The 72,089-nt window shown below is 46.1% G+C and overlaps 2 protein-coding genes across 3 annotated transcripts in view; one reads left to right on the forward strand and one right to left on the reverse strand.

Moving 5' to 3' along the window:
- Window positions 1-857: 857 nt before the first annotated feature.
- Window positions 858-27,577, reverse strand: LOC135900399 (survival motor neuron protein-like). The gene is made up of 8 exons (XM_065429890.1): window positions 27,366-27,577; window positions 27,181-27,255; window positions 26,982-27,095; window positions 26,101-26,307; window positions 23,468-23,560; window positions 16,684-16,764; window positions 8,814-8,933; window positions 858-1,092 (listed from the first exon to the last, which is right to left on the reverse strand). The coding sequence occupies exons 1-8, from the start codon at window positions 27,405-27,407 to the stop codon at window positions 1,027-1,029; spliced, it is 798 nt and encodes a 265-aa protein (XP_065285962.1). The 5' UTR covers window positions 27,408-27,577; the 3' UTR covers window positions 858-1,026.
- A 39,830-nt stretch (window positions 27,578-67,407) lies between these two features.
- IA-2 (tyrosine phosphatase IA-2) overlaps window positions 67,408-72,089 on the forward strand; it is a 663,183-nt gene continuing 658,501 nt past the window's right edge. For both annotated transcript variants that reach the window (XM_070532244.1, XM_065429889.1), the window contains exon 1: window positions 67,408-67,627. In XM_070532244.1, coding sequence (XP_070388345.1) covers window positions 67,561-67,627 — 67 coding nt within the window. In that variant the 5' untranslated portion in view covers window positions 67,408-67,560. The remainder of the gene's footprint in view (window positions 67,628-72,089) is intronic.

The following is a 72,089-nucleotide window of genomic DNA, read 5'->3' on the forward strand; positions in this document are numbered from 1 at the left end:
AGAGTCATCGAGTATTGAAGGAAGTCCATAGTGTACTTCTTTAAGGGACAAAAGAGTGTAAAAACACACGCCTCAGTATGTGTTTCTAGGTCCTTGTATGCCTGTCTGTGCCTTTCTCGCTGGAGCCCGAAGAATGTTCAAACAACTAGCCCGCTAACGTGTGCTCAGAGGCAAGACACCATTTGTATTCAAGTGGTCATAGCAGCCTGAATTTGAAACAAAGGCCTACACTGGTTGCCATTTCTTCCCTGTAAGTAATTTCTAGTTATACCAACTTGTACACCAACGACATCTTTCCAAAAGGGTTCCACCTTATATTTTCACTGTTGCACGTGCCAAGTGTGTAAACCCTTGAAAAAGTTCCAAGTAGAAGCCCTTGATTTCACCGCTGTGGTAACACGTAGAATGGTGATCCCGAAAGTGTATTGTTATGGCTTTTCCTTCCCATGGTGAGTTGTAGTGGTTTTCGGCACCTTGTAGTTTAGCTGCCTGCTTGCATTCCCTCAACTTGTTCACTCAAGAACAAGCCCGAATATTTTAACTCACTGAAAGTAGATCACAGTGACTCGCAGACGTGTTGAAATTGCAAAAGTGAACAAGAGTTGTGTGCGAGTCATCACAACAGTTGGCCGAATTAATTTTATAGGATAGTATGTAAGACCAACTGCTTTCAACATTTCAAAGGCCCCAACATGAATTGAATTGAAGATGAGGCAAATCCTGTTTTTTTCCATAGTCTTAAGCTTTACTCACCTGCTATGGATTAATGCGGTAAAGCAAAGATTACAGGAAACTTGAACCCAACACAACCAAGTGCATGAAAGAGTTCAGCCTAAGGCAAAATATGACTAGAGAAGTGGTGCAGTTCAATATAATTAAGCATGTGTTCAGACTGCTTGCAATAAAAAATGCAAAAAAGGTTCACGGAAGACTTCTCGAATGCTTGCTGCCAGGCAAATATTAAATCACAAGAACAACCAAAGGATGGCGTGCTCTGCTTTCAGCGTTTACATACAGCCTGGCTAATCACTTGTGACTATTGAATCTGCAGCAGCAACATTCCCTTTTGCTTGACTTTGCTTCTTGCAAGCCCTGAAAAGAAAAAAGAAAAGAAAAATGAATCAATTGATTATTATACGAGAATGCTAAGAACATGACATAATATACTATGTATTGGCTTGTTTCAAGCTAAAATTGCTACTCTTGATATTCACGTTTCACGTGAACTTCAGAGGCAGTGCTTAATGTATGGACACAAAAGCTGCAGTTCACACCTTTAAGATTTTAGGCCAAATATTTTGGTTTGTACCCATGAGTGACTAGCTGGGTTGGTCTAATGTACCAGAGCATTACCCTGGCCCCGACGGACACTGTACGTAAAGGCTCTACATTAACTTTAATCACCTGGTATTCTCTTTTGAAACATGTAACTAATTCAAGTAAATTAGTGTTTCCGCATTCTGTCTTCACTAGAATGCAGCTCCAGAAACAGAGTTCAACCTGCAATCTTCTGCTCATCAGCAGAATACCATCACAACTCGCTCACAGTGGAGGTTGACTTTAACAATGTATAAGTTCTATTTCTAACTTAAGGAATCTTAAGGGACAAATCATATGGTCCCTGCATGTTACCATGTCTGTGCACAACAGTCTATGCCATAATTTTAGATAAGTGAGCAGCCTGAACAATCCTATGGCTGTACCAGATTTTAGTAATACTTAATGTTGCAATTCCTGCCAAACAGTTTGTAAGCACAGCTGACTATGTTAAACTTGGTTCTCATCTGTTGGAACGTTTACGTTAACAGGTATTTCTTCCATCACTAATGTATGCAGTGAAAATGCATACACTATATCTACTACTAGAAGCTACAACTACATCTACTACTAGAAGCTCACATCACATTCACTCACCATGATGCGTCACATTATCATGCCTCCAGCGTTACCAGATACACAGTGCAAAACAATGTTAATGCTTTAAAAGCTAACTGTAATGAGCTTTCCGGCCGCATAAAAAGCCCAATTTCAGATAATTTAGACATGCAGGCCCCCGTGCGAAATCTTACGCTTGAAATACAGGTAAATGCGTTACAAAGCGCTTGCAAAAATCATAATTTTCATACTGAAACTGAAAAAAAAGAAGTGCCAGCAGTGACGTACAGTGAAGAATGGGGAGAACCAGCACCCGTGCTGTTTGCTTTCTCAAGGCCTCCTCGAGAGGAGGCTATGGCTTTCCTTAGTTGTTTCCATTCTGGTGTTTCAGTGAACTGGTCCCGCACGTCTGTTAGCCACAGAATTAGTATACTTTGTTCACTGATTTGTGCGCTGTGACAACGCTGTTATAAGCCCGCAACGTTCTTTTAATGCGAAGTATCCATTGAATCCAAACATTTTTCACTATCTTATTGTCCATGTTGTCTAAGTCTATGTCTAAGCGTGTTGCACTTGCGTCTCCGACCAACAAAGAAACGCTCGTTCGTTGTGCACTTGTCTGCTAGTGCTGCGGCAAAACTGATAACGGCGCTGCTGCAGGTCACGTTTAAAGCACAGGGTAAAATTTTAACGATCTTAGAAACTCCGGCATGGTGTATCCAACTTCACCAGCCATTGCCTGGCACGCTGGAAGCACTGGACTCGTCAACTGATCAGAAAAGTAAAGGATGATAAGTAGCCGAGGCTTGGCATGGCTGTGCTAGAGGGGCTCGGTGCTAAGTGTGCATAAACTGATGGCCAGACAGGCCAGACTGTGGCCGTGATAAAGCTTCGCATATTTCATTCTGCCAGCAGTGCATTCCTGCATGGCTTGCCACCGCATCTACACCATGGCTGCTGCGCCATCTTCTCCTTTGTGACAAATGCAGTATGCGGTTCCTGCTCGTTTCTGGAGCTGTGTCAGAAAGTATTTCGTTCGTCTACTTTGATATGTCCGATGTACAGACATACAAAATATCTTTAAGATGATGCCCTACCTGAAATGATCGCTCCATAATGTCGTCCTTGAATACAATTCTGAACGTTACCAACGTTCGGTTTTCGTGTGCCAATGCGGCATGTAGTACTTATAGCCAAGCTGAGAAAGCATTTGCCAAGCAGATCTTGATGGGTAAGTGACTGTGCTGTCGAAATGTAGCTTGTGAAGCTTTGCAAACTGCAGTTTATACATGCTTTGAGCACACTGGCTGGTCCGTGTCTCACTTGCCTGCTGCGCCGCTGTGCGTGCTTTTGCTCTGAAAGTTGGGACAGGAAAGATGTGCTCAGCATTCCTCTACTCAGCGTTGTGTACTGCACAGCCATTGCTTATGTTCGAGTATGTATTTGAGCACCTGACGGCCATGCAATGCATTGGCATTCTTGCAACAGCTGAAATCACGAGTGCAAAAGGGAGAATGCACGCTGAGGGAGACGCCTATCATCTCGCAAATGATGAGCGAGCAGCGCACCTGGCTGCCTAGACGCAACTGAGAGATCAAGAATTATGTACGGTTCTTCAATATTTGTTATACCCGCATCGCTACCACTTTGCCACCAGGTACATGTGTCGTCTGCATAGGCGCTATTTAATACTACTAATAACAAAATTAGGCAATGACCAGCCCTGCGGCTTTGCCAAGACTACTTTGGGAGTCTTTTCTCAGCATTTATAGTCAATTTAGCCTAAGTGACATCTCATTGCAGTTGGCCTTTAAGATCAACTGCTTTAAATTTACTTCAGGCTACAATGTGACTGACAAGGCTATCTCCTGTCCACACTACAGGCAACTGCAGTTGCCAGATTTGGTACTAATGCTTCACTAGACCTCCAGTAGACTTGATGCTCGTTACAACAAACCAGAATAATCCAGTGAGGAAGGCCCATTACATTCGAAGTACATTCTACTGCAATACATGCCGAATGGGGTGCACAATTGTAAACATGGAAATAAGAATACGACCTTGCAGCCTGTGGAGCTGCTACACAGCCCCGCATGCAATGGAATCTGAATAAAACATCAAAAGAATCTTCGACGTACAACACATAACTTGGCCCCTGACACTACAGTCTTTATATAGCTGCCTTCCGTTCCATTGTGGTGGTCGTTTGTGCCTGCTTTGACTTGGCTCATTGCGGTTGAGAAGAACGTGGCACACAACACAGTACTCCGCAGCGTGATCAAGGAGGTTAGCGAACTTAACCGCGCTGGCTTGGCTGGGCCGGGTTTTGGGCTCCAAAACTGCACCGATGCCAATGCAATCTCGGAGGCCACGCCCAGCAGCCAGTCTATGCGCTGAGCTGCACGAAGAGAGTGATGTGAATGCATGGCCTGGGTGTGACCTCTAATATTGCACCGGGGAGATCTCTGAGGCTAGGCCCAGCTGCAGCTGCCTATGCGGCGCGCCGTAGTGAGAGAGAAGTGAGTGCACTAATCTTTCACACCATCGCACGCAGCTATGCAGCGTCGCACAGCTCACGCAGCCAGGCATGCGCAAGAGAAAGAGAGAGAGAGAGGGAGAGAGGGGTCAGTGGAGAAGTGCGATAGTGAGCAGGTGCTCGTGCACAGGTGTGCAGCTACGCGCAGTGGTGAGAAAGACCAGTGTTGATCGACAACATATTCAAGGTGGGTACGCAGGAGTCTTGAACTGCTGCCGAGGGTGAGAGCAAAACCCCATGGAAAGGGATGTGCTCTACATGCAATGGTCGGGTATCTTTTAGTTTCAGAAACGAATCTAGTTTGTTACGTCCATTGGTGGGACAATCTGACTTCATTAAAACAAGCTCTGAAATACATGGATCTCTATGGGGATTTCCTTTACATTGCTGAAGCCATTATTTCATTATATCCCGTTTTGCTATAACGAGGTTCGAGTGCACTCAAAATTAAGTCTGCGGCATGTTGTGAAAAGATGAAGCGTAGCATGTACTGTCATCTACTGTTTGATTATTAGAAGCTGAAGACAATTGCAAAAACAATTCAACATTCCAAAGCAAAATCAATTTTAAAAAAATATTTACGCGATACTCATAAAAACAAAAAGCAGCCACTGGCCATCACTCACTGGCCATCCTTTTCTGGGTGCTACCCTTTGACAAATGGCAATCTAACAGATTTATTCACATAGCGGCAGTATTTCCCTGTCAGGGAAAAATTGGGTTTAAGTACTATCTCTGCCATCGCTGCCACTCCCCTGCATGCTAGCAGCCTGTCCAACTGCCTTACTGCCGCCAATGGCACAAACAGCGGTTACGCGTTTTTCACACAAAGCCATGGTTGATAGATTAAATGTGTCTTAGTTTATTCTTTCGTGACAGGCGACGATTACTGCCAAATGATTAGCACGAGCGAGAGCTGTGACACTCTCGGAGCTCGTGTTTGGCCGCCACACTGCATTACTTGTGAGATGGCTCGACTACTGCTCTTTGTAGCCTGCATGCCGTGAATCACTACTGTCTATCTTCCTCTATCATGCGAATTGATACAATGAGAAGGATCATGTTCTCAAGACAATGCAATTTGGAATCACTGGCAGCTATTTTTGAAGCAGTGCACACTCCCACTTTGAAGTGAAGCAGGTTAGGCTAAGCAACGCCCTTAGCACTGAGCCGGCAGTGTTGGTTGAACTACTTGTGTGGTCGTCTCAATATCTCTCTGTAACAGGCAAGGTGTCGCTTAGCGCACCACTGCGAGAAGCTTGAAATTGTTCTTTAAGCAGATTATATCTGCATAGGTCTCTGTAATAAGCGCTGAGTTTTGCAAACAAAGCTGCAGCAAGTGACAAAAACCAACTGCCGAAAAATTTTTGAGCATGTAAAAAGCACTGTTTTGATATAGTAAATAAATACAAAGCAGCTGCCATGCATAATTTTGTTTGAAATGTAAGCAAATTCATCACATCATCATCATCAGCCTATTTATGTCCACTGCAGGACGAAGGCCTCTCCCTGCGATCACCAATTACCCCTCTCCTGTGCCAACTGATTTTGACTTGCACCTGCAAGTTTGCCAATTTAATTAAGGGCAGTACACTGAGTGCTAAAGCTACGTGCCCATGGCCTGATGAGAAGGAGACAGTGGCGAACTGTTGTGCCAAAACTTCGAATTGGACAGAAACGAGGCATTACTACTGCAGCACGGCGAATGCGCACCTGTGGAGATACTGCTGCAGGATGGAGTTGGATATCTGTAGGAAAAGAGCGGTCCAGCGCGAGGTGCGAATGTCTGTTGTGATGCAGCGCACATGTTTGCAAGATAGTCAGAAGCGTACACTTGCGTGCAAGGAAAATGCGGGAAGCAATTCATCACAAGCGGCTAGAAAAAATGCTAGTGGTTTCCACATGGGATCCCATGTGGTTGTACCTATCACACGGCTGTGCATCAGTCGAGAGTTTTAGCAGAGTGTTACCATACATTGTGAGCATTACTACATACCGGCTGCTATGACTGCGGATGTGCGGAGTTTAGCAGGCTCCAGTATAAGTTTCCCAGAACACTCCCGCCATATACTGCGTTTGCATAACGACATGGCTACACCGGCTGCACACTTTGATTCTAATTCGCTGGTGATACTTGCTCTCATTTGTCACAGCAAGAAACAAGTGGCTAAATCGGCTATTTATTTCATATACCATACACCGTATAACATATACAGTAACGCTCTGCAAAAACTGTCTAGTGATGATGCAAAGTGCATGTATGCAATTTACAACCTTTGTCCGTAATGTTCCGAGACTGAGTCCATTAAAAATAATGCGTTTAACATTGAAATCATTTGTGCAGCACCCCTTTGAAATAGTCTCCCTTGCAGTCTATACATAGCTTCCAATGCTTCTTGAGGTCTTGGAAACAGTTGGAAAACGCTTCTTTTGACAGAGCTGTCAGTGCCTTTGCCGTGGCGTCCTGAATGGCCTCCACGCTCCCCATCCAGCGACCTTTTAGAGCTCTCTTCACACGAGGAAACGGGGAAAAATCGCATGGGGAGAGGTCAGGCGAGTATGGCGGATGGGGAAGTACAGTAATGCTGTGCTTGGCGAGAAATTTTGTCACGCAGAGAGCAGTGTGCGGCCTTGCGTTATCGTGGAGAACGCTCCATTGTCCAGATGCCCATAAGTCAGGGCGACGGCATCGCAGTGCATCACGCATGTATTGGAGCACGCGGACATAAAACTCCTGATTCACCGTCTGCCCCTGTGGGACGAACTCGTGGTGCATGACACCTCTGGCATCGAAAAAGACTATCAGCATCGTCCTTCTTTTGGTCTTCTGTCGCCGCACCTTTCTCAACAACGGAGAGCTTGTGGACCGTCATTCGGTGCACTGCCTCTTTGTTTGAGGATCGTATTGAAAACACTATGTTTCGTCTTCAGCAATAATGCTGTTGACGAATGCAGCATCCTTCTCTGCCTCGGAGAGCAAATCAGCGCTCACTGTTGCCCGCGTGTCCTTCTCGTCCCGTGTGAGGGAGTGATTGCGGCGCAAGCCTGGCACTCAGCTTTCGTTTCCCCAAGTTCTCACGCAAAATTTGGTGGCATGTTGTCTTACTAATGTCGAGAACATCCAATAGCATGCAGACTGTAATGGTGCGGTCTTGCTGTACGATCTCCTTGATCCGAGCCACATTGTTTGAAATTCCGTGAGGTTGCAGGGCACCCCTGCCTTGTGTCGTCTTCCACCGACGTTCTCCCCAAAATGAACCTCTTGTGCCACTCCAAAACTCGCGCCCGTGATAATGTCTCGTTGCCGTAAGCGCCACGAAGTACGTCTGTGTGGCACATACGTCTGTGTGACTGTCTTGCCAAGCTTCACACAGAATTTTAAGTTTACACGCTGTTCAAGGTGGACGTCTATCGCTCCACATTCACTCACAGCTGAATGCGCAGACGACTAGTGACAACGTATTTTTCTACATGTAGTGCCATCTAGCGGCTGCCGCAGCAATTAACATACATAGCTCAGATTAGCCCGAAAAGATGGCGCTACACATACGCACCAACATTTGTTTTGGGGAATCATTTCTAGAGAAGAAAATATATCAGTCTCGAAGCTTCACGGACAAAGGTTGTATCATTGTTTCTAAGCCACACACTGCCATGACGCGCTACCAATGGGTGGTCAAAATCTGCAGCACACACTCCACTGGCCTGTGGAAAACATAATGCTTGCATTTCTTTTACACAGACATGACCACCAAATTTTTTAAACAATATCATTGTTCAATCTTATAACGAATATGGCATATGACAAAGGTACTTCCTCGCAGGATGCTACTTCATCATAATGAGGTTCAACCATACTGACATGTGTGCTTGTTTATCTTTCTCCAGTGACCACACAAGACATGCCTGCAAGATTGGAACCCACTGGAATGTTATCTATGGTCCTATGCATTGTCTGTTGTCACCGAAGCATGTATAATCTGATCGTATACGTGACACGAATTATGTACTAGTACTAGTACTTTATGGAAGACACGCAGGCACCAGCGATTACTCTGGAAACTTCTATGACTCATGTATAAAAGCCGACCCGCTGTACTGCGAGATGAGATTTCGGTGATCGCCTACCGTGTTCGTTGCTACCACTGTGCCTTGAGTTAACTTGCTTTTGTGGGCACACTTTCGCCCAATAAAATGTTACTTTCATCATTCAGTCTTGCTGTTGTGTTATACACAGTCACCACAACATGACAATATTCAGAAACCACACAGAAAAAAAGAACACACAGTTACATGTGCGTAGATCTTGTACTGTCATTCATAACTGGTGATTTGGCAGTGCAAGAAACAAATTAATAAAGCGTTGGCATGTCGGCCTCTTAAAACTTGAAGTACTGCTTACCTGGTAGTAGCCAGTATGGTAGCCGGTCATATACCATGACATAAGCATGGAGGCCAGTGCTTCCTCGTTGTTCGGGAGGTCACCATGAGCAATGGGAGGCGGCGGTGGAATGGATTGCTTCTGAAGGTGAGTGAAAGACAAAGATAAAAATGTGTGAAGGTATGACATGACCAAGTGCTTCCCTAGATCAATATTACAAGGCAGTTCACATATCCAGAAACAAACTTCGAAGTCTTTGTAAATTACTGCTGGAGGATGAGGCCACAGGCAGATGCTCACAGTCCCGCTCCCTCCTCGTTCACTATTTTTGTCGAGCCCCCCACCCTCACTTTCTTTGGTGCTATACAGGATCGTCACCTTGATGAGGCTAGTAGCAGTCACCTTGAGTCACTCAGAATATTGTTTTGCGACTGAAATATTATACACTCTACAAAAGCGTAAGGTAAACACAACAGCCCCCAAAAAATTGTAATGTCTACAAAAGAGAGACCTTATGGAAATTATAACGAGAGTGTCACTTTGCTCAAACACAGAGATATTCGCTTTGTTCACTAGTTAGGGCTGCGAAAGGCATGCTGAAACGTGTGGCATCCCTTTTGCAATGGATGGCAAATACCCTGTAGAGAGCAGCAGTCAAGATAGCTGCACACAACATGCATCTTTCTATCATGAAGCTGTAGTAATGAACTTAACATTAGATTCTGTTGTGTATCTGGGCTCTAGCATTGCAGTGATGCTCTAGCAGCAGCACTTCAGTTTTGCCACACCAATGGCACTGCACTTCAGTGGCATAAGTAGTTCTTCACATAAGTTTACAACTTGCAACCCAGTTATTCCCAGTGCAAGTCTCGTGCGTCACATGAGCATACTTGTAGCATGGCTGTTCTTGTGTTTTTTTCAGATGAGTGCATTGCTTATATTATTAATACTGCCTTTCTGAATTTAAGTAACAAATTGTCGTAACCTGTGGTATAAAATTTTGTAAACAGGGTTGAAGTACCTCAGACAGATTGTCGTAACCGTGACCATGACGTGTGAATGGACTATTCTAGCTGCTATTATTTTGCCATAGTGGTGTAATGGCCACACGTTGCACCTGGAGTGAGTAACACTGCACAAATAATCAGTGATTTCAACTGCCCATGAGTGTCAGTGCTTTGCTTCCAGCTTCTGAGGCCTTGCTACACTAGAATGATGACAGGGTTGAAATGATTATTTCCTATGGGATTTTTCATCTACAGTCGCTGACCGTTTATTCGGACCTCATGGGGACTGCGGAAATGTCCGAATAAACAGGTTTCCGAAAAAGCAGATTAAGCAAAAAAAAAAATGAAATCCTTTATTTCCACGCACTTATTCGGGCTCGCCAGTAGGCTTAAAGAAATCGTGAATGCGCCGTTGCACGCTGTTCCGTTTACGCGCAATCGGATAAGCCTGAATCTCGGAGAGGGTCGTACGGTCTCTATAGGCGGCTGAAAGCACAGTCGCTGCTTGTACACGATCCGCATGCGACGGCAGCGTAGCACATGGTGCGGCAACTTCCGACTCGGTCATCGTCCGGCGGTGCAGCAGAAACCTGACGAATGATCTCGCCGTCGTCGAGTTCTGCGCATGTCAATACAGCAGTGTCACTACCTGTGAAACTGTCATTGAGACGGTGTCTGGAATCGCAATGCAACCACTGCGCAAGTCTCGGCAGAACATTTTCCGCATCGGTAGGGAGCACATCGAAAGGCAGCAAATCTCAGGCCTCCCGGCACCCGCTTGCCGGCATTCCGCAGCGCAGTCTGCGCGGGCACTGTCGGCGCCATTAGAGACTTGACGCGATGTTTCCGTATGCCGCGTTGGATCGCCGAAACCTCGACACAGCACACAAAGCAAACACCGCCGTGCCGACACCAGTCACACAAAAGAAAAAACGCGGCCATGGAATAAACCTGCTCGCAGCGTCGTGCGCGAAGAAACAAATCAGAGTTGGTGCACGGTGCTCTCGACCGAGTTGGCTCAAGGAGAGTCCGAAAAATCAGATGAGAGGTTGCAAGATGTCCGAACTTTCGGCAGTTGTTATACATTATGGTCTATGGGGAGAACGGCGGTGCCGCGAAGCTGACCGAATAATCGAACATGTCCGAATTTTTGGAGTCCGGAAAATCGGTCGGCGACTGTAATGAGTTCTCTCATAAGTCCTTTCAAACTGAAGGCATGGCCCTGCAAGGTAAAATGTATCAGTTTACTATTCAGTTGCATGTGGACTGCCAAGTAGGATGTATGAAGAGGTCAACCATGATGCATCATCTAAAAGAGACAATGGGACAAAGTAGGTGAGGACAATAATACTGGTGACACCTAGTAAGGTGAAACTGTGTGCCATATACTGATGACCTATGACAAAATTAATAAATGATCATGTAACATGATGGGTGAAAGAACTAACTGCACAAAGAGTGATTGCTTGGTTGCACAAGCATGCGCTGCTGTTCATTCTGTAATGCAACAATACATCAGATGCTTGAAAAATATGTTTCGATGCTGCTTTGAAGGCAAAACACTGCAGTTTCCTAATAAAGAAATGTGCATGTGTATATGCGTGAGTAGATATTCATGAGCATTTCCACGCTGAAGGCAGTCTTTAATGGTCAAATCTGTACTTTACATAAATGTGTCCTTCTTATGACAGTGCAATTCCAGTAACAGGAACTTTAGTTCCAGAACATGTGTTCTGCCACCTTAAAGGAACACTAAAGAGAAACACTTAAACCAGTTTTGACTGATAAGGTATGCACTGAAACTATGTTTCCGTTAATTTTGCAGTATTACATTGATGTTAGGAAAGAAGATATGAATTTCACGACAAAACCCCAGCTCCGCTATATCAGTGCGGTGCCACCGATATTAAAGTATTTCTTTCATATTTGGGCTGTTGTGGCTAAATAAGATTTCTTGAAACTTCGCAAGTTCCGTCTTTGACTCATTTAGAATACAGTGGAGTCTCAACAAACGAAAATTGCGCAAACGAAACTGCTGCTTAAATGGAACACCATCCTCATGGTTGGTTGGTTGTGCATTCATGCGATGCTCTCTGCAATGTATGGAACTTCTGATAAACGGAAGCAATATCCCTGGTCTTTTGAGGCCCCGTTTAAGAGTGTCCACTGTATATAATGTACTTCATCTCTACCAATAAAAAATTAACTGGGCTAGAGCCTACACAGTTAAAATTCCCGATGTCATGGCAAGATGATGTGGGACTTTAGGGCAATGCCGCCACCCATCTTTTGTATTTGCGTCTCTTCTGTCTTACCAAGCTTCCCTCACAGCAAGTGTGGCCTTCTTTTGGTACTGAAGGAGGCTAACTTACTAGCACATCTCAAATTATTTGCCTCTATAGTGTCCCTTTAAAGACTCTGTGCTGTTACTAATTCTACGTTGTGGTTCTAGAGTGCTGCTGTGACCGGTAAGCATGACGGACTTGTAAGTCCAGAGTGCATGTTTGTACAACTGTAAAAGTGGCCATAACACCATATATTACGCAGTACAGTGAGAAAGCCTTTGCATGAATTGCCAACAATGGTGACCAATGAGTGCAAACTCAAGATTATCCATTTAAAACTTAGTACTTTCCATGGAGCTTTCATTAGAACATGTTTTAGGTAGACATCCAAATCAGATTTGAGATTTCTGAAGTGGTACTTTGTATAACCAAGTGACATAGCCATGTTGCGCACCTTAACGGAACTCTGAAACACTTTTCTAATGAAAGAATAACCTCATTATTAAAGGACGTTGCCTCATTAATCTTCCGATGCAAAAATCTTTTGATCCTTCAGGTTGTTAGTGAAGTTTGACGTAGTTATCACACCAATAAGTGGCTTTCTCTCTTCTTTCCGTCTTTGCTACTACAGAGGGAAACTACAGAGGGAAGAAGCCAAGGAGGTCCTGCCCAAAAGTTGAGTTTCTTGGCAGCAAGGAGGCCTGACCACAGCACCCTGGGGCTACACTAGGCCACAGCTAACTCGGAGGCCACACGCAGCATATGCAGCTATGCACAACGCTCATGTGTAGACTGGCAATGCAAAAATGAAATTATCTTTCTGTCTTGTTGAGATTGCAGACATATACATGTTAATTTTATCTGACTCACAATTAGCAATACTAATAATATTACTGAGGATATTCTTGCAATTATGAAATCAGCCAGCAGCTACTGGCAGATCCCGCTGCTCGTGGTGACACTGCACGATGACAGCGCAGAGGCGAGCGCAAGTGGCTATTCACTGTTTCTGGCACGAGCTTGTAAATTCCTAGCTGCATGCAATGAAATAATATTTACATGTTGAGAAACATTTTACTATGTTCACAAAGTGTTTCAGGGCCTCTTTAGTAAATAGGTGCATACTTCTACAGATAGATATGTAATCTGCATTATTGTGTTGGTAGTATAATACTAATACAACAGGCAGATAGCTTTCGGTAAACTTCACTGGGCTTTGGTAATGATAGCCACATTATCTACACCTAGTACGTTTGAAGGTGGAGTTACTGTAGTGCAGCTAAGGCTAACTAAGAAATGGCTGCTATTAGGCATCTCTTTACAAGCTTGTGTGACAGTCTAATTTAAAGAGATACTGAATAGAGATTTTGCCATCAACATATTTAACCCAAACAACAGCTCAGGCACTAAAAGTGGAAAACACAGCACTGCTTTTAGAAAGAAATCAACACAAAATTACGAACTTAACAATTTTCTCATAAACAAGCGCACCTAGAAGCTGTGCCGCAATACACAGGATGTGACATTGATACTACCGGATACAGCTGATGTGGCCTCCGTGATTCTTCCTGGAGATCGAAGTGATAGCCAAGGCCACACTGCAGCACTCACTGATTCCCCATCAACCACCTGCTCATGTAATCTGCACCTCGGCTAGTGAAGAACAGTATAAATTGCAATGAACGACGTGCAGTGTGTTGTTTCTTTGTGGTGTTGCATCCAAAAATGGCAATGCGCATTCTTTGGGTGCTTCCCATGAGGCAGCGCCTTCACCAGCACCCGCTGAGATAGTGACGGGGCCCGATGCCAACTTTGACAGACAAACAAAGATGCCCCCCTTTGAGGCGACAACCGCTGCACCCTGTGGAAGTGGTAACGACTGTCATGGACAGTCTCCTGACCCTGACAAGTTGACCATCAGGGAGAGCCCCGAGCCAATGTCGATGACTTCTGTGGAAACAGTATGAAGCCCCGTGGCGTGCACTCCTCCTAGACTCTGCACCTTGTATGTACGCTCAGAAGGTTTCTAAAGCTCATCACCAGGCACGCAACAGACATCTTTGGAGGGCGCTGCTTTGTTTTACACTAACATTGTCAATAAAAGCATTCCGGCACAAGCAACAAACACTGCGCGCCATCAACTGACAATTCTGCCGGCAGCCGCTGGTAGGGCCGGTAGGCAGAGCTCGCTGGACACCGCAGCCGATGGTGCTTGCGAGCTAGCTCCACCTCATTATAGAGCACTTATTTTCACCTACACAATTAATGTTTGTACAAGTAGATGACCCGTAAACAAAAAGTTGGCTTTCTTGACAATCCTGGTAAGAACAGCAAATGTGCAAACTAAGAGATATGCCTCTCGCTGAGAAGGTTGGTGTGTGCTGCATGGCTGCGAAATGCTCTCGCACTACAGCTCCTCATTTCGTCAGTAGTTGCAGAACAGGAGCTATTTCGGCATAATCTTATTCTAATAGTTACCACTTCATATCAGAAACAAACTGCAGCCAGTTTTTGTGCTGCTACGAGTGGCAATGGATGCAAATGCCTCGGCCGGGGTGACTGGACCGATGAGGACAGGCACACTGAAGGCACCAACTATGTGTCAGGCAACATCACACATATTCTGAATTCTGCTTGGCTGTGGCCGTCTGATCGCCCCCACCGTTGTATAAGGACATCCAGGCAGTTTGTCATTCGTTCGGCATACAATTCGATGCCGCATCCCGTTGTAACTTGTTCAAAATCACTGGTGCGTGATTGCTAGTACAAGCGGACGCCAGATCGTACCTTGTGTCTTCTACAGTACGTCAGACTCACAGTCGTCACTTGTGCGTCCCTTTCCTTAGCATTTTGTATACTTATGAGCTCACAAGTGCAAGTGATTACGCTTCAGCGATACTTTGTACATTTCGTTTTTGCCTGCACTTGCACCGATAGTGTACTCTTTTCCTCTTTTAGACTCCCATTTACCCAGTGCAGGAGAGCAAACCGACTATCCTACTTAGTTAACCCCTCTCCATTTTCCGTTATTCCTCTACCTCTCTCGATACGTTCACACAGCACAAGGTGTGCAGACATCAGCTAAGCTATGCTAAGAGCTTGCTGTCTTTATCCGCATGCTGCTGCCACAGGTAGGCATGAAGTCACCGCTATCATCGCGCCACCCCACGCGGCCTTGCTTGCGGCTGGCACATTCTCATCAAACTCTGAGACTACAGCCATCTATTAAAAAATATGTGCTACAAACATTCTGTATCTTAATATTCGCGTCTTCTGAGTGAAATTCTGATGCGTTCTTCAGTTTTTCACATTTTTATTCAGTATCCCTTGAAGTGTGAAAGGCAATAAAACATAAAATATGTTGTAACACATGTGAGTAACAAAAAGCACACTGTTTGAATTACACGTAAATAGGGTTCAGTACTCCCGGCTTAAAAAATGAAATTATGGGGTTTTACGTGCCAAAACCACTTTCTGATTATGAGGCACGCCGTAGTGGGGGACTCCAGAAATTTCGACCACCTGGGGTTCTTTAACGTGCACCTAAATCTAAGCACACAGGTGTTTTTGCATTTCGCCCCCATCAAAATGCGGCCGCAGTGGCCAGGATTCGATCCCGTGTGACCTCGTGCTCAGCAGCACAACACCATAGCCACTGAGCAACCACGGCGGGTCCAGTCTAAACCAAAAAAAAAAAGAAGAAAAGAGAATAGCTTAAGCAAAGAAGAGCCTGTGTGCTCACACCTCAGTGACAATCTTGTATAAGGCGACTGCCAAATGAGTTAATAAGGAAGAGCTGCTGTTTACACTAGATGCTAAGATTCTGTTGGCAAGTTGCACCTGCCATTGACATTTAGACTGTCGAAGTTGTTTATGCTAAAGCATTTTTGCACATTGGTCTTGCAAAGAACTTGCCCTGGATGCTTAGTTATTCTCATTTTTCTGTAGCCCTATGATGAGATATGAATGGCATGAAGTCGCGTATGTCAATAAATAATTGCAATGTAGATGCAAGAATGAGTGGTAGATATTTCAAAAGGACAATAAATATAGACACTAAACTTTACCAGGAAAAGAAAGGTGCACATTAGAATTGAGAAGTATATACGATACTTCTGACACCCGTAGGGTACAACTTATTTGCCAGCACTGGGGTCAAGGTGTGAAATTCTGCAAAAGAGAGCTTGGCCTCCATTTCCTGCAGTAAGCCTTCTTTTTTTCCACGAAATGAATGACAAATGCAGTTTTTTGGGACTACTTTGCCAGCATCCACTGATTTTATGTTTATCTTCAGTGTCACTTGAAGGCACACAATAATTTATTCATGTGGAAGAAATTTTTTTTTAATCTCATGAGTAAAGCACTGTATACACAGTTGAAAAGTCATTGGGGGAAGTGAAGAGCTCATTTACTAATTGCCGTTTCAAGAACACATTTCCTTGAACACTGTTTTGTTAATCTACATCAAACCAACAAGTCCAACTGCCACTAAATGAGGAGGAAGTTATTTGGAGTACACTTTATACTAGACAAGCAGCTTACTCCAGGCATTGGCAAGGGCTTTGTGTATGATTAAGCTAGTCGTAGAACATGACTCACCATAAATGGAGGGAGCCTACCTAGGAGAGGCTCGAGTGGCGGAGCTGGTGGTAGCGAGTGTGATGAATGAAATGGCGTGTCCTGAAAAGACAGCACAGTAAATAAGCCTTGTTTAGATATTTCATTACCATGCTGTGGATGCAAATCAAGTGAATCAAGCTTTAAAAAAGAAACATAGTGGCAAACATTTGTTCAATGCTTTTCACTGAGAACTGTAATCCACTGCACAGCTCGAACACTACTCCATCTGTCCTGGCTACATTTTTCAGTACATCAAAGCCTTTCAAAAGATTACAACTTCAGTGATTTGTCCAGCTCGGAACTAATTTTCCTGCAACATCTGCAGGCTTTTGTCGTGGAAACAGCCACCTTCTCAAGAACTTCTTTCTTGTGATTGATACACTGTCATCCTTTTCAGCTACAGTATTGCTTGTTATGGCCTCCCAGTGCATGCACAGATACATATTTATGTAATTGCAGGTAATAAAAAGCAACAAGCTTTCGTCCACTCAAGGCCAGCAGGGGCTGAATATATTAGATATGCTGCATTACTTTTCTTGGGTGTTAAGTAGGGGCATGCGAATATCTGCAAATTTTTAATATTATCGAATATTATATTTTTAATATTTGAATTCAATTCAAAAACTAGGTATTCGACAATTTTCAAATATTCGATTGGATACAAATATTCGAAACAAATCGGATATATTGCTGACTGTGCGGGAGAAAACTTGGTTTTTAGCACTTATTTTGATCTAATCAAAGAAAGTGTGCACAATTTTGTGCTGAATTTTGCAAAAATTTCATGCACCTGGCGATATTTCACCCGTAAAACATGCTTAGCCCCTGGACGCAGAAGATTTGCACAAAAGCCAGCCTCTCAGTAGCAAGGGGCACCGGTTTGCCAACAGCAAGGGCGCCCAAGTTTCAGCCCCAATCCTGAGCAAGTTTCAGCCCCAATCCTGAGCTTATTGCTTGACAGCAAATGCAGTGAGTGACAGCTGGTACAGGGTCCAATGTGTCTGATATTACAGGAAATTGGTGCAGTATAATAAGGTACAGGTTTGCCCAAGAACAGACAACGGAAATGACTAAATTTTGCAAAGATAAAATGAGCCAAACACACTATCTTTTTAGTATAACGGCTCACTAGTTAAATTTTTTTACCTATGATAATGCAATGGCAATGTTCCAACATCATGTTAAAGTAAACCAACTTGCTAATAAATGCATGTGGATATCATTATTCGATATTTGATGCTAAGTATTTGTATTCGACTTGTATTTGAAAATTTTGTTATTCGCATACCCCAAGTGTTAAGTAAAAAGGAGGCATATGCATTGTTCTATATATATATATGTATATATATACAAATTATATGATCAATGCGACATATCTTGACCATTTGCTCACACTAGGTGGACAGAGTTCATTAGTTTCGTAACAACTGCATTTATTATTATCATTTGGGAAAGAAGGGGCAAATTACAAAAAGAAATTGGATATAAGTGGAATCTCGATAAACGGAAAAATTTTAATAAATGTAATTTTCATTTTCATTGAGACGAAAATTTTTGAATTTGAGTGACCCTTCACGCAATTCTATTTTGCTTTTCCCCTCAGTAGATGGAACTCCTGATAAACGGAACCAATTTCCCTGGTATCTTGAGGTTCTGGTTAAAGAGTCCACTGTAACCCGATTTTAATAAAATTTGTTCAGGGTACACAAATTGAGAATTACCGGGTTTAACCCAAAAACAAGGAACTCTAACTACAATTGAACCCAAGTATAGTATGTCGAACTCGCAATAAAATGGGAATTAGCTCCATATACATATTGTATAATTTGACACAGAACTCCTAAAGAATTTGACAATGTATAAAATGCATCTCATAAGTTATCTATGAAGTCATAAGAAGTTGTTTATAAGATGCATTTCATACATTGTGAAATTCATCTCATAAACAACTTCTTTAATTTCTAAATACTACATGTACCGCGGGCCACATTAGTACGAAAAATAGCCTCCGACCATTTTTGTTTTTAATTTTCAAAGCACTGCTCAGCATACATTATTCAACATTGTTGAGTGACTAAGAACAGCAGAGCCCACAGTCTTCCACTGACACACAGTAGCAGCAAACAACGCTCAGTCCACCAAGTGCATTGAAACATGTGGATGGGCCACAACATGTTGAGTATTCACAGTTACTGGCACCAGCGGAGATTGGCAATGATGTCTTCATCGGCGAGCTTTCTGGTAGTCTCAACAGTGCTGACAACGAAGACGAAGTCAGTTGCTGCCGTCCCATCACATCACAAACGGCACCCGGAAAGTCGGATGTCTGGATCCACAAATCAAGTTCATCAAGTGATTCATCTCACTTGTCAGATAAAATGTTTGCACCAGCCTCACCGGAAATTCTCAGACTAGAATGATGAAAGCAGTTGTGAATTGTTTCTTTTTTGAAGTCATTCTGTGATGCATTCAACATTAAAAGTGCACTCAGGGGATTGATTTTCAGCTCTCGGTCAGTGCAGAGGTATTGCAAGATCCATCGCATGAGGCACTTTCTGTAGCTTGCTTTCAGTGCAAGCATGATACCATGATCTAAAGGCTCCAGCACCAACACTGTGTGCAACGGCAGCAAACAATGTTCAATGTTTCTGATGCTGACGTTACAACAGTGACCAGAGCAGTTATCAATGAGCGAGCAGACCTTTTCCCCTTGGCTTATCAAGTCATCATTCGAAGACTTGAGGCACTTGCCAAAAAGTTCACTGGTCATACATGCTTTCCGTTAAACCTGTAGGCCACCGTAACAGAAAGTGTATCTTTAAGCATCGTGGTGATTCGCTCTTTCCAATCACAAGTAGTCGAAGCTTAGTCGATCCATCCACGTTGGTGGTGAGCAACACTAACATTCCAGCTTTGCTGACTTTCGCACAACTTGACTGAATGACTTGTCATCAGACAGCATCTGCCAGAACAAAGCAGTCTTGTCAGCATTAAATATATTATGCGGATGATACCTTGTTGTAATGACATTCTGATTTTACTCTATCTACTTGCTGACATTGTTAACATCCACTGCACAGCTTTTGTGATGCTCTTTGAAGCACTGCAACCAATTAGAGCCACCATGAAAGTCAGGTCTATTGTGATTGAAAGCGAAATCCTTCCCTTCCCTTCCTATTTGATCATGGGGCCATAAACAGATATTTCGCGACCAACCATTGAGGAACCACTTTTAAACTGCTGCCTTGACATCTTCACATGCAGCCGTGCATTCTTATCGGGCACTGAAGGCAGACAGCCTCTTCTCAGCCTTAGCCTTAATACCAGCCTTGTTTTTCAATATCGTACTCGGCATGCTTCTTGGGATGATGCAGGCTGCGACGACATTGGACTTCTTTTCTCCGCATTCGACTCTGATGATTATCTCCAGCTTTGCGGAGAAGGGCTGGTGCTGCCGTTTCATGGCAGCCATCATATTAGAACAGTGGACAAGCACAGCAAAGCAATATGGTGGAACAACACACAATCAAACAAGTCCGTCCATGTCTAATGCAATCAGGAGGGAGCACCATGCGACAACCTTGTCACAAAATAAATAAATGGTCTCCAATGCACACTGTGAAGGTGTTTGGCCAGCGAAGCTGTAGTATCGCCTGATCCGATGGACCGATGTGACGTAGCCTTGAACTGGGTCCAGCCGAGCTTGAACATGACGCCGTTGTGCATTATTAATGTTGCTGTTTCTTTGGTCGCTCATCCTATTCATGCTGCTCTTCAGGCGTCCTAACTGTGCGTGGCTTGGTTTGGGCAGGAGCCGCTGCATCCTATCTAGCCTGAGCATGATGCCGTAGTGCATATTGATGTTGTTGCGCCCGTCCCCACTTATTGCATTCACACTGCTCTTTCAGAGTCCTGACTATGCGTGGTCTTTCCATAGTGCCATCAGAACACAAATTAGAGGAGTTGCTAGGTGGCTTCTTCTTTTACGTAAGTAAGTGAAGTTCCATCATGCCCTGCTTCGTATGCTACAGTTGCCACTTCCCAGCAACTGCAGCTTATGCAACTGTAACCTTTACCGGGAAATGCTTGCAGCAAACGCTATGCGCAATGGCAAGCATTCTGGCTCTTGTTTTTTTCTTTTCCTCACATTGCCTGCATTGGCGCCGGTGCTGTGGAGGCAAGCACCATCCGGTGGTGCTGCAAGGAAGCCAGCAGTGCACACGGCATGCACCTCCTGCTGTGATTGGTCGAGTTTTTGACCACGGACACGAGAAGTGCATAGGGGGGTGGAGGTACACAGCTTCGCTGTAAATGGAGGAATCGGAACTGTACCATAAAGTTTTTCAAACCCTTGCAGTCGATAGCATTCCGTTCAAGTTTACTGTGGAAGCACTAACAGCGAATACAGCTAGTGCTCACAGCTAAGCAGGTTTGTCAGAAAATCACTGCGCATTCTAGGTCATGAGATACGCACTTCTGACACGACCTAAGGAAATGCTCATGCCAGAAATGGCAGAGTTTAGGGCACAGGTGCTTACTGACTTTTATTGCAGAATTCGTTGTTTACTACATCCAGCTATATTCTTATGTCAAGGTTTCCATTTACAGTGAAATCGTAATAATTCAATATTTCTTAATTACAATTAACAGATAATCTGAACTTGTATGATTGGTCCAGGCAGAGTCACATGAATAAGGAAATACTTTAACAAATATGAACTCTAAGAACCAGGCAACAATTATTTCGAACTAAATTTCTCGCTCTCGCGGACTGCCTTTCGGAAAAAAGGTAAAAGCCTGATGCGTCACTAGCCGCCATAATGACGTGTACTACGAGCCTTTTAGCTTGTGTGATATGCTAGACGAACAATGCTTGCTCCACCTCTACATGAAACTAGGGTAATGCGCTGCACTTCAGCAGATAAGCAAATAATTGACGAAGTAAAGATTTACGCTTTTAAGGGGTTCTGCTTCGCCAAAAAATGACTAGCGCTAAATGATGAGGCGTTTTCCGATAGGGATGCAGCCCACGGAGCACACCAGTGTGATTTAACCTTCTTTTATCCTTTGCAGCTGAAGTTAATGTCTCATTTTCGAGAGGGCACTTCGAAATACACATGGTAAGGTATCAGGCTTCAGTCATACGGTAGTTACCAATTGATAATTTATGTAGCTTTGAGGAAACTTCAGGCACCTTACAGTGTGCCACTCGAGAATTCGAACTCCTTGTTACCGCGCCTGCATGACGCTGTCTCGATTCGGCCCCTGAGTTGAATATAAAAGCGACATACATTAGTGGCCTGGACTAGAAACAAGTGCTACAGCCTCAAGATACTGCATCCCCCTTCAACGCTTTCCATCATCGACGTTAAATTGCTTGTCCCTTGAAGGGTAGACCTCGAACTATGGTTTATCCAGGCAGAGTCACAATTTGCTGCATAGCCCATCTCTGCAATGTCTCCTTGAAAGTGAATAACACAGTCTGCCTGGACACTTAGTTGATGCAGCTGTGGCCAACTCCGCCAAAGCAACGGCACAAGCCAGTTCCGAGTATCCAGGTTTGTTGCTTTATGTGTTAACTGCAACATGGCCTTCAGCAACTCCTCTGACTGCCATTAAGAATTTTTAATGTTTGCAGTCATCAAGCAGCTTCGAACAGCCCAAACTCCACCCTTCATGTCTCCATTTAAGAGGGAAACAATTTTTTTTAATGATGGTATATTTATATACGTGGAAAAAAAGAAAGCTCATTTTCTATCTAAATGGGCAAAACACATCGAGAATAAACATAATCAATGAAAAGATATTAAAGGAACGAAACATATTGTAGAAACTTTTTCAGTGATAGGAGGAAAGCACCAGGCAAGAAACAGGAAGTGAGCTTCCCTCCAAGCCACTCGTGGCTTTGTTTGCAGTTTGTACAGATGACTCTCACCATATGCGAACCATAGGTGTACATTACATTTGCTTTACATATGAGTGTGACAGCAGTGCAGCCGGAAATCTTGTATTGATCTGTCTCATCTGCCCACGCTTTCAAAAGAAAGCAGGTCACATGCCAAACTTCCTCCTTTTTGTTCTGTGTTCTTGCTCTAAATCAACAAATAACAGGCAGCAGGCACTAACTTGCTGCCTGTCATTCTATGTTGGCCAAAGGCATTTAGCCAGAAAGTTCTTACTCAATACTGAAACTCGGCAAGAAAAGATTTTTTTTCCTGGTATGTTGCCTGCAGGCAACGCTCATCCATAAGCAGTTCAGTGCGGGAGCTGCCGGACAGTGACTGCTGCAAAGAAATCTGCGAACATACAGCTATCGCAGCATGGTCGGCCTCTGTTCAAGTTGCAGGGAACGGTGATTTGATACATTTGGGGAACTAGCTTTCGACAGCCATGACAATGGTCAAAAGATAGACTGACCAGTTTGGATGTACGCACATGTGCACCGACACACTGTCCAGCTTTCCTGGCCATTTGTGAAATAAAGACTTATTTTTTGACAAATTAAATATTTCGGACTGTGTTTATTCAACTTTTAAGCAGCCCCTGCTGATGTACCGCGCACATTATTGAGTGCAATACTTTTCAAAGGTGCTCTCTTTTATGCGAAGTCCATTTTATTTGAGTAATTTTCTGGCCTCCTTGGAGTTCAAAGGAACAAGGTTCCACTATACCATAGGCCGAGATCTACTCTACTCAAAGGTTGCCTCAAGTTTGTCCCTCAGAAACAAAAAAGAAATTAAATTTTCAGGAAAATATTACTCACATGGTACTGGGAATAACTATCACTCATTCGAGGACCGTGAGCTGTAGGTGCGCTGTGGTCGTCTTCACTGGGTGGTGTCGGAGACCCATGGGCCTGTGTTGCAATAGTTCAAAGATGTTAGCAAAGAATTGTCAGAAATTTTCATAGCAATACAAGAATGCAGACTGCACTGAATATTCATATTATGCGAGACGTGTCCAACATGTGACAAATTCTTAGCGTTACAAGGAGGCCAAATGAAGCCACAATGCATCACGAGGGCAAAAAACACCAGCTGCCACGCAGGCTGATTATTGCATTTGAATTGCCGAACACTGTCAATATGGCATTGTTATCCGAGTCAGAGCAAGAATATATAATGGATGCAGTAAAAAAAAAGCCACAGTGCTTCATTAACAAGGTTTCCACCTACAAAATTAATTATAAACTGCTTAGTGAGTGCAGCAACATGCACCCCAAACTGTTGGCATAACCAAATTCTGTAAAGAACAAAAAGCCAAATTTTCAGTAACAATGGAACAGATCAAGTACAACAGTGAAATGCTTGACATACCCGAAAAAGGAATGGTGAGACTTCATAGGCTTACAAATGTCAAGATGAGGGCTGATGGATGGAAATAAACTATTGATAAAAGTTGCATGAACCAAGGAAAATGCCACAGAAAGGCTGGCTGCAATTTTCAATAGCTGGACCTATATTTTCGTCCCATCTGACCTAGAGAGATGCTAAAGGCAAACCTGAACTCTAACTAAAGTGACAAACTATGGTCTTTGAAATGTTGTAGAATTTGTTATGCATCAGGAAATGACTCAGCTGCTGAGAAAATTACAAGCGAAAACAGCAAAATACTACCAAAGGAAACAGGTATGGATGCACCAGCACCATATCAGTGCAGGGCAGCTGAAAGAAAATTAACTGGTTCTCTGATAAGGAATGGGGGAGAGACAGACAAGTTACAGCCACCAATAGAAACACTGCTGCGATCTGTGCAGCCAGGCACAACTTCAGTCATGCATACAACTGGCAATGTTTTAGCCATATAAATTTGTTGACTGGAACATAACACAAAGGTTGCCAGTCCGTCCTGTTAGGTATGGCTATGATTATTTCTCTCATGTCCCTATACCTTGAATATAGCAACATTGTGACTTCAGGCTGCGCTGGAGAAGACACATGCAGCCAGGAGGCCATTTCCAGTCTTTCAGTACTGCTGAAGTGTGATCACGCAGTGTGTGGGAGAGGGAATAGTATGAGTGCCCTATTGAGCTGCAGAGGTTTGAAGGATGCACGAATTGCTCGGGCCTGGCTTCTTCAACCATGCTTGTGTCCCTCCCACATTGGTGGACCGGACCAGAAGCTATGGCCTCAATATGCTGTACCCTCCCCCTTAAACACTTTCCATCACTGACGTTAAATTGCCTGCCTCTTGGAGGGAGGAGACCAAACTATGGTTTATCCAGTCAGACTCACAATTTGCTGCACCGCACATCCCTGCAGATCTCACAAAGTACAACATTGTGGTGAGCAGCATGCCACATTATTTGCTAGTGAAGTCTGAGACTTGCTGCTTTCTACACTAACAGACAATGCACATGGCCCATTGAAGGCAACACTAATTTGCACGGCTATGCCCTCTAAGCGCCAGTGTCTGCAGCACCTTTTTCATGAAGCTGACTTTAGTGACTGCACTCCAAACTATCTGCATCATCATATGCAGCAATTATTTGGCATGGCAGCTGACAGACTTGCCAGTGTCTTGATTTGAGACATTTTTCTTAAAAAAATTCCCTCAAACATTCGAATGGTCCTGCTTTCTCAGGAGAGAAAGAATTGTGCGAGCTAGCTGAGCTGCCCGACGAACTCAAGGGGATCCCTTGGCTACTAACTGCAGGCATCCCAAACAAACCACCTCAATCCGATTAGCTGCAGAAGATGATTACGAAACTTTTTGGCTCGTGGATACTGTGGCTGCCCTTCAGACTGCCTTATGCTCAACGGGCCAGTGTGCTATGCAGCCGCCTCCCCAGCACCGAAAGCTATGCTTGTACCATCACAAGTTCAATAGAAATGTACGCACAAGTCTATACCGTCCTGCAAGCTCTCAGGGAACGCCCCGGGAAAGCACTGAAAGCAACCAGAAACTCTGCTGCCTGTAACATCACTCCTCCGTCTTCTTCCTAACACTCACACAATGGCTTGCACTTCCTCGTCGGAACACTTTCTTGTTCGGCAGACCGCAAGTGTCTAACTGCACCGCCTCAGAAAGCGGTGAACAGCCTGACCATAAATAGCCATTTCTGATTTTCAATTGTCTTAATCAAAGAATAAGTACAAAAACTAAGGACACTAAACTGGCCTGAGTTAATACTCCGACTGAACAAATCTTTTTACAAATGTAAGCACTGAAACAACAGAATGGCAGCTTAAAATTCACGGACTACAGGATATTGCTCCATTCGGCATGGCCAAAAAATGGAAAGAACTAGCTTCCAGAGATGATTTCAGAGCATTTTCTTATGTCGCTGATCAATGCAAAATAGATAACGAAAGTGGGAGGTAAGTATATTACTCTGCTTGCAACAGATGCGCCGTCCTGGCACACTGTCCTGACATTAACATATTTGGCACTTACATTTTCTCGTTTGGCTTGTTCGGTCTGCCGCTGGCGTGCAAATTTCCCTTCTGATGGGAGCAATTCCGAGAGGTAGACCTCCTCTTCATTGCCGTACCCAACATAACGAACAACGCACGTGTCATGGTCCACGGACTTCACTTTGGCCTCATAGCACTGCCCGTCAACTGAGTAGACGCACCGGCAGAAATCTCCAACTTTCCATTCCTAGAATGTAAGTGACCATACCAGCTGCTGTCAAGGCACTGAGAAAAACAACCGAAACAGTGCTCAACACACCCCAGATTTGCTGAATTTCAAGTACTCAAGATGTAGACACATATGCCTTAGTCAAGTAATACTGGCCTCACCTGCTACGTGCCTGGCCGATAAACAGGACACCTAAACAACACCAAGAATAGCAGCAAGGACACACAGTGCAGAAAAAATGTGCGTTTGTGAGGGTGCATATTTGATTAGGATCCAGCAATGAATGTTCAATTAACCACTTAGTGGCACAGTACTTTACAACAATTTCTGACTAATGTCAAAGTCAACACAATCATATTGGATAAGAACAAGCATTATTGCATACCAATTGCATGCCTACTGTTATTCGTGTTAAGTGGATAATACAGACACTCAAGAAATAAATCTTAAAAGTTGTTTTTGACTGTTAGCGGTGGTATGTCAAACCAACTCGAAACCTTATAAGGCAATGTTAAAGTAGAAACACTTGGCCAGTCTTTCAAAACAAAATTTGTAAGATGACGACTTTGCTTAATGATTGAGTAAGCGCACAGAAACGTTCTTGAGCAAAGTTACGGCTACCTGAAATGTAATTAATACAATCATATCACCAACTATTTATGCTGTGAAACGTCGGTAATAAGGTGCCGTACTCGTGCTTTCTGCTGGGTATGGTGAGCATCGTTTTTCTTGTTTCCTTTCTTCTTTTGTTGTTTATGGGGTCCCGCTCCAGATGACGTCACCTGTTTGCCAGATCCTATATCACTCTGAAACGAAATTAATTGATTGAGAAGCAAGCTTGCAGACACATTACGCACTTATGTCGACAATGCATGTATTCGAAAGACATACCTCATTCGTAGAGACTGCACGGTTGTATGCCTTTATCAACGCTTCGTCGTCAAGCAGATCATCGCTTTTATCATCCTAAAATGAAAAACCGGATGAATGCTAGCGTACGCAACGCACGCGCTGAAGCGAATTTCACGCCGCAAACTTTGTCATGAGTGCACAAAACTGCCTTCGCGGACACTTACCTCGGACACCTTGTACACTACATCACTGTCTCCGCCAGCCATTACTCGTGCAACAGTCACAATTTGGAAATGGAAGTCAGAAAGATAAAAAAACTGGCCGCGAATAAGCAGGTGACAATATAACCACCAGTCCGGCGCGATCACAGCTACGAATACCAAACAATATGCATACGACAGAGAAAGTGCACAACGCGTGATGCGCTTGTCGATAGCGATGACTGGATGCAACACAGCTTCGTGTTGTCTCACTCATAGAGTTCCCTACAATATTGTTTGAAACTTTACGGTCTCACTCGTGTGGTATCACCATAGTAACTCTATGAGTAGTGCCAAGGAAGTTAAAAAAGAAATTTTAACGCATGCAAATAGTGAAGAAACGAAGGTTCAATAATCATTTGCCACTCTCATATAGAAGTCAGCAACGTTAATATTTGGGCACTCGACGCAATTAAGATGACCCACAATTCTGTTAAATGTACAGATTCTGTAACGCAAAGTTATTTCGGAACATCGGGAAACGTAGCTGGTAACGGCAGCCTGACACTTGCAAACCCTAGTTTCAGAGTTTTCGCAAAAACTGTATTTGATGCACGTGCATATAAAGGGACACTAAAGCGAAACAATAAATCAGTTTAGACTAATGAAGCACTGTTTGAGAACCCTGCAGGCAGTCATTTAAAAAAAAATAGTTTGATGTATCCGTATTTGAATTTCGCGCCGAAACCCCAGCACTGGTACGTCGGCGTGACGTCAGGGATTCCAAAGTATGTTTTCGCATTTGGGCCGCGTTGGCTGAATAAAGGTTTCCGAAACTTGCCATGTTTAATATTTGGTTCCTTTAGAACACTTTGCAGTCAATCTGTACCGCTATATATAATTAGCAGGCCCTAGAAGATGCCATCAAAATCCAAGACGTCACAGCCCCCGTGGTGCGGGAACTTGGCGTCTCCATCCGTATTTCGTTCTTGCGCTTTTTCTGGCTTACCAAACATCTTATCGTTCCAAGAGTGGTGTTTTTGGTGTTGTAGAACGGTAATTTGCTGATGCAGAAGAAATCATTTTCACTTTAGTGTCCCTTTAACTTCGCAAGCAGATTTGCCGTAGCTGTCCACTCATTAATGTGTGCGATTAGTTATGTCATGGCAAAAAGTTTAATTGTGCGCCGCTCATAATGTCAGTCATATGTGCGATGGAGCCGTTGATTGCACAGTTCATTGCAAAGGACATAACTAATCGTAACACTTTCAATTTCGCACACACATGATCCGTAACGCGTCCCTTATTTTTCGAAAATAGGTTTGTGTAATTAAAGTCCGCAGCTTACTCAATTTGGAGGCTTTGAAACCGCGGAAAGCGTTCACATAATACTTTCGAGCCCATGTTTAAGAAATTTTCTGCCGTAGGTTCAATTTATTCCACAGTCATTTTACTTCACGCACAATAATTTGCCATTGTTTTCCTCACACCTTGGTGACATGTTTAGTTATGTCAGGATTGCGGGCCAAATTTTGCGCCTCCTGTAAAACACACTGATAACGCTCCGGAGCGTTTGCGTAAGTAATTTATTACAAAAGCCGCAATAAACCCATCCACATTGAACTTTTTTCTACACACCACCCATCACCTGGTTCTTACTCTCACAAGACGCAAACAAAGTGCCTCGCTTAGTTCAGTGAGGACACCGGACGAACATTGTCTAACGCATAGACATGGGAGTGTCCAATAATTATATGTAACGCTCGTAATTAGGCCAGTAACGCTAAAATTTTGCAACCCGTTGCACTAAAGATGCCCTCCATCATACTCAAGATAAAGCTTATGTAACTCAAGAGTTCTCTCGAGACATTGGGAAACGTAGCTGACAACGGCAGCTTGACGCTTGTGAACATTTGCCTAAAAATTGTTTTGCCAAAGTCGCATTTGATCCACACGCATTTAACTTCGCACACAGATTTGGCATAAAGGTCCGTCCATTTTTGCTAAGGTTGATCTTAGAGGCACATGTAGTACTACATAAGCCACTAATATTAACCTGCTGTCATGACATAGCTAGCTATGTCATAGCAGCGGGCTAAATTGCGCGCCGCTCGTAAAAACACACTTATACCTCTCCGCAGCACTCGCATGCATGCGAGATTCCTTTCAAATGTTGCAATTAAGTCACATATTTTGGAACTTAGCGTGCAAACTAGTCATAACATGCCCCTTATTACTAGGATCGAAACATAAACAAGGCACCATGTCTAGTTAACCGAGAAGTCCGGAGAAACGAATTACTAACCTCGCATGACACGCGAAAATAAGCAAAGAAAAACAAAAGAACAAGAGTTCAGTAATTCTTTGTAAGGCTAAGGCTGGGCTAGTGTTGAAGTGAGGGAAACTCTCAGTAAAATTGATTGTGAAGAACGACTGAGGAATATGGAAGAAAGTAAATGGGCTGGGATAATGTGTAGATATCTGTATAGGAAAAACATTGATTCACAGTGGAGGAAAAGAACTAGGAAGCTTACCAGCAAGTATGCGGCCTGTAGGGTGGGCAACACAGCACAAAGAAGGTCAAGAGGAAAGTCAGAGAGGCTGAAATAATCTCATCGGTGGCGGCAATGGAAAAGAAACCTGCCATGAGTAACTACTTAAGAGGAAAAAACGAAATCAGGAAGGAAACAATTTATGATAACTCAAAGAGAAGCACATTACTTTTCGAAGCGAGATCAGGATGCCTTAGAACACGCACCTATAAAGCGAGATATAAGAAGGAAGAAGAAGCATGTGCTTGCTGCGGTAAAGCTTGCTGCGGTAAAGGGAAACTATGGAGCATGCTTTATTAGAATGTGAAGACGTCTACCCAGCAATCTATTTAGGCACTACTGGCCTCCTTGAAGCCCTTGGGTTCAGCGAGAGTAGCAGAAAAAGTAAACATGTCTGCAATAGGGATCAGTAAAAGGTGATAGGAGGATTGGTGGAAGAAAAGTAAGGAAACGAAAAAAAAAAGAGACGTGCAAAAGCACAGTTCGCAATAGGGGATCAGAAAATTTGGTTGTGGGAGTTCATAGTGTTTTTTTTTTATTGTTTAACCTAGGTAGGACATTAAGCAGTATAATAGCAAGAGCTTGGTGGCGCAACCCACCACCCCGTTTCAAAGGGGACGCTTATAACATCAATCCATCCATCCGCACGTTGCCTCAGCGACAGCGCACGAATAAGAAGCCACTACCGCTTTCACCTTGCTTATTTGCGATCAGCTGTTGGAAATGCAAGTGAATTTTCGCTAACGGACTGTGCTCCAGACATGCTGGATTGAATCATGTGGACTCAAGACATGTGCAGTAGTTGGCTGCAAAAATAGTGGCATATTAAGGAGTGGGATGAATCTGTATCGCCAAGTTCGTGGACCGCTACTGCAGCTGTCCGTGCGTGTTACTGGCACATCGAGATGTACGGCTTTCCTCAAGGATACAGAAACTTGTTTATCCACCAGCGTCGTATCGCTAACCTTCAAAAAAAAAAAAAGGTGCTTCAGACCCGGAACGTCGGCAAGGGTAAGTACCGCTCGTTAAACAATGACAAAGGAAGTGGCGCCGCTTCCTGTCATAGGAAGTTTCGCGCGCAGTATCAACACACATCTACCCCAACTGGCACGAAAACTTAGGCCTACTCTATCGCCAACGTGTCAGTGAGTGAATTGGCGCACACTTGGGGACGCCGAGGTGGAGCCGAGCGGAGTGGTTGGCTCTGCATGGAGCTCCGTGATTTTCTATCTTTTGACCAGTTTTTCCTACGATGTGCTGAATTTCGTGTGCAATACGTGATTCGGGAACATCTAAGGACTCTGTACACACCAGCGTTAGCGGTGAGCCCTTCGTATTTTCGTAAACAAGGGCCAAGACGTGCCCGCCACACGTGTGCAGATTGCTAACACTAACGCCGACTACGGCGCGGGAGACGCCGCGCGCGCTGCCGCAACAGATGGAGACGCCGGCTGCGTCCGCAGCTGCGACGCCCACGGGCGCGACGAACGCTACGACGAGCACGCCTAAACCAAACTACATTGAAGCTTCAAGCTCGCACGAACCACTAAAAGTACGAGCGACGCTCTCGGACCAGGACCGGGAACAAATGGAGTACCAAGACACCGACGAAGGGGATAGTATCATCCTACAAGACACCGATATGCCCGTCACACGCGTCGGGCAGGAGGAGGACAAAGGAGACTGGAAAACGGTGTTAACTGTTCGCCAGAAGAAGGCTCTCGCTAGAGTTGGAAGAAAAACCATGGGAGCAGGGGCTGCCCACGACTCGTCGAGCCAGCACCTCGGACCAGCCAAGAAGCCGCCGATGAAGAAAAAGCCACGAGTCAACAGACTACCTCCGTTACCAAAGGAAGACTTCAAAATAATAGTCCGACCACATCAAGGGCTACCAATTAAAGACTTGACGGCTCCGCAGATTTCCGAAGCGGTCATCATGGCCACACAAAGGAAGGTGAGAGGGGAACACTTCCTTTTACGGCTAAAGCCAGGATCAAACATCTTTATCATATCTACCCCCAAACAAGAGGTAGCAGATATAGTCAGGAAGATAACGACGCTCGTTATCAACGGCAAACAACACGCAGTGAACGCTTACGTGACGGCCGGAGAAGACACAAAGAAAGGTGTAGTGCACGGATTTGCACCGCACACGAGTCCGGAAACACTCCAAGCCAACCTGCGCATCAGAACCCAAGGAGTGGAGATACTACGAGCGCGCATGCTTGGGGAAACAAAGACAGCGGTCATTACTTTCTATGGCCCCATGATACCACGCTTTGTCTACTACATGGGAGGAGAAATACCCTGTTACCCATTCAAGAACACCGTACAATTCTGCAACGCCTGCATGCAAACAGGCCACAGAACGGACGTGTGCCCTCAGCCCCATACCTCAGTATGCAGCAAATGTGGCACTAAGGAGCCACAGCCAGAGCACGAATGTAAACCCACCTGCTCCACCTGTGGAGAGGAGCATCTTGCCGGTTCGAAGGACTGCAAGAAACGGTACAAACAGCCACGGCAGAACAACAAAACGCATAGGAAGTCTTCCTCCAGACTACTCAAAACTCCGATCAAGGAGTCTGTACCAAGGCCACGGTGGTACGACACAGATGAAACGGACGACGATGGATGGCCACCATTAAAGCGACAAGAAGACCTACCAGCGGCGTCGCCACGACGACAGCGATCCCGATCAAGAGAGCGACGAAGGCGACATAAGGACTCTGACTCTTCAGACCACCCCACTTCCCACCGCCAGCCCATTCTTACAGGGTCCAGGCAAAGATCTCCCACTCCAACAAGGAAGAAGGAACCCACCGACAACAAGGTGAGCTGGGCGGGGATGGTTCGTACCACGGCTCCCATAACATCAAACCCAGAATACCAAAAAATTGTATTAGAAAATAGGCAACTCAAGCGAAGCTTAGAAGAACTGAGGCTGGAGATCGCCGCACTTAAAAGCCAGCTCACAGCTAAGGCGGAACAAGCAAAACCCACACATGTGGCACAACAAGAACACACGAAAGTGACACCCACTAAGGACAAAACACTACAACTCCTAGTGCAACAGATGCAAAGCATCCAAAACTTCCAAGAACAACTATACGCTGATTTACAGGGACTTAAAGGATACGTGGAAGAAACGCTAGCCCGACAAAGACCACTGCGTAAAAGAGCGAATAGCAACCCCAGCGCACCGTCGGCTAGAAAAGCCAAGAATGGCATAATCTCGGACTCGACGGACGTCGAAAGCGTGATCAACAATGGCCAGTAAAACACCCAGAATCGAACACACCGCTGAGATATGGCATTGGAACTGCCGCTCTTTCCAAAGAAGAGCGGCAGCGCTACAGACTTTCATCGATTCGGCCATCAGCAAACCTGATATTATATGCCTCCAAGAAGTAGGAAAGGGTACAGTCAAGCTAAGGGATTACTACACAGTTACGAATCAGCAGTACCCGCGGGTTGCTACATTAGTGCATAAAGGAATAGCGGTGAGCTCACACTATGTCGCCCAATGCGCAACCGAGCACCAAATCATTGAAATACACACATCGAAGAAAGGGAGAGCAAAGACCTTTATTTGTAACGTATACAGTCCTCCCAAAGAACGTCGACCGGACTTTGCGGCAATTATAGAATACGCATTAGGCCACCTGAAAGGAAAAGACAAATTTGTACTCCTAGGCGACTTCAACGCTCCCCACACCCATTGGGGATACCGACGAGATACCCCCAAAGGCAGAAGCCTGGTAGAAATTACAGAGAAATATGATCTAGAACTAGTAACTCTCCCACTCACACCCACTAGATTAGGAAATAGCGTGTGCGGGGACACCTACCCCGACCTAACCTTCACGCTAAACATAGCGGATGGGCAATGGAGAAATTTAGACGAAAATCTGGGAAGTGACCACTATATTATTAGTTATTCAGTGACCACACCCCGGCTCAAACTTCCACCAAAGCAGGCTAGAATCACAAACTGGACGGCATACAGAAAATATCCAATGTCCACAACATCCCCCAACACAGCTGAGGACTGGGCAAAGGAACTCAAAGTCGCGCACGAAGCCACAACACGAAACATATCCATTAACGCGAAAACACCTGCAGTAGACCCACATCTGCTGCACCTGTGGGAGGGCCGGCGTAGCTTAACCAAGCGCTGGAAAACTCAAAGACTGAACAGAAAACTTGGGGCAAGAATAGCAACGCTAACAGAACAAGCAAATGAGTATGCCAGAGAGCTGCAAGCGGAAAATTGGCTCCAATTTTGTGATTCACTGAGAGGGACGCTATCCACCGCTAAGACATGGGCTATCTTACGTAGCATGATAGACCCTGACTCTACAAAGACGGCAACAGCGAGAACGATACGCACCCTAGTAGGTGAATACAAAGGTGACACCGATAAACTGATCCAAGCGCTCAGGGAGAAATACATTAACACAGGGGGCGATAGTGTCGAATCTCTCAGCTACAAAGGGCTGGCAAACAAACCTCTAGATGAGCCCGTTACGGTTGCCGAATTGTATGCAGCGGCGCAGGACATCAGACGAAACACAGCACCCGGAGCGGACGGCATCACCAATGCAATGCTGCGCAACCTCAGCAATGAGCAACTCGGACGACTAGTCGACTACTTCAACAAGGGCATATGGGAAACTGGTACCATTCCACAGCAGTGGAAGGAAGCCACCATAGTCCTAATCCCTAAACCGGGAAAACAGAAAGCTATTCAGAACTTGAGACCAATATCACTAACGTCATGTCTCGGGAAGCTGTTTGAAAAAGTGATACTCACCAGGTTAACTGATTATATCGAAAGTCACAACCTCCTATCGGTGTACATGTATGGTTTCCGCAAACATCTGTCAACACAGGATGTTTTCCTTAGGCTAAGAGACGAAGTAATAAACAACGTGGCGACTGGTGAAGAAAACATAGTGGTGGCGTTGGACCTAAAGAGCGCATTCGACACTATGTCGCATAAGCTCATCATGGAGGAACTAGAAAAAATGGGATGCGGCAAGAGAATTTTTGACTACGTGAAATCCTTCTTAACTGGTAGGACTGCCACGATAGGTTTAGAAGATATGCGATCACCCAAGCTCAATCTCCCCAACAAAGGAACTCCACAGGGAGCTATACTCTCACCATTATTGTTTAACATTGGCATGAACAATTTGGCAAGAAGGTTGCATCAAATCCAAGATCTCAAATTCGCGCTCTATGCGGATGATATCACCTTATGGATGCACAAGGGATCGTTAGGCCACAAAGAAAGCACCCTACAAGAAGCCATCAACACCGTTCAAAACTTCGTGGCAGAACACGGCATGGCCTGTGCACCAGAAAAGTCGGAATGGGTCAGAGTCCATGGACGAAATTACCGTAACAGGCCAAACCTACACCTCCAACTAGAGAACCGAATGCTTCCAGAAAAGACCAAGGTTCGTGTGTTGGGCCTCTGGATCCAAAGCAACAGGCGAGCGGATCACACTATCGCGACCCTGAAAGCGACAATGAAGCAAATAGCAAGACTAATAGGACGAATCACAAAGAAAGGGAGAGGCCTATACGAAAACGAAACGATACGACTCGTTCAAGCTTTTGTCATCAGCCGGATAACATATGCTCTTCCCTATCAGAACTTAAATCGCACAGAAATCAAGATGGTGGACCAGATCATACGGTGCGCGTACAAGGTGGCGCTAGGATTACCGGTGAACACCGCAAATGAAAGACTACACGACACAGGAGTTTACAACACCTTTGAAGAGCTCAAGGCAGCGGTTATGATAAATCAGACAGAGCGCCTGTGTATTACACAAGCCGGACAACAACTACTGACTGAACGAAGATATTCGGTGAAACCGCAATATTGCAGTGACCAAATCCATCAGATACCAGGCCCCATCAGGAAGCAAATACAAGCCACACCGATACCAAAGAACATGAATCCCGAATACCACAAAGGCCGAAGACAAGCCAGAGCCAAGCAACTCATCAAAAGCTTTGGAAATATTCAAGAAGTGCAATACACGGACGCCGCTCGGACTGCTAGAGGACACGTCATTGTAGCAGTTCGCAACACCCAGCGGAAAAGAGCCGAAATAACGGCTTCAATAAATACAACATGCACAGCCACTGCGGAAGCTTCAGCAATCGCGATGGCAATCAAACACAGCGACAGCACCGGGCACTCGGCACTGGTTATCTCCGACTCTCAAGCAGCATGCAGAATGTACGTGCAAGGCAGATTGCCACGAATCGCGCTGAGAATTTTAGGCGACGCGCTCCACGAAGAGCATTCAATCATATGGTGTCCAGGACACGAGGGCATCCCAGGCAATGAGAGGGCACACTCCCTAGCTCGAGAACTCACAAACCGAGCGGGGAACCACAGCCCTTTCCAAGACTGTCCACTTACAGCCCGAGACATCCTCGAACACCAACGTCGCACGAGAGAGCGCCTTGCCCCCCCGCATCGGCAACTGGGGGTACAAGAAGCCCGCGCATACAGACGAATACAGACGCACACCTATCCCCACTTGGGAAGAGCACACCACATAAATCCCACACTACATGCCAGCGCTTGTCCATGGTGCGGTGCATGGCCGTCGCTGCCACATGTGACGTGGGAATGTACAGAAAGACCACGAGAAGCGAACTCGCCTGAGATGCTTGCCTACAATAGGGAGCCGTGGGAGATCCTCCTCGCCCGGCCGGGGCTGGGGGCCCAAAGGGGCCTCTTGGACCAGGCGGAGAGAGTAGCCAGGATCACTGGTGTCCTGGAATAGGGACCCACCCAACCGCTTCCCTCCCACCCTACCCTTTTCCTTACTCCCCTCTTCCCTCTCAATAATTAATAAAGTTTTTCCACCACCACCACCGCCACCACCACCACACTTGAATATATGCGCACCATATTACGCACCATATGCGCACAATAACTGACGGACTACATTGAAAGCTGAATGTTTCGTGATGGTCCGCAAGAGTAAGCGAGTTACAAGCAATAATACAACTTGCGCGTAGCAAGAACTAATCTATCGGTAGTGAGCACACCCTCGAGTGATTAGGCAGAAAAGAATCAGATAGTAACCGCACCGAGGAAGTCAGAAATGTGACAAGCTTCTGCTTCAATATATTTGGCAAATAAGGAACGAAGAGCAAAACGCACTAATCCTGATTCAATTCATGAGCGGAAAACTTGGACAGCGTGGAATACATATTTGGTACCACTTTTAGAACAAGCACTATTACGCTGCTCGCGCCGTTTGGACATAGCTTAATCAGCTCCGAAAGCGCTTTTGCATGTTCCCTTAAGCTGTGGCCAAAGCTTCGTTTCGTCCAACCAGTCACAGTCTACTATATCTCCCGAAACAGAGGTTTGCTAAGCCGCACCGGCGTCGTACAAACCCACTGTAAACGCGGAGGCAACGGAGCCAGTTGAGGCAAGCACCGGATGCGTCACCACGTGATCAAACATGGCAGCGCCCACGTGATCGCAGCGAAAAGGGTCAACAGAGCGGCGCGCTGCGCTCGGTTCCTTGCAAGAACGCCACCCAGATGGCGCTCGTCTCCACGCATCCGTGGCCTACGTAAAGAGGGCGCGTTTCTACCAGTAAGCTCGTCCTCGTGCACAGCGTTCGCCGCCAGCGTTTCCCGGTGAACATTACGGTTGTTACATAAGGTGCAGTTGCCGGGAAGCGTGAGACGCACTCTGGGATCTTTGAATGCTATCGCGTTCCACTCTTAAAATTGAAGCTTAAGCGTCCTCTAAATTCTTGTTTTATGTGTGTTTGTGTGTAGGCAAAATTTTATATATTTACTCTCGGCGTTCGGGGACAAACGCGCTCCCGCTACTCGGCACAAATCGGCGCATCTGTATCTGCGGTGAGGTGCCACCACCGACCACAAGCAAGGGCGAATGAACCCCTTGACATTCACCTCAATTTCAGTGCGGCAAACCTGAAGGTGTGCAAGTCGCGAAGTCACATTCAACAGTGAGTCGGTAAGGCAGTGACGTTGATTGCAAGGGGCGAACGGTTAAGAGTTATGCGAGTGATAGAATGGAAAGTATAGTTCCACATACATCTAAAGACTACAAGTTACAGTTATGTTACAACTCTGGTCTGCTCTCAATCTTAGCTGAATCTCAACTAAATCTCCTTCCAGCGGCCCCGCACGTATATAAAAAGCTTCTTTGACATCGTCCTAGCTCACCGCATCGTTCGTCCAATCACGCTGCGGCGCGCGCAGTGAGCACACAACGGGGCACCAGGGAATCCGCAGCTCCAATGTCTCGGCGTCATTGCCATAAGCCCTTGCACTGCAGTGGGCCTCTTATCTAACCACCTCGCAAGACTTGTATACCCCAAAGGAAAACACTTTCACGCTCGTTGGGGCATCTGGCCTGTGCACGGAATGTATCGTAGGGCTGCAGTCAAGAGGCGATGGGTTGACTTCAAAGCAACGGCGCTGCTTTTGTGAACCGAATGGTGGAAGTCCCGCCTCAGTTAGCCTGATCACGCTCTCTCTGGCGGCTCCCGCGCTGGTTATCACTACACGGATGCAGCAGAATATGAAAGCAGACGAGGTTTTGTCTCAGTGACGACACAGGTTAACGGTGAGAACTCAAAGAGCTGCAGTACCCCGCAAAACAGTGTGGAGGTTGCAGAGGAGGTGGCCATAGCCCTAGCTTTGACTCAAAAAGGGGTGAAAATCATAGTGTCAGATTCCAAAACAGCTATCAGGAATTATACCGCAGGGAGAATCTCCAAAGAGGCGCTCAACATATTGGAGAAAGGACCAATTCCAGAAGAATTAGTGAACCTTATATGGACTCCTGCCCACGAAGGCTTGCCCGGCAATGAGAAAGCGCATGCATTGGCCCGAGAGCTTATTTACCGGTCCACCAATGCAGCCTCTATAGCCAGGGAGCCCCTACAAAAAGAGGAAGGTATAAACACTTACAGCGAAGTTCTCGATTATTATAGAATGGGAAGGAAAACACTGCCAGAGGCGCATAAGAAACTAAGTAAGCAGGAAGAGATAACATGGAGGCAACTCCAAGCGGGGGTGATCTGCAACCCTTACATTCTGAAGAGATGGCACGATAGCATTGAGGCCATGAGTTGCAAACACTGCGGGGCAAAGGCGGACATGATCCACATACTATGGACATGTCCTAGATACAATAAGCCAGGTAGGGATAGACAATCCTGGGAGACTTTAATGACCAGCTCAAAGGAAGCTGACCAAAGAGAAGTCATCCGCATGGCCCTGGACACCGCTGAGCTCCAAGGAGCATCAGCCAGCTGAAAGGGGAGGAGTAAGCCGAGGAGACAGGAAGACTCTTGCCTCCTTGGGGCTCTTTTTGCGGGTGCAAATAAACGTTATTTCTCTCTCTCTCTCTCTCCGCCGCCAGGCTTGTCGGGCTGCGCGTGAGTCCGCCGCTACTACGTGTAGCCGCCCGCAGAAGCAACGCTGAAACTGCATCGAGCCAAAGATAGCTATTCGCTTTAAAAGAAGTGCACATCAACGACGCACGAAGTGTCACCAATTGTTTCTTCCTTTTTGTGTGTTTTCTCGATTTTTTTTTTTTTGTGGCGAACACGTTCTTCAGCAAATACCAACTGTAGGCCAAGAAGCAGTTCTAATATTTGCTGCACTGTGCACATAGGCTTTTTGTGCAAGTCTATCCTACACAGATTTGCCTTAATGAAAGGCAAAGTCTGACTAGTTAAGGAGTCTATTTGCTATGGGTGCCCGAGTAGGGATACTTCCAAACCGAGCCGAATAATAATATTCGAGAATAACGGCCTCCGAATATAGAACAGACTATTTTATTTCTAGACACAGTGAAATATAAGCTTTACGTACAGTCGTCTCGGTAAAGAAAGGGGCTTATTGAGATTATTTGCGCGGCTTATTTACTAGCATATCTAAATGCATGGAATGCCATTTGCAAAGGGATGTCCGCTCAGCTTCAGGAACTTGTATCAAGCGAGGAACAACTGATTTCATGTTACCTGGTGCACCATGACAATGAAGTAATGGAAAAAAGAAAATGAATTACATCACTATGCACGTAGATTACGTGTTGAGTTCGTTCAAGGAGAGACGTGTGATACTGTATACAGGGTGTGCCACATAACTTGAGTACCCGCCTTGGTTGCTGAGTGGCTATGGTGTTGGGCTGCTGAGCATGGAGGTCGCGGGATCGAATCCTGGCCACGGCGGCCGCATTTCGATGGGGGCGAAATGCGAAAACACCCGTGTACTTAGATTTAGATGCATGCGAAAGAACCCCAGGTGCTCAAAATTTCTGGAGTGCTCCACTACGGCGTGCCTCATAATCAGAAAGTGGTTTTGGCACGTAAAATCCCGTAATTTAATAACCTGAGCCACGAATTTTAAAAAATGAAAGGCGCGTCGGAAGCGAATTGAACTGGACACATATTATTCGCAGTAGCTTATAGTAACACAGACAATTTCTTGTTTTCGCCATAACTCACTAATTAATTAAGTTTAATTACCCAACTCTTTTATTATTGGCTGAGGACCCCAAGTCTGATGTGCAGATTTGTAGAGCACCTTCAGAAACCACCGATAGAGTTGTTTCCTTTACGATACGCCTCAGGTAGTCCTTCTTTCTGGGTTGCAAAGAAAGCCCGCGAAATATGAAAAAAAAAAGAAGCCACGCGACAGAGCGCTTGCGCAGTGGTATCGCGCTGCTCTTAAGCGTGCGTTCGGTGAGCAAGGTCGGCTCCCCGTCGGATGACGGCGAAAATGCATGCTGCTGGACGAGCGCTGCCGAGGAGATAAACAGTGCCCTGCCGCTTCGTCGTCGCCAGACACGATGCAGCCGACCTTGTTCACTGAGTGAACATCATCATCATCATCATCATCATCATCATCATCATCATCAGCCTGGTTACGCCCACTGCAGGGCAAAGGCCTCTCCCATACTTCTCCAACAACCCCGGTCATGTACTAATTGTGTCCATGTCGTCCCTGCAAACTTCTTAATCTCATCCGCCCACCTAACTTTCTGCCGCCCCCTGCTACGCTTCCCTTCCCTTGGAATCCAGTCCGTAACACTCAGTGACCATCGGTTATCTTCCCTCCTCATTACGTGTCCTGCCCATGCCCATTTCTTTTTCTTGATTTCAACTAAGATGTCATTAACTCGTGTTTGTTCCCTCACCTTCACCCAAGGTGTTCACTGAGTGAACAACGAGCCGAAAAAGCCGAACCGCGAAGAAATGAGAAATTGAATTATTATCTGTAAATGATTGTTTGACGAAGCAGGAAGGAAAACTTACTTCCTGAAAAAAAAAGAACGCAGCGCACTTTTAAGAAATAGTAGTTAAACATTTATATTATGGGGTTTTACGTGTCAAAACCACAATATGATTTTGAGGCACGCCGTAGTGGGGAATTCCGGAAATTTGGACCACCTGGGGTTCCTTAACGTGCACCTAAACCTGAGTACACGGGTGCTCTCGCATTTCGCCCCCATCGAAATGCGGCCGCCATGGCCGGGATCTGTTCCCGTAACCTAGTGCTTAAATAGATAGTTAAAAGAACACGTGAGAAAATCTCAGTGGAGAGATCGAACCACTAGCAAAATAATTGGCTTGATGCTTCTGTAAACTCATAGAGTGCATTGCAAATTGCCCTGCGGATGCGGCAAAAGTGGACAGCTCCAATTAAGTAGACTATTCAGAATGCAAGTTGACGGAAAGGGAATTCAAGTAAAATTTTACCCATGCAGGGGAGACCATGGCAAGAAAAAAGAAAATGATCAACGGTTTCTTCTTCATTACAAAGAAGCAAAGGTTAAAAGTCGGGAGTCCTGACCGATAACGGGTCAGTCGCAAGGACTGACACTTTTCGGTACCCTTTCTTTCCACAAATAATAGCTGACTGGCATAAACTAACTGAAGCATATCACCAGAGCACGTGACCTGCATACCAGTTGTGTATATAATGTTATTTCGTGCATTAGTTATAGTTGTATTATATCCAAGTTGTTTAAATTTTGCTTAATGACCTTATGACCAAGGAATTTGTGTGAAAAAGGTGTTACACACTTGTTTCATCCGATTCTTCTGTGTAAATAATCTTGTGTGTTCTGCTCACCCTGCTTGGACTCCTTGTCCGCAGTATTTTATAAATAAATAAATAAATAAATAAATAAATAAATAAATAAATAAGGGTAAGCGTTTAGGAACGTGACTCTGCATCGGAAGCCGGTCAACGCAAGCTCCCATTCGCCTCATCATGACCGCTCCTCTTCATCATCGTTTCGCTTCAAGTTTGTTCCTTCTCGACGTTTCTCTTCTTCGTCGACTTCGACGATTCCGCAGCAGTTTTGATTCGATAAGATTCGTCTCTCGATCGGCCGCGCGCATCCCTCACGTGCTAACGCAGTGCGAGCACGACACCGTAAAGAAGAAGACCATGGCTGCCGAGGCGGTCGATTCCCTAACGTCCCTGCTGCCCCGCAAGCTCTCCGACCAGCTTCTGCAAGGCGGTCGCCGCACTCTGATCTCCGCGGTGTGCGTCTGCGCGTTCGCCGTCGCGCTCGTAACGGCCGCGGCTGTCTGCGTGCTCGCCCAGAAGAACAGGTTGTTGGAGCCGAGCTATTCCGCACCGGCCGGCCGCAGCGGCGGGGCCGCGGCCGCCATCGTGTTTCCCGCCGCCTACCGCAGCCTCTTCCAGCAGCCCACGCGTCCCGCGCCGCCTGAAGGGACGACGTCGGGACGGCAGGGACAGGAGCGCGTCACGCAGGACGCGCCGCACATCGTCGACCGGAACGACCGGTGGAGACTCGTCAGGGTAACCCGAAGGCAGCGCTCGCGGACTCGCTTTTTCGCCGGCGCTGCTGTACAAGCGCGTGCTTGGACGCCGCAACCTGCCGCCGTTTCGACGGCCAGCGCTCGCCGGAGTAACGGGACGCCTGCCGGGCCGGAAGTGACCGCGCCGCAAGGAGACGCGACCCCGGAAGTAAGGGGACACGACAACGTTTCCGCGGAAGTTGGCCGGCCGTCGCCGAACGGCGTCGCTCCAGACGTTTCGGCTACCGCGGTTCTGAGCTCGGAGCCGACTTCGAGTGGGCGCTATCGTGCGAAGGACGGCAGTGAGGCGATGGCCGAAGTCACGCCGAACTCGCCGATCGTGGCGTCTGCCGAGACCGAGAAGCCGGCTCCGCCGATTTCTGCGGCGTCGCAATTTGCCCCGTCTGGGGAGCGGGGACAGACACCGAGCCTGCCAACACCAAGGAGCCAATGATGAACGACAGTGAGGACGGCACAGTCGGTGCGAGTGATCACTGTGGTCCAACTTTGCGACTCCATCTCCAAAGGGCCAAAGTGAAGGTGCCGTAGTGTCCTCGAAGGAGCGCTACGAAGCGAGCGAAATTTTGTCACGCTAATGCCTTTCAGGCCATTATTTTTCTAGCAGTTGACAATGCGGGGGCCGGCGCTCTAGAAGTTAATAAAAAAATGGCAGGGAATGATAGGAATGGTAGGGCCATCTTTATTGGTTATGTTACTTTTGTCCCAACTTAAGTGTGTTTTCAACAAATTTGAAGAAAATTTGGTATGCTTATCATTTTGCCTAGTTTCGTCTCGTAGCATGGCTCCGCGATATAAACATACAGCTGCTTTTTTTTTTTCTGTTCGCAGCGAAGAATAGGACTTGACCTAACTTCATTTTTTTTTTGTGCCAACGGACTTCCCAAGCTGTTCCAGTTTAAGCTCAATCTTGCACAACTTCATCGCTTTTTGTGTAGCTGGTATGTCTTACACAATTTACGCGAGAGTCACTGGTGATTCCGTGTACCCTGTTTACGGTTGAACGACACACTTTACATCGTTCTCGCGGGAAAGCTATGAAGATGCGGAGATAAGATTTAGCATAGATAAGAGTAGAATAACTGAGTATAAGAGCTGGAAAATTTCAAGCTTTTGGGTTAATTCGCATACTCTTATTGCTATGTGCGCTAATTCAAAGCCAAGTGAAACGCGGTCACTGGCAGCGCAGCTTTCAACGCGGGAGTAATTATCAGCGTTCCTTTTACACAAATGTCAATTAAATAAATGTCGTCATCGTGCCCTTATTGTCGTGTCGACGTCCTCGTCGTGCCGCATAGCCCAGTAAATGACTTTAGCCCCTTAAGTCACGAATTATGATCGACTATGGATGCTTGTGTGTAACATAGTTTTATGCCAAGGTGCTTGAGGCTCCACTGAAAGCAAATGAAGGTTGTAGAATGACTCTCTGTGCATTTTTCTGATGAATCATCATAATTACAGAGTAACTAAATAGTTGAATATTGTAAAGCTAGTGCTACGTTTCTTCATAATAAGGATTGAATCCGCCACTAGGATTACATGTACAAGTTATTTATTGGCGGCAAGTATTTAAAGAAAGAAAAAAAAACATTTCCAGGTTTTTACCGTCATGCCCCACGTCAGACCTCACGTAGAACACGGTAGTGCCTTCACCAAAGCGGTACTCTTTAACGATACATATCACTCAAAAGTAAAATGGGAGTAATTTAGGTTAGCAAGATGTTCAAGTTACCCTAAGCTTAATGTTTGTGCTCTATTCGTGACTACGACTGCACAGAAGTGGCAAAAATAGGTAGCGTCTACAAATACGGATGCCGTGACTGAAATGGTCAGGATGCTATATGCCATATTACGTCATTACTTGAACAGGGACAATTGGGCGATTACCTGCATGTTCACATAAATGAAACTTCCGCCCGTTTTATTTGGGTAAAAAAATTCACGCAGAAACTTCTCTGGGAATTGTCTAAGTATGCGTAAGCATTGTGCCACTTGCTCATCAGCACGTAGCTCGGTGTCATTATCAATGTTATGAAACTTGAATCGACCAGTACAAACTCCTACAAACCTTCATCGATCGTTATCAACCTTATCGAACATGATCCGACACTTATCAACTCTTATCGGTCCTTATCAAGGATGTCCAGCGAAACTGTTGCAACCACCACCACTACAATTGCGGAAGGGGTATGCATTGCTTTATTGATGGTTGGGATGCTTGTTTTGAGCTTGTTCTTTACTGAAACGTATGCTGTTCTGTGTGCTGTATGGGGGATCTCAACTAATATATGCACTGTTCGCTTTGCTTTGCTGAGCGCTTGTAGCCTCTGCCTTACGTGGACACGAACCATTGCATTCTTGAGGGGGACTTCTTCGCTGTGGAACGCTGTGGTTGCATCATGCATCGGCTCCGTCTTTTTTCGTGTGCTGTGTCCAACTTTTTGCCTCGACTCTTGTGATTTTTGTACCACTGGTGCTGTAAGTGACCCGCTGTCGAACGACACTTCTTCAGAGGAAATCGGACCTGTCATCTTCAGTTCATCGCCGATTAATCGAAACATCCAAACCCCCGCGCGCCTGCCGCGCAACGCCGGCAGCGTGCGTCTGCGGTAGCAGCTGCAGCAGCCATGAGTCAGGACGGCGTCGTTGACAGCGTCGACATGACTCCGGAAGAGATCCTCGATTGGCGCGAGAAATTTATTTACTCCAACACCACGAAACCTTCGCCCACCTCGCCATGCACCCTCAAAACTCCACCGCAAGTAAGCCACATTCTTTCTCGTCCTCCTCCACTTCCAGCCGAAGAATACAAAATAATTATTCGTGTACACGGTGGCGTCAACTGCGCCAACATACATCCAGTCTCTCTCCGCGACATCGTCATCAAGTCCACTGGTCTCTCCACGGCTGCAGCATCGCTAGATCGACTCCAGGCCAACGAGATTAACAACACAATCTTCATAAGCACTCCCTGCATGGACAGGGCTCAAGTGGAGAGGGTTGCGATCGGACCGAGCTAGCGCACTGAAAATAGATAACCGCATGAAAAGGGTGGTGCCAGCGTCTGCGATTGGTCCGCTTTCCCTTACTTAGCTTGCTGTTGCTGGTCGAAAATCGCGGCGGCGTGCAACAGAAGGTTAAGAATACCACTAAGACGGATCCTCAGCAAAGAAGAGTTGACAGAGCGATGTCGTAAACGTGCCGAAACTGCTCGATAACGTTACATGACCACGCAAAAAGTTTTATTACATGCAAATAAACCCACAATATCCTGCAGGTGCGAGTAGCCAGTGCCTGAGCAATCGGCGGTAGCCATCTTTTATTCCTTTCGGAGCGGGAAGTCTCCGGCTCTACAGAAAAAAATTCAATTTTGATCGGCATATTAATAAATTTTTAAAGCGTTCTCGTCGCTTTGACGCAGTGAGATTTTGCGCTTTTGTGACGTCGCGTGACAGGCAGGTGAAGTGCGCGCAGCCCGAAAACTTTTGACCAATAGCAGAGGGCTAATGGCGAGAAGGCATCGAATTAGAAATAAATATTTTTGTATTGTTCGGGATAATCATGCGTAATAAATATGTACACGTGGGAAGATGGGAAGCTATCGCGGTTTTCTTGACGTCGCGTGACAGACAGGAGAAGTGGGGGTGGTCCAAAAAAGTGTTTGACCAATCGCGGAGGGCTGATTGCAGAATTGGAACATAAAAGTTTGTAATAACTTTACGTTATAGGTGCCCCAGGTGGTAAAACGTTGCTAGAAGATCCAGAAAAAAGCCTACGCTCATGTGATAACCATAAAAGCTCTGAAAGGGAGTGACCTTATGTGGTATAGACGTGTGGTGTATTATTGACGACGGCAACTGGACACCCGCTATTGGTAATAAGATATCGCTGCGATGCGGAAGTACTATGTGGGTCAGACATAGCGCTATATTATTGATAGAATACGTGAGTGCCATGGAGCGGTGCGAGCAGAGACGGCGAACGTGGAAGAGAGCGTGGAAAACCATTTCGACGCTCGCATTAGGGTTATCGTAATATAAGCGCCTAAACTGACTAGTACTTGCTGTACGTTCTTGTTCTGGCGTGTGCTTTAGAACGGGAAGGGACAGAGGAGAGACAATGAGGCGCCAATCACTAACTGTTTAATGACGGTCATGATGGCACCGCCATTAAACAGTTCGTGGCTGGTGCGTCACTGCCTCTTCTCAGTCCTTTTTTTACGTTCTAAACCACGCGCCAAAACGAAATGTACTACAGCAAGCCGACGCACCAATTTGCCCAAGAAGAAGTATTTTTAGACTAATGCTGTCGACAACGAATGTAATCGTTCGGAGCCATACGATGGCAAATGAAAAAAAAAATGAAATGTAGGTCAACATCTTTGTGTAAGCGGACAGAATAAAAGTTCAAAGCAAGACTTCTTTCATGGGTGCGCATGGAGCTTTCGCTGCGATATCTTTACAACGTGCCTTTTCATATCCTTAGAGCACGCGTATAGCACTGCTCCTACTCTCAGTATGTTGATATCATGGCAACTAGATTGTTACGAGCCTTCACCGAAGAAGGGGTCCTAGGCAGAGTGAGTGCGGTAAGGACAGCTGTTCGCTAGGATACTGCATTCGTGGGGTAATTTTACGTGTCTTTCTAAAAGGAATAATGGCAAAAGATTGGACACAGCGAAGAGGCCTCGCACGACCTTTATCGCATCTGTACTTCGTATATGGCAGAGCGTATACGAGCGACGACAAGAGAAAACACAACGACAAACGCTTACAGTTCGTGTCACCACGGGCGGCTACGAGACAGGATACGACCACTCTTTCTCATTAACATTCAGCGATGGCACGCTTCCAAGCACGTTACGATTTTGGAAAAGTGAGGGCGCCTCCACAATCTTTCACGATTTTGAAAATGGGAGAAGAGAGCTTAAGCGTGCAGTCGCTGAACTTGCTTAAAGAAGAGTCGTTCTAAAAAAAATAACGTATTTTAGTTTGCATTATACACTGCAGACCGAGGAAGATTAGGCTAAAGGTGTTTCACAACACCTGACAAACGCCCAGCCTCCCTTAGACCTTGGACCTTAGACCTTTTCTTTCTTTCTTTCTTTCTTCCTTTCTTTCTTTCTTTCTTTCTTTCTTTCTTTCTTTCTTTCTTTCTTTCTTTCTTTCTTTCTTTCTTTCTTTCTTTCTTTCTATCTTTCTTTTTGCGAGTAAGCGGATGACCAATAAACACTGTGGTTGTTAACACTTCGTCCTGTCACTTCCTTCGTTCTGTATTTCATATTGGCGCAGTTTTTAAAACGATGCTTTCTTTCCCTCGCACGTCGCATAGCATAAAATTAAACACAATCGTACTCATAGAAATTGGCTGTGTAGTATTTCCTTAACAGCCTCACTAAGGCTTCGCTTCACACAGATTCCAAAATATGCGTTGTATCTGCATATTTTTTCCCCAGTAAACCGTTCGCTGTAAAAGAAAAAAAAAGGAGGGGGGGGGACAAGGAAGCTGTTCGCACAGCGTGGTTGCCGTGCATTTACTTACTGTGTGAATCAGATGTGCTGAATGTGTGCAAGTGGCCGATTTGGTCACCCATCATGGCGAGAAAAAAGTACTATAGTCGTCGCTCAATAAGGCCATGTGCGGGCAATGCCGCATGCGCTTCATGCGCTCTTAATCAGACGATCTCAAACACGTCATCTTCCGCTAGGCGACTCTGGCATAAGTCACACACACACACACACACACACACACACACACACACACACACACACACACACACACACACACACACACACACACACACACACACACACACACACACACACACACACACACACACACACACGCACACGCACACGCACACGCACACACACACACACACACACACACACACACACACACACACACACGCACGCACGCACGCGCGCGCACACACACACACACAAACACACACACACACACGCACGCACGCACGCACACACACACACACACACTCACACACACACACACACACACACACACACACACACACACACACACACACACACACACAGAATATCTCTACGCAGTTGTTTCTTCGGTCGCACGCCGCGTTGAACGCGTCGCCGCATAACCTGGTATCCTACACCTGGCATGTCTGCTCTACCGGATAAAAAAAATGTCTTTCGTCGCGCTATTTCTTGCCGCTGTGGCAGGGAGGCCACAAAAGCAACTGTGAGGTCGGTGCATCGATAAATCGAAAATCGGCGCCTGTTCTAGCGACGCGCTGGAACAGGCGCCACTTTTTTTTTGTCTGCGACACGTTTCTTTTATACTTCTCCTTCTCCTTCTTCTTTTATACTTCTACTTCTCCGCGAGAGCAGCGAAGAGCAAAATTCGCGCACCGCGTTCCTTGTTGTTATTATATTACTCGAGGCTAAGACTTTTTAGCTTGATATTTTTCCATTTATCTACGCACTTCCATCAGTTATTACCCGAAAACCCTTTTTCACGACATTGACTTATTTTTTTTTAGAGGCAAAATTCAAAAACGCTGGTGTACTCGGATTTAGGCGCACGTCAGATAACTTCAGGTGGGCGAAAATATGCCCAGAAATCTTCATTATGGTGCCCCTCATAGCCCATTGTTGCTTTGAGACGTTAAACAGCGCCAGTATATGAAATCACAAATTATGAGTCAATCTATTAATGCTTGTTTAATGATTCGTTGATTACCTATACTTTTCTCAACCTAAATTCGGCACGCAGCTTCGCACACACGACAACCAAAAGCGGCCTGATCAACTGAATTTTATGTTCAGCGTAAGTATATTGATTGGCAGATGGATATAATAGAAAGAAATTGCTCACGGGAGGCATACGCGCGACTTGCACAGGAACTACGCCGAAAGGAATGTTAAGTGAAGTCGCAAAATAAATTACGCTATCTTCACCTGCTTTTCAATGCGCTCAACAATCGGAATTGTACCCATAACCGGATTTGTTTCGACATTGCCCGTTATAAGCAGTAAACTTCATATGTGTACATACATGTACGCATGCATATGATCGATTTGTAATATTTCTGAATATTATATCCGTCTACTTTAGTTTTAATTTCTAACAACCGCAGTAGCCTGCCAGAAGTACTTGCGGCTAACCTCTTCGAGTTTAAAGTCCTTTTCCTCGTTCATCTATTCATTTAGTAATATACGGAATATACTGAATAGTGAATTGTGAGAACGATATCTTTTTTAAAAATTAGGAATGAGGCACAGTGGCCTATTGGACGTGAAAATGGACTCTTGTTACACTTAGCGCAAGAACTACGAAACATTAACAGGCATTCAGAGCCGCCGAACAGCCGTCTGCTTAATAAACTGGCGATTTCAGCCTGTATATCTGTTATAAAAAAAAAGGAACACGCTTCTTATAAAACCTACTTTCATAATCAACACGTGCACAATCCACTTGACGTCTCTCTCAGGCTTTTCGTAACCAATCGGTCCTATGAACGACCCGGGCTCGTGATCGGAGCGGGCTTACGTACTTGCGTAACTTCGGGATAACAAACGCGTCTTTAAGTATGTAGCCTATATATGCATGTCAACTCTAATGCGTGCCTAAATTGGGAAAAAAAGAAAACTTAAGCCTGATATGGCTTTTCGTGTCAATTCATTTTTGTAGCTTTTTTTTCATTCCTACGAAAAGTGTCATGCTCAGATATACAAACAATGACGAAACTGCCGAACGAAAGCATTTACGTAATGTATACATTCCGTATGTAAAGCCAGGTACATGCAAGAGTGTATAGAAGTAGTAAACATATTACTGCCGTTACGCTTAGAGAAAATTGACAGTAATTCCATATACGCGCACTCCAAAGATATACACGGAAGATAAGGTGTACATGGGAAGCATGTTTCGAATACCGCGAGTTGATATGAAAATCAAAGACGTAGCGTCAACGTGCAAACCCACCCCACGATGCTACAACTTTATCTATGTGTCTAGGGAAATAAAAATGTTTTTTTTTTACCACTACAAAGATGAATAAAGTGCTGCTTATTCTGCGTGCATGGAGATCGATCGATTGATTGATTTTATTGACTCGCAGTTATACAAATTGCACAAAACAAGTTTTCCCTTCGAAATAACTTGCATGCAGTGACATCTCCAGACAGCTGATGTTGCTTTCATCACCTAAGTGTGGGTTTTATGCCAACAAACGAAAATGGTTTTTGTGACACGCCAGTGGATGACATAACCGACTTGAATAACGATCAGAGCTGTGTTTCCGGTCTCAAAGGAATATCTAGCCCGGTGCCGCCTGTGCCATGAAAAGAGCACAGTGTCGGTGGTCGAACACTCCTAAACGCAGCCGCCCAGTTCTCCAGCGATCACAATATAGTCCATCCGCTCATTTGTTGTTGTTTACAGGAATGGCCCACCTGCGCGCAGCCGGTGTTCCTGCAAACGACGGTTTAACGAGGCGCTGGTTAATACGGGAGTTTAGGGGCTCCTCTACGATCTGTTGATGGGAAGAGTTGTTAAGTAGCGGCTGATTCGAGAAAGCACTTATTCGGCCACGTCTCGTTGGTTTGAGCGTTTGAGCGGGGGAAAGTCTATAGCCCACTGCCACTTTGGCGACATGGATTCTTAAGCCTTTATTAAATACAAACAAACAAACAAACAAACAAACAAACAAACAAACAAACAAACAAACAAACAAACAAACAAACAAACAAACAAACAAACAAACAAACAAACAAACAAAAACAAACAAACAAGCCCGCAAGCAAACACATACAGAAAACTGTTGGGCAGCAACAGAAACACTTTTTCAACATTAATCACACTGATATTGAACGTGTTATGTAAGAGTGTATGTACGAACGTTTTCCTTGATAAACCATATCTCAACCACACGTTTTTTTGTCCCGATCGACAGGCTTTTGATATGTGGTAGCGCCCTGTTGGTTTTGTTTAGGTTGAATGCACCGTTACCAAAATCGTTGTGTATATATCTTCACTGTCTGATAGTTTAATGCCATTTTCACCGTATATTCGAAAAAATAAGTCTTGTTAAATTTCAAGCAGATTTTCTTTGCCAGGTTTAGAAAACTGCCGCGTCCTAACCAGCGCGTCGTACACGGAGGCGCGATCTTTCTCTCAAGTTACGTCGGGCTGGTCATAACGTCAATGTTGCGTCGTGGAGGCGCCATGCACCTACAAAGGAGGAGAAGGTTCTGAGAATAGTTCGTTTCCGATCAGACGGCCCCGCCATCTTGGGCTGTTGCAGAGACAATTTGCCAACTTTGTGCACAGTGACATCAAATTAAGATGGTCAAAAAATAAGAAAAAAAAACCGAACGCATTTGTAAAATAATTTTCTTGCATACGAGCCGACTGTGGTAGCGTCCATTAGGTTGTAACAGACAAAGAACGGCGGCGTGAAAACACCCGTGTACTGAAATTTAGGTGCACGTTAAAGAACCCCAGGTGGTTCAGGTTGTTCCAGAGTCCCCCGCTACGGTGTGCCTCATAATCAGATCGTGGTTTTGGCACGTAAAACCTCATACTTTTGTTTAATATTCTTTTAGTGTGAATCGGGCCTAAAATGGCAGCACCCTAAAGGTTCCGTAAAAATATAGAAGAAAAAGATAACGTGCGGGACTCAAGATGGTCGTCAATGTAAACGAATAGCACGAAAGCACGGAGCACTTACGAAGCTAGATTTGACAGGTAATAACAACTACGGGTTTGTTTTGGAGCAAGACGAGCTAAACAACTGCCTAAACGAATTTACAATATAGCGGGAATCAGATCGCGCGTTTTTACACAGCTGTCGCTTTATTGTGTGTTTTCAAGTGAAGCTTGTATTGCCTCACTCGTGTCGCTGTCGGTCTCGCCGTACGAAAGAACTGAAGCCGCGCGAACATAAAAATTGCTTTATGGCTGCGGATTCGAACCACTGACCTCCGGGTTGCGAGACCACCAGGCTAGCCTATTCAGCCACTGTCGATTTTTTTTCTGTGTTGCATGGAATTATGAGTAGTGTCAAACCAATATTGTTACATTATACATTTGAACATAGATGACAAACAAATGCACAGATGATACGGAGTTCAACGAAACTTCAAAATTTGGGCAAACAAACACAAGCGTCCAGACGCGAAAATTGTTTGAGGGCGCGTATGATGAACCGACAGTGGCTGAACAGGAATTGATCCCGTACGTGTTCAGCCACTGTCGGTTCATCATACGCGCTTTTAAAAAGGAGGTTTTATATGCATGAAGAAGTAGACGCAGCGCAAGGCGCGAGCCAATCACAGGCGGCCCCTTCCTTCTTCCACCACTCTTTTCTATCCCTTCCCCCCTGTGCAGTGCGGTTGAGGTGTCCTCACGAGAGATAGTTACTGCGCTGCACCCGCCGTGGTTGCTCAGTGGCTATGGTGTTGGGCTGCTGAGCACGAGGTCGCGGGATCGAATCCCGGCCACGGCGGCCGCATTTCGATGGGGGCGAAATGCGAAAACACCCGTGTGCTTAGATTTAGGTGCACGTTAAAGAACCCCAGGTGGTCGAAATTTCCGGAGTCCTCCACTACGGCGTGCCTCATAATCAGAAAGTGGTTTTGGCACGTAAAACCCCAAATATTATTATTATTACTGCGCTGCACTTCACCCCAGTTTTTCCTCCTTTCAAAACAAGAATCTCTATCTCTCCGGAGGAGGGAGAGGGTGTGATCGCGCGTTCGCTCACCTCGCGTCCGTCGTTTCCCGCCGGTTCAGGCCAACGTTGTTCAGGCTCAGCAGTCAGACGGGGAGGCCGCGTTTGGTTCGCTTTGCCAAAAGAGCAGGCTGTGTTGAAGGAACGACAGCGGGAGCGGGCCGCGCGTCGTGCGCTCGGCCGAAGAACAGGCGGCGTTTCATGAACGCCACCGGGAACTCGCTTGAGAAAGGGCTCGTCGTCGACGTCCCGACCTCACCCTGAGGGAGTGCGAAGCCGAGACGTTGCGACAACGAAGAGCCGAGGATACCAAGCTTCGCTTGCACCTCTCTCCACAGTAGTGGAAGGGCGATCAAATTTTTCGCGGCTGCCTGGTGGTTCTTTTTTTTTTCTTTTCTCTTTGCGTTTACGTATTAGTTCGTTTAAGAGAAATTCGCAAGAGGGACACTTACCTGCCGCGCAGGAACTGCGACGGTCTACTTAGCCGGCGGGTTGCGTCCCATTATCTTGAAGGAATGTGGTACAGTTTGATGCTGACATCCCCTTCGCGGTTGTGACACTCCTTAACGCAGCAAGATCTACGCTTGTTCTTTTTTTTTTCAACCTTCTCATGGATGAGCTGCCGAAAGGCCGCAGTGAATCCGTTGTAAAATTGGAAAAGTAGGCTTTCAGGCGGGCCTCAGCGCAGTACGGAAAACAGTGAAATGGTGGTGAGGGCCTACTCGCAGGTGCTAACCACCGCTGCTAGGTGGGGCTATATGTACAGCGAAACTACATTGAAGGGTGCCTATGGGCAACCAGCGCTTAAGCTTCGCGTGCCATCAGCAGCACCGTAACACACAGCCTAGCAAGCGGTAGACACAGTTTCCAGTAGCCCATGCAGTTGTTTCGGGTCAGCAAATTAATTCACCGATCGTCTTGAGACACATTTTTCGCGGCTCCTAACATGACAAGGAACCGACGTGCTAGGATGTAGCAGCGCATGCACTCTGGACATAACTTGGCTGGCCGCACCGGGCGAAGCAAACGTTGACACATGCGCGCATCTGTTATCGTTAAATATGTCACACTATCTTCGTAGCCTCCCTACCGGAATGTGTCAGCATATTTCAGTTGCACACTAAAACTGTCGCAGCGCCTCCTGGCCAGCGATGGTTTCCCAAAGAGGTGCCACTTCGGTTTCTCTGCAGGGAGCACGGCTCAGCGTCGAACGAGCGACTGAGAGACTGAACGAAAGAATGAGCGAGCGGGAATCACACCCTTGCTTCTCCTCTCCCTCTTCGTTCCCGCTATTCCCGGCAACTTGGTTGCGCGAGAGCACGCGCCCTTTCCCTTGGTGCTTTTACATCGTCAATCCGACCACCAGCCACCTGTCTGTACAACGAAGTGTAGGCGCCGCGACGGCTGATTTGGTGCTTTAAGAGCACCACGTAGCAGTGCCACCCTGATCTCCACAGACGCCACTTATGCTTTCACTTGACGAGCGTGCCGATGTCAGCGAGTGTTATTCTTGCTGTGCCGCTTCAGGAATCGCTCAATTCGTGCGCCACTTGCTGTAACAAAGCAGTGCGTGTGGCGGATGATGAACACGTCGCAGTTGATGACGACGTGATGGTGTTCTCGTAATTGATGGCCGGCGACGGCTTCAAATCCTTCTACGGAGAAAAAAAAATGCGATTGTCAATGAAGGCTGCAGGGATTAAGAACGTGTAAACAAACGAGGAAGGAGAGAGAGTGAGTGAGTGAGTGAGTGAATAAACTTTATTGTAGGTCCGGCGAGGACGCGAACTCGTCGCGCACCCGGCTAGTCCCACGTCGGGACCGGCAGGTCTAGCCCACCGGCCCGGTCGCGGGCACGCCGGACAGCCAGGATTTGCTTTTCTAGAGCGGGGCTACGCAGAAGCGAGTCCCATTCCTCCTTGATGAACTTGGGGTATGTCGACCCGCACTCCCAGAGCATGTGGGGTAGAGTGGAGGTCTGGCCGCAGGACGGGCAGGCGTCGTCGCGATACACGTCGGGGTAAGCCTCGTGGAAGGAGAGAGAGAGAGAGAGAGAGAAACTCAGTTAGCGTTTCGAACGAAGCTGCGTGCTAGTCTTAAGAGGAAGCTTTAGCTGAGTACTCCTATCTAAATACATGTAAAAGGGGAATTCGTTTTTCTCGGCAACCACTGCACCAAATTTGACGAGGTTTGTTGCATTTAAAAGACAAACTTAAAATCTAGTGACTGTTGGTTTCGAATTTTTGAGTTAAGTCGTCAATTTTTTATTAAAAATTGGCAAAAATCGAACATTTTCAAAAAACGAAACTATCAGGTTTACAACTCTGTAATTCAACCACTCAAAATGATAATACTATTCTGTGAATTGCATCTAATAGTACATCTAAAGCGGACAAAATTGATATGTTACACATGGATATAAAAAAATTTATTTATAGGGAAATACAACTTTTGCAACACCATTGTAACCAACGTAACAAATTCACGTAAGATGTAAAATGACATATTGAATTTGTCCGCTTTGAATGATCTAATGGATACCGTTTACAGAACCGCGATATCAGTTCTCGATGCAGAGTTGTGAATTTGTAAACTTCGTGCTTCTATATTTTTCAAGCGATCAAATATTTGAAAATCGTTTTAAGAAAATGCAAGCCCTAAATCGAAATCCCGCTTCCAACAGTCACTAGAATTTAACTTTCTCTTTCAAATGCAGCAAATTTCATCAAAATCGGTCCAGGAGTTATCTCATAAAAACGTTTTTGCGTTTTACATGTATTTGAATAGGCCGCGTCGGAGTTGGGCCCGAGCTAAAGCTTCCTCTTAAGAAAGCAACCTCAGAATGAGTTACACAGCCTGCTAATGTAAGAAAGAGAAAGGGTACAAGAAGAAAACGAAAGGAAGGAAAGCAAATCCATGGCTATACACCCAGTCAAATGTCATACGCTAGTGGGTGGATAAGGACGACGAGATGGCACTAGGACAGATTGAGAACGCCCACAAGGTAAGACGTGGGTGTTCAGTAAACGAATTCAGAGACGGTAGTACGTTTCGGTTATTCTTAGATACCACACAGGGCTCCTAAGCCTCGTGCGTTGGTGTATCTTATGGCAGCGATCTCTCACGTTTTTTGTTTTTTACCCAAGCTACTGCAAGGTGAATAGGTTAGTAACGGAGCCTGACTGCAGTGTTTTATTGCGCTGCACTGAGGCTGAAAAAAAAAAGAGGCGCATATGCTCGTAGGCATTCTCAAAATAGACAATCATGCAAGTGCGCGCACTGCCACATTGCACGCGCATACCTGGTTCGAGACGAGCGTATAAAAATGAACAAGCTCTCGGGGGAGCTGCCAACCACGAATAAGGGGGGCAAGGTCGATTTGTTATGTCAGCGCTCGTTTACATTACGCGCGATCAATCGTGCGCCTGCGCCGAGAAGGCCAGCTTTCGTCCTTTTGTTTTAACTGCGGCTTGCGAGCTGGCCTCGTAGTTTTGTTGGGGCAACTACGTCGGCATCCCGATATATCACCTAATGCTTCGATGCGTGGCGTTGGAAACGCAAGGAGAGAGCGATGAACGAGCTCGACTTGCCGCGAGGCACGAGAGTAAACTGCGCACCTGCTGTTCGGCTAAGAAAATGTTCAGACATACAAGCGTTTGTGGCAACATGTTTCTGCGGCTTCATGATTGATATTGTTAATCGGGTAATTGCCCTTTCTTTTAGGGAAGAATGACTTATTTCGTGAAAAGAGGAAACGACGCTTGCGTTATTTCTCTCCCGCCGTTGCGATTGTTCAGCGCGACCCCTAAATCTGTTCCCCGGTTTGCTATATATCTGCGGCTGTCACACGCTGGCCGTACTGCCATATTTATATTGCTGCAGTGTGCCTACCATTTCATCTACTTTATTTCTCCCTGTGGTTTTCGTTTCCGAGGTGTGGCGGTTTTGTTCGTTTCGTTACGACGCTTCAGCGACGACTGCGCAGCAGTTTGCGCTAAGCTGTAACTGTGCCACAGTGTGATGCTGTACGGAGTTTTGTGCTGTACGGGTAATTTGTGTAACTTATACGCGCCTAGTTTTCCAGTCAGCTGTCAATGCTTCTGGCTTAGACGAAGTTGAGCTTGGTTAGAGCTTCGCGTGCACTCGACTCACGTGTGCCGATTGCGGGGGATAAAAGGGGGCGAGGAGAGGAAGGGGGAGGGACGCGGTGAGGGTTGAAGTGTGACGCGGAGAGTGGGCGAGGTTTCGATATTTCCGGCGCTCAAACCATTTCCTTTTCTTTTCGTTTTTCGTAGTGGTATCCCCACTCTTTCCTTGACCTTCAGGGATGGTTGAACCAGTCTTTGAGTGAACCGAGGCTTTCCACGGATTATCTCGGCGAAAGAAAGTAAGAGAGTCAGGACGTTTCTCAATTCGTCTGCCATGGCTAAGGTTGGCATTATTTTGCACTGTAGGAAGCGTAAAGGTCAGCTTAAAGGATTAGATGGAAGGACAACGGGTCAATAGACTCTTAGCTGCTCTGGATACCGAACTCAGGAGGGAGAGAAAAATAGATCCTGCGATAAAGATTATCAATAGGAAGAAGAGGTTCTGACGCATTTCAGAAGTACACGTCGTCCCAAGATGGATCCTAAACGTGTGCGAACTTTCGAATGCTGAGCACGGGTGTAGAACATGCCTTTCACCCCTCTCCCTCCTCTCCCACCTTTTTCCCGAAAGAAAGACAGGGGGAGAAATAAAAGAAATTAAAGCACACGTTTCCAGTGTTGTTCGAGAACACAGCGAGCTCGGACATGCGGTTGACGAGGGCCAGATAAAACACTTTCCATGACGCAATTCTAGGCGGAAGGTCGGCTGACGTCATGGCTTGCCACGGTTATGCTATAATCACCGTTGTAGAAAGCTAAACCTTTACTTATTGCAGTGATACATATAACTAAATTCAAAGTTTTTCAGAGTTAAATGAGCTTTTGTTACGCAATTGACTACTGTAGCCGTTTTTCTACCAGAATCAATTAATCACGCTGTACATCATTGGGTACGAAAACATTTCCTTGGTATGTTTGAAAAGGACGACGAAGTGTCTGCTTGGTAGAACTGTTCGCTGCAAGCACTTTTGGTAGATCCTGAAAGCAAGTGTGTCGGATTGTGCACGAGTATATCATTGCTACAGGGAGACTTTCCTCATTAATAATAGTAGATCGCATATTTATTCATAATCTAGCATCTTCGTCACAAATTGGCATGACAACCTTACAGAAAAAGAAACGGAGATAAATATTGATAATAAGTATTATTTAAATATAGGTAGCACTGACCAATAAGTTAATGAGCAGCAAAGACATTGTTATGTTTCCACTGCAAATCATGGTCAATTCCCCCCTAATGGTTACTTGCCAGAACGTGAAAGTAACTGTCAAGTAATAAACACGGGAGCCCTAGCCCATGGAGCACCCAATTTTTTTTATTCTTTTGCTCGTGGCCGTTCTCTTCTTCCTTCTCTTCTCTTTCCCGTTGTCGCCTGTCCGCAATGATCTTCAACATATGCCCGAGGGGCCAAGGTGATCTCTCGACAGCTGGTTCTTGGCAGCTTGCTTCGAGAATGCGCACCTTCTTCGATCGTCTTTCCAGAAGCTAGTCGAAGTGTTGTTGAGATCGGCCGTTCGCCCTACGACGCCCTACGGTCACGGTTCGCACGATTATGGGGAACGGGCCGACGGCCTCGTCAACATGGTTCTTGACACGGATGAATTATGACCATTGCGGGAATACCTCGTTCAGGAGAGTTTTGAGCAACTACCAGTGATACGGCTGTTACCTGTCAGCAGCACGAACTGGTGTGTTCAAGCCGAAGCACTCAGTGCGATGATTGGGCCATCACCTGTCAGAGTAAGATCGGAGTCAGCAAAAAGGGCAACCTACCTCCGGATTGGTGGGACCTGATGTCAGCGGCCTCCTGATACCGGATTGGTGGGACCTGATATCAGCGGCCTCCTGATACCGGTTTGGTGGGACCTGATGTCATGGGCCTCCTGACAAGGGATTGGGGGAAGTGAATAAACAATAATCACGCAAGGCATAAAAGGAACTACGGATGGCGGGAGTGATCGGCGACTACCACTTCATCATAAACTTTTCTGTATTTCGTTGCATTTGCTTGCACATAGGTAAATATATAAGTGTTTGTCCAACATCCTGTATATCGGACTCAGCCTCACGTTCATCTCACTCCTTTAAAAACAAAGAGGATCCCACGTCTTCGAACCCCCAGTCGCAACAGTGTACAAACGCGCTCAATGCCGTCCTTTCCTGGGCGCACTGACAGAGCTCTGCCGAGCTTCCATAGTAGCGGATGTGCGCTATCGTCATGCACGCAAGCACCACGTCACTTTCGTCTAACCGAGGTAGTTGACGAATAGGACTGTTGTGCAGGACCGAATTAAGAGCGGGTACGACCTCTTTCGTCAGATCCATGGCTCCGTTGTCAGACGTTGACGATAGTGCACACGGCGGAGTAGGTCCACTCTTGTCGATGACGTACCATCGGAAAAGCTCGCTTGCGGAAAGCATACGGTGCGTCTTCAGAGCAAGAAGTGCGATGGAGTCAACGGTTGTTATTCATCCGGGTCGCTATCAAGATGAGTAAGATGTCTGCTGTTTATGACCGCTTCAACTTCGCAGATAGCGGTAGAGAGGGCATCGCTGTTGAGATTGCTGCGCCCAAGTGAACATGTCGACGCTTTTTTGGTCGATCTGATGAAGTGCTCCCACTAGCTTCCCCACCAGGGAGCTCTATCTGCAATGAACTTTAATTTGATCTTGTCATTAGCAGCGTATTTTTGAAGAGCCGGCAGAACCGTCTTAAAAACTCGCGCACAGCTGGGGAAAGACAGTGCGTTATCCGTGTATATGCGTCGGCGAATCCAAGCCGCAAGACAAAACTACGGACGGTCATATGTGTGGTGGTCGCTGTAATAGTGATCGTCATTTCTAAATGGATGGCGCGAGTGACGGCACACGAGGAGATCAAGATGTATGCCCTTTCACTGGCAGCAGCCAGGTCATGCGTGTAGACGGGCTATGCTCTGTGCATAAATGGCGCTAGATGCACCAAAGTATCGTACACCCTTGATAATGTCTGAAGCACTATGCGTTTGCTAGAAGGCTTCTACTCTGCGAATTCAGACGCTTCGCGTATAGTGAGGATATTATGGTCGCCTTCCCGTTCCCCGGGTATGCCTAGGACCTTGATTACAGGACTCTCTCCGCCTTCGTCTTCATTAGCAACCTTGTCGCACAGAAAGCGTTTCCGCAAAGCATCTGAATTGCAGGCTCACTTGCGCAGTTCCATGCTTGCATCAGATAATATTTTGCGCGTTTCACTGTACACTGTTGCACCTTTGTCCCCAATCGGAAGTCCCACGAAGAGGTCGTCGACGTAAAAGGCTTTTTCCAGCAACGCCACAGGCGCCGGATATCGCTCTCGACAAACCGCAAGGTGATGGCGAATGGGGGCGGATAGCAGAAAATGACTGGATGAGGCTCCAAATGGGACCCGCGTCATCCTCCACGTAACCACAGGTGGAGATAGGTCAGCGCTGAGGAGCAACCTCTCCAATTCGGAGGAATCGCCGTACGTCGCGGTCTTCAGGACGAATAAACATCTGAAAGGATGCGTTTTTGATATCCACAGTATCCGAACTTCTGAAGCAGTATGACACGGCAACAGAGCTTAAATAAATTGCAGAGAATGGTCAAATGGCGACGATGGTATTTGCTAAGCATGATGCGGCGCGACCGTCGGCAATGACGTGCCACGTGATTGCTCCTGCCGCAAACATTGAGCAATGCGTGTCCGCACCATTTTTTCAGCTGTAGAAAGTTGGACGTTGCATTTCGCGATGGTATAACGACAACTGTTGCATAAGGGACACGCTTCTTCCGTAACTGCAACAGACTCGGTAGCTGGTGCGAACACCGCCGGCAGGTCTTGTACCATCGGTACTAAGGGAGGTAGGACGTCATACTCAGGAAGGAAACGTGATGATGCGAACGGCCCGCGCCCTGGCCTGCCCTCCTCTGCTCTTTTAATCTGGACGCGCAGAAAACGTAGTATTTTTGTAGCCTGCCGAGCTCTCTCTTGAGCTGTCGTGTCACCTGACGTCTCCTGCGACGCTTCTTTAGACTTCTGGCGCAGAATGGAACGCAGATCGGGCGGCTTCGTCGGCGTGATCGTTCCCACTGATGTTACAATGTCCTGGAAGCCATTGAAAGATTATGTTGTGTCCCTTGTCATGCCGGTGATGATATATGCGTCGGATTTCTGAGGCCAGTTGTTCATTGGGCCCATGGCGCATTAGGCTTTGTATGCACTGAAGGGCGGCCTTCGAGTCACTAAAGACAGTCCATTGTTGCGGTGGTTCCTGCTTAATGAAATCAAGTGCAGCACGAAGTGCCGCGAGTTCTGCACCTGTCGATGTGGTCACACAAAGTTTTTAATTTGATTTCTTCAGATTTTGCAGGGATGAAGACTGCAGCAGTAGAGCTGTTGAGTTTCACCGAACCATCTGTGTAGACATGTTGGCGGAATCTGTGCACGTTGTGCATGTGTTCCAAAGTTGCTTGTTTCAAAGATTGCAAAGTCTGTCTGAGGCTGTCTGTCTGGCTTTGCTTGTGATGCCTGGAATTTTCAACTCCACTTGTGGCCGGTGCAGACACTACAACGGGTCGAATAATCGTGTAGCAGGTGTAAATTGTGATGGCAAGTAGGACTGATGTCTTACAATACTTTTGGCAAAAGTTGAATGTGGCCTTTTTGCTGGCAGGCATGCGAGATGGTGGGAAGGAATCTGAGTCAGGTGTCGGATGTGTGCTCTCAGGACATCTGTATCGATGTAGACTGTCAAAGGAACGTCTCTGGCAATGGCCAATGTAGCAATCGATGATGTAGTTTTTGGGAGACTGAGACAAGTTCTGAGTGCTTGTGCTTGCACACTCTGGAGTTTGCGGATATTTGTAATGCAAGTATTTCCTAGTACTGGTAAGCTGTACCGTAGGAAGCCCAAAGACAGTACTTTATACAGTTGCAACATTGATGTTACTGCTGCGCCCCAGGACTTCCCACCGAGGAACTCAAGAAGGTCCACACGGCGGCCAAACGCTTTGTCATGTACGAGACGTGCGGGCTCTAAGACAAGTCTCTATCAATGATGACGCCAAGAAATCGGTGCATTCGTCTATATCGTATAGTTTGGTCATTAATCCGCAAACCATGCGGGGCCATCGCTTTGCTAGTAAAAGCAACGAGTGCACATTTCTCAGCTGAAAGCTCCAGGCCTTGCCTTCTTAGGTATGTTGACACAGCCGTTGAAGCTTTCTGAAGTCGCGCGCGGACTTGTACACGTGTCACTCCTGAAGCCCATATGCAAATGTCGTCTGCACATACGGAGAGCTTAACGGTTTGCGGTAACGTATCAGCGAGACCAACGAGCACCAGGTTGAAAAGGGTAGGGCTGAGTGTTCCGCCTTGTGGTACATTACGATTGGTATAGCTAGATGGCGTTGGTCCGTCTTCCGTCAAAAGAAAGAAAGATTTTCCATTCAAATAGTTGCGCATCCAAGCGAAAGGTGCGTCCATCAATCCCTACAGCTTTAAGGCGTCCAGAATTGCATGACGGTCTACATTGTCGTACGCACCTTTAACATCAAAGAATAAAGCCGCAGTGATTCGTTTCAGATGTTTCTGGTGTTGTATGTATGTTACAAGGTCGATAACGTTATTTCTTGACGAGCGTGCACGTCGAAAACCAGCCATTACCTCTGTATAGACGTTATAAAATTCCAAGTATCATTCCAACTGTGTAAGGATCATTCTCTCGATTACCTTGCCGACACAGCTGGGCAGTGCAGTTGGAACGTAAGATGACAATTCCAATGGCGATTTGCCAGCCTTGAGGAGTGGAACAAGGCGACTGGATTTCCACGTCGTAGGGACCAGGCCGTCCTGCCATGATGCGTTGTATAGGCCAAGAAGTGCATCTCTGGCCACTCACTACCTACTTATGTAAAGGTGGGTCACTTTCGACATCCTGTGCGACCTTCCGTACCGAAGCCACTAGAATGCCTCAACTGCATGAAGCTGGGTCACGTGAGAAGCGTATGCGAGAATACAGCAGTGTGTTCTCGCTGCGCTGAAACCCACTCCGCGAATGATTGCAGGGCCAGTTCTTAAATGTTCGAATTGTCATTGAGCCCATGAAGCTGCGATAAAGGATTGCCCGCACATTAAAAAGGAGCTGGCTGTCTTAAAAGGAATGACAAGAGACCATTCGTATCATCGTGGGACTGCCAAAACAATCAGAAACTGGTAATATCGTCACCGACGTACGTTAACGAAAGTCAGTGCCTCTACAGCGTCCGTCGTATGCCATGCTACTCCACCTCCCTTGCCACCCAGTCCGGTCGCGGTTGATAAAAACCAGAATAAGAAAAAAAAAAACAAGGCTGCGGCTGATGCAGCTTGGCCTAGGTTGTCAGAGCCACTGTACCTACAAATTCACAATGCGCATCGGCAACCTTGAATTCTGAACCTCCCGCGTATAAAATGCCTGAAGAGGACAAACAAGTAATTGTATTGCTTCGGTCACTCATGAATACCATTCGCCTGCTCCTCGACAAACTACATGGTTAGCTCAGAGTGCACTATAGGTACTGGATGCTCTGAATGCAGTACTTGCCAGCCTTGAGTAGAGACCATTGCTTATCCAATACTGTCATTTAGCACTGAGGTGAGACAAGCTTTGATATTACAATGGGACGCCAGAGGCTGGAGGCCCCGCATCTCATCCTTCCGTCAATATATTTTCACAAATCGGATTCCCATAATGGTTATTTGTGAGCCCAACTTATTTACTCCCATCAAACTCTCAGGGTATACGAAACATTTCTTACTTCAACGTGCGAGGAGCGCATCAAAGCTGTCGTTTACATCCGCGCTGATTTTACGTATGCCCACCACGTAATACTACCACATGATAACAATCCATATGTCTGCATACGTGTCAAAAAGAAGCGTCATTCACACTTACTGGTGTCTACATGTCCCCATCAGGACAATTTGAACGTGATTTACAGCGAGACATATTGTCACAGGCCAGTGGTCTTTGGACTATAACGGACTATAGCTATCAATGTACGCATACCATATTTGTTTTTGGTCTTCTGCGGTGACTCATGTTCAAGTGCGCGCAAGAATTGAGCGGGCAGCCACCCTAACTTGTTCGCATCTCTGTAAACAAGGCCTTATTGTGTCCATAGAAAAATGCGCGTTAATCACGTGTGAGGAGAAACCCATGACACCATACCCTTTATCTCTCAACAGCCAGGCTACCACATACAAGAAGTCCCATCGCTTCTAAGTTGTGATTATTGACAGGGACCTTTCATAGAGTCCCCACTGCATCTGCTTGAAGAGGAAGCTAATTACTATTGTACATATAATGAAATTCCTTTGAGGAAAAACCTGGGGCCCGTCGGTACGGTCCATGCTGCAGTTGTACAGAGCACTTTTTCTGTGTTTTTACGGTACAGCTTGCCAGTTTTGTCGAACACATGCAAAACAGATATTCGCACCATCGAAAGTTTGCAAGGCACATCTACACACATGTCTTCGACTACCACGATGTGCCTTGACTTATGCGAAAATCATGATTGCTAGAGACTGCTTCATTCCAACACACATCACAGTTGACAACCTCAGAGCACACATTCGACAGCTCTGCCGTCTCCTCAGTCGCTATATTGCTGCTTTGTTGGCGCAGCGAAATCAAGCCACATTTTCAAAACTTGTTGCTACACGCCAAGGCTGCTTTCCTTCGTGTTTTACAGCAGTAGCAAGTCCACTGTTACCCCTGTAGTGCCTACGACAGCCACAAGCACACGTCACAATTACTGGAGCTACGAAGAAGACGCGTCATTGCCCAATGGTTTTACGACAGTTGACATTGTGATTACTGAACAAGGTATATGCACAAAGAACGCACATTTACACAAATGGATCCGTCTCAGCCACCAGCTCTACAGGCGCCTTTGTCATCCCAGCCTTACGAGTCACAATGAAGTTCATAACGACTTTTACGGCAACAGAACTTGCCGCCCTACGTGCCGCACTGTTAATTACATCGCACAAGCGATACCGCGAAAGTGGGTCGTTTTTTGTTACTCCAAGGCAGCAGTTCAGAATCCGTAGTCAGGCTTATGACGCAAGACACATGAACAACTGGTGTTTGAGACCAGAGAAGTTGTTCATGAAGCTCTCATTAACGGATATGTAATATCTTCCAATGGCTTCCAGCGCACAGTAGCATCGCCGGTAATGACCTTGCTGATGATGCCGCCCGGTCAGCCCATAAAGAAAGCCTAACATTTCCTATTATTATTATTATTATTATTATTATTGTTGTTGTTGTTGCTCTTGTTGTTGTTTTACAAGTGGGGTTAACCTGCCAGACTTCGCCGAAGATTACTCCTCCTGAGCACCTTTTCCCGGATCAAATATTATTTGTCACCATAAGTCAATCAGTCCATTCTGCCCAAAATGCCAGAAGAATGCGTGGCAGATATGATGTGATATGTGAAGATGCACTTGAAATGTGCTTCTCGTGTTTGAAACTAGCTCGTGCTTCTACGCTGGTGCCGTACCATATGATTTCTTTTCTCGCTGCAGTACGGTGAGAAATAATTATAATGAATTTAAATTTTAGTTTCAATAAATGTAAAAAAGATAACTACAAATTTGTATTACCATTGTGTATATAATGATCCTTTCTTATTGATACAAAAATTTACCTTTGTGGTAAATTCGCTGAGCCAGACCACCCTCCTACATTAAAAAGCGGAGCTTAACATTAAATGTAAAGTAACGCAAAATTTTAAGCAAGTGATAGATAAACGCTTTCATGTGATATGTTTTCATGCGATCAGGAGACGATTTATTGCGACAAGTTCCGTTCTATACCACCCAAACAGCACGTTGGACGCAAGTCCTAACAGAAGCCAGACGCAAACGGAACGTATGCTTCACATTCCGCCGTGCTCCCCAAAGATAGCCACGCTCTATGGGAAAAGGGACGTTACAGAACAAACTGTTTCCGTCCCGACAGGTTCACAACTGCTTGCTCGATCGCGCGCGTCCACTGCTGTTTGCTCAGCTTTCCTTGGGCATTCGACAACGACGCTAGCTCTATGTTTGGAACACTTGTTGACGTCGCGGAGGCAATAACGATTTCTCGCCCGATTTCCTGGGCCAGGCACATCGTTTTTGATGACGCAGCACACCCTCTTTTCTTCTTTTTTTTTCTGACGCACAGCCCTTCGAGGGCATATCGGAGGAGAAGGGTCGCCACTCGGTAACACATCAAATTCTCTCTCCAGACCTCTAGGTAAATGGGCAGCAGCGAATGTAAATCACCAAGATGGCGGGAGGAGCCCTACAAACGAGTGGACGACGACGGTCGTTGCTTTGCATAATGGGATACAGCTGGCCGCACGAGCTCACGTTCAGAGAGGACACCTTATATGCCGAGAGCGTAGTACATTGTCCCTACTTCCCCCTCCGCGCTTTTCCCATTTCCTTTCTCCGGGAGCCCTCCCCCACTCCCCATTTCCTTTGCCCGATTCCCTTGCTCCTCTTTTCGCGAGGCCGCGCCGCGTGCTTACTGAAAGGTCGCGCGCTCGCGCCGCGCCGCGCCGCCGGCCTGCGTCGGAGCGCGACGTCGGCGCAACGTCAGCGCTACGTTGGCGCCACGTCACGATCATCCGGGTAACCTCTGGAGGCGCGGGAGGCACCATCTGGCGCAGGCCAAGCGAGGGACAGTCGGACATCCAGCGGGCGCTTCTTTGTTTTTCCTTTTTTGCTTCTTGCGCCCGCAGCAGCCAGCCCTCTGAGCCGGGTGTTTTTTTCGGGAGGAACGTGTGAGACGTACGACATTCGCCAAGCCGATGCCGTCTGTTCGCCTCCCCGTCGGCAACGGCTTCACGATGGAGTAAAAAAAGGCCCCGCCTGCGCGACCGGCAACATGCTGACCGCGGTGGCCCTCTGCTTGCTAGCTGTCGCCGGCGCCTGCTCGGCGGACGGGAGTGTCGGTAAGCCTAACGCCGCGCTGCTGCGAAAACACGGCCAGCAGAGCGATGCGTGCGCGCGCGCTTGCGAGCTCTGTCGCGGTTTTCTTTTGCCTCCCCTTCACTATTCGGCGTGCAGCTCACGTACCGCAAGGACCTCGTCGATCGGGGGCCATTGTCCGAACGTGTCGCGGTCCGGGCGACCCGCGACGTTCGTCCGAAGCAGAGTGAAACTGAGTGCGCGCGGTTCGACCAGCGGGCGAGACCCGTCGCGGCGCTGGCTCGCCCGCGATCAACACGTGAAGCGGCGCCGCGGTACTCGCGAGTGTCATATGGGACGCTCGTTGCATGGGAAAGCGCTGGTGTATTGAGCCCCGTAGATGCCTGACCTCGAGAGGATTGGCTGCGCACAACTGCCCTTTTATTTGAGCCTACCATGTGAGGCGAGGTACAGGCACAGCTGGTAGATAGTATCGATTTTGTTTTTGTTTCGTAATCAGTATGGCTCATCTTTGGCCATGAGGAACCTGTGGCGTTCGACTTCGGTGCGCGACGTATTATCCGGAGTTGCTTATAAAGGGAAAAGGTTTCGATGTAAACTCGTTTTTGAATCCAGCGATCACTTGTCGTGCAGGTGGCTGACCGAGAGAACATCCGTTGACTTAGAAACGCAAGAGGAAACACGAATCGACTGGGAGATTGTTTTTAATCATAAGACTAATAACACTACAGCAATCGATAAAAAAGATGAATTCCCGCGTTTGTTAACGCAATTTCACATTCATAATGCAAAACGGTCGGGCTATATGAAACGATATGAAACTGTTAAGGCTTCTAGAAGGTGACGTCTACAAAGACGCTTTAGCACACTCGAAAAAGCCAGTTCGAAACAACATTTCCATTCCAAACACAAGTACGCTATATTGTCTATGCATCTAAATCTGTAAGTTCGTAGCTATGTGTGTTAGCGAAAAAGGAGTCCTGGACGCCGCGGATAGTATATAAGCGACATAGCGTAACGCCGACAACTAGATGGCATTAAGAATGAACATAGACCAAGAAATGATACGTTACTTATTTCTGCAGTTGGTAGTTGAATATTAGGGGTCTTATGCCTTCATTCAGCATAAAGGTTTGCGCTGGCAGGGAAAGTGCCTTCAGGATAGTTTTTTTCCCTTATGGAAATGTTTTGCGGTGTTCCAGCAACCTTATCAACAAAGGTCTCCCATTTAGCTCTGATAATTTTGTATCATTCGTCTGTCTCGACTTTTATGTTTGCGATGATTGTACGCTGTTCTTCCAGTGTACCCCCCCTCCAACCCCCCTCTTGTTCTTCTTCGAGAATGGTGCTAGTTTCTTAAATGCGTCCGGAGATAGCTGCTGCTCTGCTGTATACCCAATTACCTAACATTTTGCCGCTCGCTAAACGATGGCAAGAACAAGGTAGCGCAATAGCTCGACGAAGACAACTTGAGAAAATGAGAACAAATTTGGGAACGCTTTCTTTCTTCCGTACTTCCACACCTTGCGTTTGCGACTGCAATGTTTTGCATGAACAGTGGAAGACACATTTGGAGAAGAGTAAGCATGAGTGCGACAGATTTATCCCTGCAAGCGTACGTTTCTTTCCATCACCACGCGATGTTTTCGAAAGCGAAAAAATCTCAGCAATTGCCTTGAAACATATTTGTAGTAAAGTAATCATCAGTACTAGACTTTTGCTGTGGTGAGGCTATCTTTCATTTTATGAAAATGAACTTACATTAGCGCTAGTGCACTTGCGTACTTCTTCGAAAGCAATATTCGTTTCTTTTTTACTGGCTTCCTGAGCATCATCTGGGAAAGAAAACGGTGCCCACAGATCACACTGCAGTGCGAAAACTAAGTTGACCAGTCAATCTCTGCAAATAAGAAAGCGGATGATTTCAAATATATTTTGTAAAATAAGACACAACAACAAGCAGGCTGACGTTGCATTCCTACGTAAAATATTGAAATAAAGTGCCAGACACAAAAGATATCTTGAACGTTATTTAGAATACCCATATTGAACACGTGTGTTATGTCAAGACAACAATGGTCGTCGTTAGCATGGTTTAAATTGGTTGCTCTAAAATAGTTGCGTACGTTTGTAGTATGTGAGAATCATGCTATGTGCAGTTCTTTCCGCTGGTTAGCTGTAACTGAGGGGTGCTTGGCTGTGAGTCACGTGATAACAAGAACGTAAAGCACTAAAATTGCCACGACCTCAGAAGGAATAATCACGACGCAGACCATACCGCATGGAACCTGTTACACACAGCAAAGCGATGAGAGTTTGCGAGCAAAGTATTCCCGGGAAATTTTAGTAGAGTATAGAAAGTCCAATAATTCACCTGTAGGTTAGCTGTTGATGGGGTTAGTCATTTTCTTTAACAATCATTCACGCCTAGTTACCGTCGTAGTACCACTAGAAATGAAAGGAAAGAAAAAAGAGAGAGAAGGGAGGAGACTTGCGAAGAGAAATGACACAAGTTTACCTTGTCTACTTAAGCCACTGCACATAACTTGAAGTCTCGTAGTGGTCGTATTACAAGAGAACTTATTCTGTTGCCCTCGACAATAGAAAGTACAGCCTTTGTCACATGTGTTGGATCGACTGGGCGCATCAAAACATATCAAATTTACAAGTCACCTGTTGCACAAAGCGACACACCGTATACCCTCAGGAGCATGGCTTGCCTGAAAGAATCTGGTGCAGCTCCTTCCCCGTTATCTTCGAGCGATAATCTCGAATAACCCATAATGCCTGCATGTTTACTTGCTCTATACCTTATCGGCAGCCTCTAATCACCTATCTAAGCCTCTCTTCTTTTCAAGGTAAAGGTCGCACTTGCGTGACGGCAATAAGCATTGGGAGAGTGTCTGCACAGACCTTCCAGCTATGAGGGCTGAGGAAGAAAAATGGGGAGGGGGGAGTTCTCTTTACCTCTCATCCCACGTCCCACACACCTTTTGCGTGGGTTGTCGCCGTTTGGCTCCTCTCCACCACCCTTCGCCGGTGGTGGCGCCTCGCTTTTGTCACTGCGGACGTACGTGCGTGAAGCAGCCCGCACGCGGCGTGAAAGACCTGCATCGATCGCTTCATGGTTCGTGCCATGCGGCCAAAAGTCCTCTCTCCAACCTCTGACTGCCCCCGTTGATTTGCTTTTCTCGTCTCCTTTCTTTTTTCTTTCTAGGCTGCTCGTTACCTCGCGTAGTTATTGTACAGCTGCGATAACTCGGATACATTCGTGGGTGTGTCGCGTCGCCATTGTTTTCGGCTAATCTATTTGTTGCGCGCAGGGAAATTCGTACAGGTATTAGGTTTCGTTTGCCATATAGTGATACAGCTGTGTATTGACTTAGGTATATTTATAAGGTAAAGGGGAGGTGAACGTTGGACAAGCGTTATTTCAGGGGACGACATATTACTTGTTTCGTCATTTTATATATCTGCCGTTAATTTCTTGCAAACTAATTGCCATACGGCACTTCGTCGTTTCCCTGATTTCTAAAGACTGATCCTGCAGTCTCCCTTACGCCATTTGCGAGATGCTGCACGGAGCCTGTAAAGAGCCGATATCCTACCAAGTAAATACCTTTCTTGCCGCATACCCGAAATGGTCTCAGCTCGCGGTGTGAGAAGCTTGGGTTCGCACTGTGAAATCCGACATCTGCTGTGCAGCAGTGTTACAGGTGATTACTTGCGTTTTATTTTTCTTTCATCTGCTTCGTGCTGAAACTGTCGCCGAAGCACGTGTTCCGCACCACTACCTGACTACTAGACGCTGGAATCGTCGTCGGCATCTTACACAGAACACAACACAACGCCGGAGAAGTGTACTCGCATAATGACGCATGAAATATAATTGGACCTTCATAATCGCGATTGCTGACGCATGCGGCTCTGGCAGTCTTGGTCACATTTTGAAACTGTGTTCTATGAAAGGCACAGCTTGAAAATAGGCAGCTCGCAACGCCGGACACGTTTTTCCTGTAATGCAGGCTTTTTCTCACTATTTGTGTTGCTGCGGCGGAGCACGCTTGCGGTCGCTGAGATACTTATTAGATTAGATAGCTTTAATTTCAAGTGGGCATGATTTTTGCGCACACAAAGATCTTACATGACTAGAATGCGCATGCGCAGGATGTAGAGAGCCTAATTGCGTCTCCCCAGTCCGCACGCAAAAGTGTGCGCTTTTGCGTTGCACGTCCTGCATACGTGAGAGGCTCGGTTGGCAACTCTCGCGAAAAACGCTCTTATTCGCGAGAATGCACGATTTGTACCACAAGATCACTGAAAGCAAACAACGACACAGGGAACGCTGCGAGCGATTTTTCCGCTCAAAACCTTGGGGTAACCGCACCTTAAGGTAATACAAATGCGCAGTTCGCGTATTCAACAATAAAACATGGCTCTGACCCCAGCTTCTTTTTTTTTGTTTTTTGAATAAATGTGCTTGAG

The sequence above is a fragment of the Dermacentor albipictus genome, chromosome 1, assembly GCF_038994185.2.
Source record: "Dermacentor albipictus isolate Rhodes 1998 colony chromosome 1, USDA_Dalb.pri_finalv2, whole genome shotgun sequence".
NCBI lineage: Eukaryota > Metazoa > Arthropoda > Arachnida > Ixodida > Ixodidae > Dermacentor > Dermacentor albipictus.

Bases quoted from the DNA above. Each gene is read 5' to 3' on its own strand.
- LOC135900399 (XM_065429890.1), bottom strand. From the start codon at position 27,407: ATGGCTGGCGGAGACAGTGATGTAGTGTACAAGGTGTCCGAG. The intron at 27,096-27,180 runs GTATGTCTTTCG...ATTTCGTTTCAG, and splicing joins GTGCAGTCTCTACGAATGAG to AGTGATATAGGATCTGGCAA. The intron at 8,934-16,683 runs GTGAGTCATGTT...ACTCACCTTCAG, and splicing joins GTAGGCTCCCTCCATTTATG to AAGCAATCCATTCCACCGCC.